At 36.0% G+C, this 72,089-nt stretch overlaps 5 protein-coding genes and 3 non-coding genes across 9 annotated transcripts; 1 reads left to right on the top strand and 7 right to left on the bottom strand.

The window, feature by feature from the left end:
* Positions 1-9,652: 9,652 nt before the first annotated feature.
* Positions 9,653-11,820, bottom strand: LOC109802942 (polyphenol oxidase, chloroplastic). The gene is given in 2 exon segments (XM_020364372.3): positions 9,653-11,104; positions 11,106-11,820. Coding segments are annotated over 2 exon segments (1,296 nt in total). The 5' UTR covers positions 11,187-11,820; the 3' UTR covers positions 9,653-9,889.
* A 17,153-nt stretch (positions 11,821-28,973) lies between these two features.
* Positions 28,974-31,464, bottom strand: LOC109802357 (uncharacterized). Its single transcript, XM_020363694.3, has 3 exons — positions 31,155-31,464; positions 29,839-29,985; positions 28,974-29,309 (listed from the first exon to the last, which is right to left on the bottom strand). The coding sequence occupies exons 1-3, from the start codon at positions 31,335-31,337 to the stop codon at positions 29,166-29,168; spliced, it is 474 nt and encodes a 157-aa protein (XP_020219283.1). The 5' UTR covers positions 31,338-31,464; the 3' UTR covers positions 28,974-29,165.
* A 7,521-nt stretch (positions 31,465-38,985) lies between these two features.
* LOC109802706 (uncharacterized) lies at positions 38,986-39,414 on the bottom strand. Its single transcript, XM_020364117.2, has one exon. It carries the CDS (start codon positions 39,412-39,414, stop codon positions 38,986-38,988), a length of 429 nt encoding a protein of 142 aa, XP_020219706.2.
* A 6,299-nt stretch (positions 39,415-45,713) lies between these two features.
* LOC109802704 (subtilisin-like protease SBT4.14) lies at positions 45,714-54,596 on the top strand. The gene is made up of 11 exons (XM_029272096.2): positions 45,714-45,931; positions 46,074-46,165; positions 46,374-46,471; positions 46,675-46,818; positions 46,936-47,041; positions 51,579-52,092; positions 52,533-52,630; positions 52,707-52,931; positions 53,097-53,205; positions 53,321-53,534; positions 53,826-54,596. Exons 1-11 carry the CDS (start codon positions 45,818-45,820, stop codon positions 54,356-54,358), a joined length of 2,247 nt encoding a protein of 748 aa, XP_029127929.1. The 5' UTR covers positions 45,714-45,817; the 3' UTR covers positions 54,359-54,596.
* LOC114916149 (U5 spliceosomal RNA) lies at positions 50,256-50,375 on the bottom strand. The gene has a single exon (XR_003804488.2). It is a non-coding gene; the product is annotated as a U5 spliceosomal RNA (small nuclear RNA).
* LOC114916150 (U5 spliceosomal RNA) lies at positions 51,003-51,119 on the bottom strand. Its single transcript, XR_003804489.1, has one exon. It is a non-coding gene; the product is annotated as a U5 spliceosomal RNA (small nuclear RNA).
* Positions 54,597-55,026: 430 nt separating the features above from the next.
* On the bottom strand, positions 55,027-55,144 carry LOC114916151 (U5 spliceosomal RNA). Its single transcript, XR_003804490.1, has one exon. It is a non-coding gene; the product is annotated as a U5 spliceosomal RNA (small nuclear RNA).
* Positions 55,145-67,980: 12,836 nt separating this feature from the next.
* Positions 67,981-71,533, bottom strand: LOC109803051 (16 kDa phloem protein 2). Of its 2 annotated transcripts, none has more exons than XM_020364511.3 (5): positions 71,329-71,533; positions 70,949-71,014; positions 70,730-70,847; positions 69,558-69,672; positions 67,981-68,955 (listed from the first exon to the last, which is right to left on the bottom strand). In XM_020364511.3, the coding sequence occupies exons 1-5, from the start codon at positions 71,516-71,518 to the stop codon at positions 68,947-68,949; spliced, it is 498 nt and encodes a 165-aa protein (XP_020220100.2). In that variant the 5' UTR covers positions 71,519-71,533; the 3' UTR covers positions 67,981-68,946. The 2 variants fall into 2 exon arrangements, with proteins under 2 accessions (XP_020220100.2, XP_020220099.2); XM_020364510.3 differs by having other exon boundaries at positions 67,983-68,955; positions 70,730-70,853.
* Positions 71,534-72,089: the final 556 nt, after the last annotated feature.

Genomic DNA, 72,089 nt, shown 5'->3' with positions numbered 1-72,089 from the left:
CTTTTGCAATAATTGTGACTCGAGATCCATCTTAGGTTCATGCTTGTGAAAAGAAAATACAAGTGAACTGGGATGTAGAATTTGACACACTTGCACTGCTTGTTATCTGCTAGACTAATGACCTTTTGCTTGGGGACAAGCAAGGTTCTAAGTTTGGGGGAGTTGTTAAGTCTCAATTTTACCTCTTTTTGGATGAGACTTATTGAACAAATTCCACTCATCCTTTGAACCATTGCAATGTAATTGTTCTCTTTTTGGTTCATTTTGTGTGCAGATATAACTAACCCAAATTTAGCTAACAATACCTTAATACACCTCATTTTTTGTGCAGGTATTGAGCTAGGGACTTGAGGATTGAAGATCCATGGAATTGGAAACTAAAAGGAGCTAAGGAGCAGAGAAGAGGTTATGCGCCAGGCTCAAGGTGATCCGCGCCGGGCGAGCAAAACAGAGCATCTCACCTCTGGAAGCTATTGAGCCGGGCGCAATATGAATTGCGCCGGGCGTGTCCTGAAGACAAAGGGCATTTGGAAGGCCATGCGCCGGGCGCGAAGACTTATGCGCCGGGCGTATGAACCCTAATCTGTCTCCCCAAGCTCGTATTTGAAGCCATTTTCGGGGGAGAAACCTCCATTCTCACATTGGGCGTCTCCAGGAGCTGCGGAAGGGATTCCCAGGGCTTGGGATCGTCCGTGTGCGGATCTTTCCTTCGGTTCTTCATCCTCCTTTCATCTCTATTTTGTATTTGCCCTCTTTGTTGAGTGGTTTCACCCATTTTGTGGGGTTAGATGTAACCAACGTACTCTATTGTAATCTTTACGGTTTTAATGATATATATATATGTTGTTTTATTCTTTGTTGTGTTTGTTTCTATTCTTAATGTTTGCTTTGGATTGATCACCCTTTGCATGATTTAAGGTTCCATGGGTATTGGAAAATAACCTTTGAAACTAGTTCTGAAACATATGCCTAGTGGTGATTGTATCTAGGGATAGAGCTTGACCCATTAGTAGTCTTAAACCCTAGCCCGTAATGCGGGTGTAGATATTGGGTACTCAAGGGATTGATATTTAATATCCGCACCTAGGCTCTTTCTCTAAGGGATTAGGTTTGAGTATACTTATGGGTTGACTAAGCAATGAATTCAACAAGAGATTAAGGATACATTAGTGTTACGTTTGGTGAAATCTGACCCCCACAACCTCACAATACCACAATACCATTCCTGACCTTTTCCACTCACAAAACAATATTTATTTACAGCTTTCATTCCAATAGTCACAACTTTGCATTCACTGCACAAACTATGAAATTGGAATTATTCTTTAGTCACGAATAGTCAATAAATGCTTATATTACCTTCTAATCCCTGTGGATACGATATTTTTACTACTTGAACGGCCGGTATACTTGCCGTGTTTGAGACCGTTGATAGAATTAAACGAATTTATAAATATTAACAAAAGTGTTTCAACGGAAATCTCAACAATTTGTTCGCAAATCTCTTTTAATTATCAATTAATTGTTGTGGTAATTCCTTTTGTCCTATATTAGTTTCCAAGATTTAGCGATCTTTCTAAAGTTAACATATTGTTGTTTCCAACACGTGAGAAAATGCTTTAAAAAATAAATAAGCAGTCATTATATATATATATATATATATATATATATAGAGAGAGAGAGAGAGAGAAGAAGAATCCATTTATTACAGGAATAAGTTTACCTAAACTTATTCCATTCAATAACTCATGCTCTATATCAAATCTCAACAATTCAACTGTTGGATTTAAAGTTCTTAATGCATAAATTAAATCTCCAAATTTTAAAAAATTTTGAAAATCATTTTCTATTTTATTTTATTAATTAAAATTAACAAAATATATCATTTGTCAATTTGAATTAATGAAATGAAATATCAAATAGTATTTAAAAAATTTAAAAATTTCTAGATTTGATCTATGCATTAAGAACTTTAAATGCAATGGTTTGATCGTTGAAATTTGATGTAGAATATGAATTATTGAACGAAATAAGTCTAAGTAAACTTTTTTTTTTTTTTGAAAAACAAAAGCTTAGTTCATATCATTAAGAATGTCATAAAAGATACAATTTGGGATGTGGAAGAAATCACTAAGATGTGCACTATCTATTGCTGCTTTAGCAAGCTTATGAGCAACAATATTGGCAGATCTAGGGGAGAAACTCACATGAGAGTTTGGGGGGTTTGCCATAAAAGGCTTACATTGGTCAAGGAGGCAACCAAATTGAGATGTGTCAGCGGAGTGGTGATTGGAGAAATAGGGGGGATGCGTTTACAATCTGTTTCGAATATAATATTCTCTAAGTTCTGATTATGGGTCCAGTTGATACCATGGAGAAAAGCAAAGGCTTTACCAACGTGGGGCTCCATACTGCCTTTGATGGTGGTTGATCGAGCTCTAATAAAGGCACCTTGGTGGTCTCTAATGCAGATGCCAATTCCAGTAAGCCCTTCCACCAGGAAGGAGTAAGTGGTGATGTTGCACTTAAGAGACCCTTGGGAAGGAGGAGACCAACGCTGTCTAGGAGGAGGTTTAGAGTGCTGCACTGGAGTAGCTCTGTTAGCGGTGGCCCAATCATGAAGCATGGAGGAGGCATGAAGGATGATCTCGTTCTGGTTCTAAGGAGTGTTGTTCCAATGCAAAGCATTCCGACTATGCCACATGCTCCAAAGGATCAGGGAAAATTCTGCAACGTCTTGAGGAGCCCAACACTATAAAATGTGAGAAATAAGGTTAAAGACACCATCAGAAGAGTTAATCAATTTCATGATGCAAAAGTGGAATTTACTTCCCTGCCAGCACAGCTTGGCTGATGGGCAGCTAAAGAAAGTGTGCCAGGTGTTTTCAATACCAATATCGCATCTAAAACACGTACTAGGACAACTAATGCCTTTCTTTTGAAGGTTTGGTCGAGTAGGGAGGATGTCCCGCATCAATCTCCAAATGAAGTGCTTGATCTTGTGGGGAATGCAAAGATTCCATATGGTTTCCCAAGGACCAGGGGTACAGAGATGACCCAAGCAAAGGCTATGCTGGAGATAACCTTTATATGCAGATCGAACAGTGTAAGAACCAGAGGGGTTCCAGTTCCAGATGCGTTTATCTTCACAGTGTGGGTTGAGGATGGGGATGTTGAGTATATGGTTACTGGTGTCTGTGTCAAAGATGGAGTTAATCAAGTCGGCGTTCCAATCAAGCTTATATTGCTCATTAAATCGGAAACTTTAAGAGCATGGTTGTTTGAGGGGTCATGAGGATGAATACAATGGTAGTTGTTATTGTATTTGATCTAAGGCTCACCCCAAACAGGAATGGTATTACCATTCCCAAGCCTCCATCGAGTGCCATTCTTGAGGAGATGTTGGGTGCTCCAAAGACTTTTCCATGTGTAGTTGGGGTTATGACTAGAGGAACATTGAGGAAATTACCATCGGGGTAGTATTTGGCATGGTATATTTTGCTGATCAAAGAGTTTCGGTTGGTGAGAAGCCTCCAAGCTTGCTTACCAAGCATAACAAGGTTAAAGACAGATAGGTTTTTGAAGCCAAGTCCACCCTCGGGTTTGGGAATGGTAAGCTTTTCCCAACGCATCCATTTGATTCCTTTGTGTGTATTTGAGTTTGCACCCCACCAGAAGGCATTTAGTAATTTCTCGATCTCGTCAATGGTTCAGGGGGGAATCATGAAGACACTCATAGCATAGGAAGGGAGAGCCTGCAAAACAGTCTTGATGAGGGTCTCTTTACCTGCCTTAGATAGTGATTTGTGGCTCCAAGACTGTAATTTTTTCCAGATTTTCTCCTTGATGTACCTGAAAACATCATTTTTATTTCGACCAATCATAGATGGGAGTCCTAGGTACTTACTAGTGGTCTCACAACTTTGAACGTGTAGAATATTTGATAACATGTTGTGGATAGCAAGAGGTGCATGTCTGTTTAGAAACACTTCGGATTTGTCGAAGTTTATGGCTTGTCCCGAGGCTATCTCGAAGGTTTCCAAAATGGAAGCAACCTCTTTGGTTTCTTTCTCAGTAGCTTGGAAGAAGAGGAATACATCATCAGCGAACATGAGATGGTGCAGTTTAGGAGCACCACGGTTGATTTGGATACCTTGCAGGTTGCTAAGGAGTTTGGCTTTATGGATAAGGCTGGATAGTCCTTCCATGCCAAGAATGAAAAGGTAAGGGGAGAGGGGGTCTCCTTGTCGGAGGCCTCTGCCAGGAACAATAGAGCCAACGCGATTGCCATTAAGGAGAACCTGAAAATGAACAGAAGTGATGCACATCATCATCCAACTTACCCATTTGTTGCAGAAACCGAGGCGCTCCATGATGCAACGTAGGTAGTTCCAAGAGACCCTGTCAGAGGCCTTGCTTATGTCGATCTTCAAAGCTGCTTCGTGTTTTGTTTTCTTATTATTACAGCGTAGGTAGTGGATGGCTTCATTCACGACGAGCACATTGTCCGTGATAAGGCGGTCTTGAACAAAAGCGGCCTGCTCAACAGATACACATTTATGGAGGAGAGGTTTTAGTCGGTTAGCTAGAGCTTTCGACAGAATTTTATATATCACGTTACAAAGGGCTATTGGGCGAAGCTCTTTCATGTTGGAAGGGTTAGGGCATTTTGGGATCAAAGCAATCACAGCATCATTGATGTGTGGGGGAAGAACACCCGCTTCAAGCCATGAGTTGCAAGAGAAAAGAATGTCTTCGCCACAAACCTCCCAAAATCTTTTGTAGAAACCAGGGTTAAAACCGTCTGGCCCAGGAGCTTTGTCTTTGTGCATCTGAAAGAGAGATGTACGAATTTCATCTTTTGATAAGGGCTTTATGAGTTGCCCGTTATCTAGTTGGGAGATCTTACAGTCCAGGGTGTCGGTTACAGGGTGAATCTCCCCCGGAAGCGTGTTAAAAAGGTTCTAGAAGTAAGAGGATGCAAGGTTGCCAAGTTCAGTAGGGGTGGAATGTTTTTTACCTTCAGAGTCATAAAGGGTAGAGATGTGATTTTTCTGGCGACGTGTGTTCACCGCTGCGTGAAAAAATTTTGTATTGGAGTCCCCTTCTCTTAACCAGAAAGTTTTAGCACGTTGACTCCAATAGGATTCCATGATACGAAACTGGTGGCTAAGTTGGTGTTGTAGTTGAAAGTACAGGCTCCACTTTGTGGTACCCTGGGCATTTCTGCATTTTTTCATCTCACGTTTAAGGATGTCAATGGATTTACACAAGTTAACATTGTAACAGCCCAAAATTGCTGGGCCAGAGGCCCAATTGATTGCCCGGAACGGGCCGTTTCAAAAGTGAAACGGGCCGTTCTGGAATAAGAAAAATGCCCAAAATTGGAGAAGCAGAACGACCCGTTCTGGTTTGGAGAACGGACCGTTCTGGTGGGAGAACCGGCCGTTCTGCTGGGATTGAGAACAGGCCGTTCTGGTTTTGGAACGGGTCATTCCAGTTGAGAATTTTGCATAGTTTCGAAGGGTCCAGAACGGTCGTTCCACTTTTGGAACGGGCCATTCCGATAGGTGAGCCTGAAATCCTATAAATAGCGCCCCTCACCTCTCATTTTCACACATCTCTCATTCTCTCTTCTTATTCTCTGCTGTTCTCTCTTCTTCTCTCTGAAGACCAAGGGGCATTTAGAGGAAGAGACCAAGAGATTCCTGTTTTAGTTCAACTGCTGTTTATCCAGGTACGGGGGAAAAGGAAATTATTTATATGTAGAATTACATGAGGAAATTGGGTAGAGGAAGAGCCCTTAAGATTATGATTAATTTTATAATTATTTCTGTTTGAAGAATTATTAGTCTTATTTGATTTTGTATGTATTTAGGAATATGGATATATAATTAATTGGTAAAAATGATGCTCTGGGAGAGAGAGCGAAATTATAAAAAAGTGCCTGTAAGTTAGGTTGTGAAAAATTGGATGATTTTTGTTTGAGGAATTGATGATCCCATTAGATTCTGTATATGATGAGGATTATAAATATGCCAATAACTTGTAAGAATGATGATCTGGGAGAGAGAACGAAATTGTAGAAAAGTGCATGTGAGCTAGGTTTTGGAACAATTGGAGGTTTTACTATTCATGTTAAGATTGTATTAAATTGATAATTCCATTGATTATCATATTAACTTATGATTGTTATTGCTATATTACTTGATGAAATTGATGACTTAGATGTGAATTGCTTGAGATGTATGAAACTCATTATGTTGGACTTATCTGATGCATGTATGGAATTGAACTATGAGATGTTGTGTGGAATGTGAATGAGATGTGATTGTGGTTTTTCACACCTATGACCAGGGGTGAGCACGGCCCGGGATTGTTACATGGGTATCGTGACCTTGGTTAACATGTCAGGGGTGAGCACGGCCCTGGGTTAGGGGTAACATGACCTTGGCACAGTGTTATATCAGGGGTGAGCACGGCCCGAGTATGTTACATGAGTATCGTGACCTTGGTTAACATGTCAGGGGTGAGCACGACCCTAGGTTAGGGGTAACGTGACCTTGGCACAGTGTTATATCAGGGGTGAGCACGGCTCTGGATTGTTATGTGGGTATCGTGACCTTGAATAACATGTCGGGGGTGAGCACGACCCTGGGCTAGATATGCTACAGGGGAATTGTGACCTTGGCACAGTGTTATATCAGGGGTGAGCACGGCCTTGGATTGTTAATTGGGTAGTGTGACCTTGGCATAGTGTGAAGTGCAAGATTTGTGATGAATGGTGTGATTGAGAATTATGACGTGATGACGATGCATCATTGATTGAAGTATGACATGTTGAAATATTTATGAATATTAAGCTATAATGAGATAATATGTTGTGTTTTCTTATGTGCTATATATATAGATGTTTTCTTTTCTTACCGTATAACTTGTGGATGTTTTAGGTGAGGAAGATCCGGGCTATGAGTGGCATCTAGAATGTCAACAGTTGATTTATGGGTATGCTCTAATATTGTGACATCAGGGCAGAGGATTTCTAGGACATGAATTGTATTTATATATGGAGTTAAACCTATTAATTTGAAAACATTTTGTAACCTCTTATGTTTTATTTTCCAACTTTCATTTTCAGACTATTTTAGATATTGAAGAATGTTTCTAAAGGTTTTTATGTGAACCCTTTTACCTATGTGGAAAATTTTATTTCCTTAGTTTATTTATATTATTACAATATATGTGTTGGAGTAGTAAGGGTGTCACAAACATGCTTCTGTCTACTCCAGATACGAAGGTATTTCCTACAGGAGTTGATCTTATTCTCAACGCCTTCTTTGTTGTGGTAGCTCCAGCCGTATTTAACAGCACGCTCGATATCAGGGTCTTCCAGCCAAATGTTCTCAAAGTGAAAGTACTTATGCAGAGGGTTAAAGAGGTTAGCTTGAAGTTTGAGAGTGATAGGATTTACCAGCAACACCGTTTGATAGGAGGCAGTTCGCAAATAAATGGCGCCAATCTTTAGTAACAAGCGCTCTGTCCAGCCGTTCTTCAACCGGGTTATTTGGGAGGTTTCCTTTGATCCATGTAAACGGATGACCAATAAGGGGAAGGTCTTCTAAGCCACAATCCATTGTGGCTTGACGAAAACCCTGGATCAGGTAGTGGGGATGAGGGTTCGTACCTCTTTTGTCATTGGATGATAGTAAGTCGTTAAAGTCCCCAATGATACACCAAGGGAGGTTTGAGAGAGATGAGAGATGTCTAAGCAGGTCCCAAGAGTCTTTCCTCTTACGCCTCTCGGGATAGCCATAAAAGCTTGTGAGCCTCCAGTGGATGTTGTTACGATCTTTGACATTTACGTTAATGTAATTAGGATTGGCTTGGGTAATAGTAATGTCGAAGGTATCTTTCCATAGTAGAGCGAGCCCACCTCCACGACCAGACCTATCCACAGCATACCAGTGGTTGAAGTTCAGCATGTGGCACAAATCTTTGATTCTATCGGAGTTGACCATCATTTCACTCAAAAAGAGTATATCGGGCTTGTATTGTTATACTCATAAATCCTGGCAGCCCTAGGTGCCAGGGACTGCCGTTAAAAAAGTCAGATTGTTTACTTCATTGGAGTCAACCATGTCAGCTTGGATGAAATCTTTTTTATGCTCTGGGTTGATGCTAGGTTCGTGTCTTCTACGTTTCTTGTCTACTCCTATAATAACCTCATTATCGCGTGGGTGCGAGTCATTGGCAGGGTCTGTAGTTTTGTGATTGCTGTCTTGATATTTATAGTTGTCGTTTGTGGTAATGTTGTCTTCACGAAGCCATCGTTCCCCTCTGCACAAGTAACAAAGCTGGCCAATTTTTTCGTACTTGAAAATAACGGTCTTCCATTCTCCACCTTGTTTCTTAATTTTTTTTTCTTTTTGCAGAGGGGAACGAATGTCTATTTTGATGCGAATACGCATATAGGATTTCCATAAAGAAGTGTTGTGCTTAGAGTCATATTCAAGAAATTTTCCTAAGCTATTTCCCAGATGCTCACCTATGTTTTGGGACATAAAACCTGCAGGCAAATTATGGACTTGGACCCAAACATCTATATGGTTTAAAGGGGTATCTTTTGGAATGTCTCCCTCAAAGATTTTGCTTACAATGAGGATGTTGTTTTCAAAGTTCCAGGGACCATTATCAAGGATATGTTTAAGGTCTAAAGGATGGTAAAGTTGAAATAGGAAGACACCTGGTTTAAGTTCAGAAATGGAGACTCCTTTACCAGGACGCCATATGCTAGCCATACGGTTCTTCATTATATGAGTACGGATGGGTCTGTCAGTAAGGAAGCGACCCACAAGACTCAGGTTAACCAGGTTAGAGGTGCCTCCGTCATTATCATCTTTGATGATTAAGCCTTCAAGGTCTTCTTCCACAGAGTCCATAGCGGTTACGAGCTTGAACATTGGCTAAAGCTGAAACAACAGGGTTAAAAGAGAATATGCAGAGGAGTGAAAGTAAGAGAAAACAGAGAAGGTCACATGCAGCATACGGAAACTAGGGAAAAGAGAGCATGAGTTGATTATAACAGAGATAAGCTTTACGTCGAAAATATGCAAATGTGGTGATCAGAAAAGGAAAATGGAGAGAGAAAAGAAAGGGGGAGAAGGAACGAAAGAAAAACAGTGACTATGAAAGGTAGATTGGGCTGCCTAGAGAAAAGAAAATGTGAAAAATAAAGATTTTGGAAGACTCAAAAAAGTAGGAAAGGTTAGTGCAAAATTCGAAAAATTAAGACATTTAAAGGGAATCGAAGGTAATGTATGTAATGCATGCAAGATTCATGTAAAAAAAGCTACGAGGGAACAGTGCAAGTCTAAGTAAACTTACTCCTAGAATAAATAGATCTCTCCTTATATATATATATATATATATATATATATATATATAAATCATTTAATACTCCGTAATTCAAATAAATGGATAAAATTATTTTATAATTTTAGTATAGGCTTTTATATGATTGTAATTAATTCACATGCTTTTTGATAAAAACTATCCAAATAACAATAATTTTACTAAACTTACTTTTCATAATATAAAGAGAGAGTGAAATCTAAGCATAACTTTACACCAAACTCAATATTTACTTGATAAATTGTTGGTCTTAATTAATAGTAATTTGCTCCATAATAATTTTATTTATATAAACACTACTCAAAGACATACTTCACCACCAACGACCATTATTTGAGTAAAATATTATGCGGACGAAATCCAAGAGTGGATCGATCCACTTGCTATAATAATTAAACCCTAAACTCTAAACCACCAATAATATTTGTACAATTTAAAAGAATAAAAAAAAAAACTTGCCAAAAGTGTAATTTGCAGACTAAAAAAAAAAAAAAAAACTAGGTTTAGAATTTTGGAATAAACTCAATTTTGATGCTTTGTATGGTGACGCTCCTTTTCCATCCTTAGGCACCAAAGTAACCAACACATGATCGTCTTCTTCAGCTTCCAAACTCTCGAGCACCTTCGACATCCCTATCTTATAGCTAGTGCTGACCCTATGCCTGTGTGCGTGGGGCACACTCACAAAACTTCCCACAAACTCCGTCTCATCGGGACCACTCAGCTTCTCTTCATCATCATCAACATGCACATCGAACTTCACACCTCTCTCACTCCCAAACTCGATCCCTTCGATCACCAAAACCTCTTCTTCCTGCTCCTTCTCTTCCTCACTCCTCACTCTCCTCGGTCTCTTCACAATGACACTCGCTATGGAGTCCAACACCAAAGGAAACTCTCTCGTCTTCGAATACCTTGAGCCCTTTCTCAGGAGCTTACTCTTTCGTGAAGTGGGTGGCGTGCGCAGCCACGGAAGATCCACGTCTTGGAAAACGTACCCTAGCTTTGTGGTGTCGACGCAATCTCGTACCTTGACGCGTACGAGGTTGGCGTTTTCGTCGTAGAAGAAAAACTCGGAGTCTAACCAATCACGGTCGTCGCTGTAGTCTTTTCTTTCTTCTCCTCCCAGTGATTTCCACAACGTCCACATTCGGTCCATGTTCGCGTGATGAGCGTAGAAAACGGGGTCTCTAGCGGCTGTGTAGAACGTTCCCATGTCCTCGTGGTTTGGTGTGTCGGCACCACCGACCCACGTGTGAACGGTGTTATGAGGAGCAGCCTCAACGGAACCTATTCCAGGACGAGGTTGATCCCCGAGTCTGAAAGGGCTTCTCATGAAAAGTTCCTTGGTACTTGCTAACACCATTTGTTTGTACATGGTGACTAGGTTATACAAGACTTGTTTATGAGAAGGTGTGGCATCGTCGCTATGAGTTGAACCGTAGAATAGGTCAACGACTTGGGGTGGCAAGTGGTTGTCGTTTCGGAGTTCATGATAGAGGGAGGAGTTAGGGTTTGTGAAACAGGGTGGCATTTGCATCCCTTCTGGGGTGTCCCAGTTCCAAAATGGTAGGGCAAAGTTGGGGTCACCCATTAGGTTTGAGAGGATTCTTTCGAAGAAATAAATGTACCAACGGTGGAAGGGGAAAAAGAGCCACGATCCGTGAATGTCGATGGGGGTGTCTTGATAAGGGATGGGAAAGGTGATACGCTCCGTTGCAATAAGCACAATTAATGGACTTTGGCTTGTTGAATGAAATTTCGTGGGTCGTCATGGGGTAGGGCTTTCATTAGGGCAATGCCCTTTTCGAGTTTTGCTATGTATTCTTCATCGACCAAGTGAGCGGGTTTTCTCACTCTGAGTGTGGAATTTGGAGAAGCAAAATCGTTGAAGTCTATGAACTTTGAGGTGGATATTTCACGTGGACAACAATTGGTGGATGTAACCGGGTTAGGAGGTAACTCCACGGGAAAACACTTGCTTATGTTTGGGGATATTGCTCGAGAATATTGGTCGTTGTTGATGTCTTTGAAACCCATGAAGGCTTTTCTCCAAGGACGAGGTTTTTCTTTTTGTGCGCCATTATACGTGATGGTAGCATTGGAATGGTTTGGCTTTCCATTGAACAAGTGAGAAATGGTTTTGAGTGGGAAGATGGAGAAGTCGTTGTTGAGAAAGGAGACTAAGGGTATCAACAATACAATGAGTACAAAGAATAGAGTTACAAAACGTGAAGGGGTACTCATATTGCTGATGCCTTAGCTTAAAATTGTTTTCCTTCTCTCAAAATTGTTCATATGTGACATATATATGTAAACGAAGAAAAAAAATTGTGGCCATAAAGTGGAAGAGGGACGCGTACCACATGATCGCCTTAATATGAATGAGATAGCTAGCCACTACGTAATGTGACATGATTTTTCTATATTAATTTTTTAATATTTCTGATGAGCATTCAATTTCTTTTTAATTCCAGTCTTATGCCTTTTCTGCGGTAGATTCAAACCTTTTATTATTTGTCTTATGTTTTATATTAATAAAAAAATTGTATTCTATAATTAATATAAACATATATATAACATTACTTAAAATATAATATTTTATATCGTACTACACAAATAATATAAAATGTGACACAGTAATTTTTTTTAATTTGAAATAAATGTTTTATATAGTTCTAAAATAATTAATGTAATTAATTAATTTTAAATCGAATAAAATTATAATTGATGTTATATTTATTTTACACACAATATAAAATCACGGAGTGCTTTTCCTGTATCCATATCTAACTTAGTATTCATTTTCACCACACATTCAAATTGTTGTTTTCTTACCTCGTAATTCTTTTGTATTTTTGGGCTGGCTATACCTTGTGCTTCTAGACAAGCTAGTTCTTTTATATTTTTAATAATGAACACGTACTAATAAGAGAAGACTCACTCCCCCCCCCCCCCCCCTCTCTCTATATATATATATATATATTATAGGTTTTGAGAGAAAAAAATATTGAGATTTGAAAAACTTAAAAATAAATAAATAAATAAATAAAGTAACGAGTGATGTATGCAGTTACCTATAGCATTTGGAAGAAAGTGGGTAGTTACATTATGTGCATATTTTTTCTCCATGCTGGACAATATGTATTTTTGACCACAAAATGATATTAAGGACTAAATAATTTTGAAATATAATTTCATTTATTGGTACATAAATGAAACTCGAGGTTGATAATTCCACAAAATCCTATATCCTTAATTTATTTAATAAAATGTTAAAATAAATGACACATAAATAAAACTTGTTAAAGTAAATAATAATAAAATAGATAAACAGGAAACTTTTTTTTTTAAGAGAGACAAATTTGTATATTTGATGTCAAATTTATTTTGTTAAAATTATTCTAAATTTGTCTTTTGATACTTTATTCATCTTTTTTACCCTTATTTACTACACTCTTTATTGAAATACTTTTTTTATATTCACAAAATTAAAGACATCAATCACGTAATAAAAAAGGACAACATTAAAAAATAATTAATGATAAAAACTAAAAAGATTAAAAAAAATTATAAGCATAAAGACAAAAATATTTATTTTAAACTATATAGATAAAAAAATATTGAAAAAGATAAACATAAAAAAAGACCTATTTTAAATTATAGAGATTAAAAAAATAAAATAAATAAGACTATAAAAATAAAAATAAAAAAGATATATTTTTTTTCTTTAGTAAAGACAGCTAAACATATTTTTATTTACACATTGGTTTCACTCTCTGTACACACACATTTGGCGGATGGAAAATCAGTTGGGTGCTTTTTGAAGTTGAATGACAGTTCACTTGTAATTAATCAATGGTATTCTTGCTTTAAAAGTATTTTTAATTATATATAAAATAATTTGATTTTATTAATTTTAACTATATATATATTTATATATATATATATATATGTCATATTTATTTATTTTAATACAATTTATGTTACAAAATACTTTTTAATATAAATATTTTAAAATTATTTACTTTAAGTTTATTTATTTTTAATTTTATTTATAAATTTTAAATTTTAACATATATTTATGAATACTCATAAATACGTATGAATATATAAAAACTTATGGATATTGACTAAATAAATATACACTACACAGAACATATTGTCAAATACTACTAGGGGTGGGTAGATGGATCTGGGTCCGCGGACCGGTCCGTAAGCCCACGGATTTTACGGATAACAGACCCGTTTTTTTCAAATTTGTATGATTATGTTTATTTTTTTAGTCTGGCCCGTTAGGTCCGCAGACTTAGTAGATTTAATTTACGGGCTCGCGGACTAATCCGCAGACTTCACTAATTAATATTTTAAATATTACGATTTTAATATTAAGTTGTGTATTTAATTTTTTTAATTATTATGACATTAAAATTATGTTTAGTTGGTATGTATTTGTCATTTGAATTATTTTTATGACATTTTGATATTTTTATTATTGAAAGTTTGGTACTATTATTTAAAAAAAAATCTTCTAATTTTATGTATTTTTATTTTTTAAAAATTTATTTTTTAAACTATTATTTAGGCCCGCGGACCGGTCCGTTATCCGCGGATTTTGACTGGCCAGATACGGACTTAAAAAATAAGCTCATTTATTTTACGGACCGAACTTACCCGGCCCGTATAAAACGCAGATTTTATAGACGGGTCTTAAACAGGGCAGAGTGGTCCGTATACTCACCCCCTAGATAGTACTGCCGGCTTTTTCGCATGTTATTGTCATTCCTATATTTGAGGATAATGTTTGTAATTTAAAGATAATGTTTGATAGTGCTTAAGTAAGGTTTTCTTTGGTTATTTAAATTTAGAAAAAAATTTGGTTCGTGTAGTTTCAAAAAATAATTTAGTTTAATTGTTTTATCCAAACTTACGTGGACTTTAGTTGTTGAAACATAACATCAAACTTAATTGTATAACAGCACTAACTCAATTTATTTACGTAAGTAATCTTGCATGTCAACAAGTGACCAGGGTGGGGAGAGGGAGGATTTGGAGGGGCATGGCGCCCCCCAATTTTTTTATTTATTAAATGTAATAAAATTATTTTTAAATAATTGTTTTGTTTTTCTGAAATTTATAAAAAAAAAATATCATTTTTAGTCTTTCAAATCACCAATAATATATCTAAAAGTGAAAAATTAAGATGAATAATATATCTAAAAGTGAAAAATTAAGATGATTATACAATATTGTACTGTCACAGTCGGATCCCGATCTGATACCCTTTACAGGTTTTGATCCGATGAATCTTGAATATGAGTCTTCTCGGTCGGCAGGCGATCTAACCTCTCACATGGGTAAGATCAGTCGGACCGCGATCTCACCCACCCCCTGGACGAGCTCGGCCTGGGTATGGTCGGCCAGGGTGCGCTCGGCCATGGTGAGATCGGCCAGACTGTGCTCGACCATGGTGAGATTGGTCAGGGTGTGCTCGGTCATGGTGAGATCGGTGGTCAGGGTGTGCTCGGTCATGGTGAGATCGGCTAGGGTGTGCTCGGCCATGATGAGCTCGGCTAGGGTATGGTCGGCCAAAGTCCGAGTGGGTCTCATTTGGACTGGTTCGAGAATCAAGGATGAAAAGCCTATCTTTGATAATCAAATATTCCCAAGGAAAATCGTTATGGAAATCCTCGCGCTCACAAGGCCTAGGTGGCCCATGAACAGAAAAGTATAAAACCTAAAACCCTAGAGTTAAGACGGCAGATTACACTTTTGAATGTTCTGGCTGTAAGGCTTAACCTAGGAAGAAACCCTAGTCCACCCTTTGGCCAGAACAAATATCAATTAGATTTAACATAATATTTTTACTAATAAGAATATCAATAAGTAAATTTTATACAATAATATTTAATAAATTTTTTAACAAAATTTAAATATATAAATTAAAATAATTTGTTTAAAAAATTATAAAGACTAAAAATAATAATTTTAAATTTAAGAATATAAAAATAAATTTATTTTAAATTTAAGAAATTAAAAACATATTTAAAATAAAATAAAAAACAGTACATTCTCGATTTCTCGTGGCCACAAACGATTCTTATTACGCTGTGTGCTTCCCCACCACACTCTAGTTAGTCAATGTACTATCTCTTCGGCTATGTTGAAGGGTCCAATTTTTTAAAATTCAAGTAACCGAATCAATTATTTTATATTTATAAACGAATCAATTTTTTTAAAAATTGAATTGATTTATTTTATAAAAATAAATTAAATAATTGAATCACTTTTATAAAATGATTTGATTCTGAATTTTTAAAATATAAATTAATTTTTTTTGCACAACACTGTATGAGGTTACCCACGTGCTCGCCATAGCCGGTTAATGAGTACTTCATTTTGGTCCATGCCACCATTATTGCTTATTGTAATGTCACTTTATAAGACTAGGGCGACACAAAATAAATAATTATACGATGCTCACTCACTGCTTACCACACTTCTCATCGTAGTACCCGACATGTCACCTTATTTATTTATTGCTACTACAGAAGAGATAACATTATTTGGTAGAGATAAATTGATTCAAAAATAAATGAGTGAAAATGAAAAAAGTTGCTTGATTAAAGAAAAATAGTGAGAAGAAGGAATAAAAATGCTGATTTTTACTTTTTACTTTTTTATTTTTTATTTGTGAAAAGGAAAATATTAGCTGAAGAAGTAACCAAATAAACAAAGTTCACACCAACACACTTGACTGAAAAATATTTATTTACTCATTATTTTTTTCAAACATAGAGAAAATATATATATATATATATATATATATATATATATATATAAGAGAATTAAACCTTTTTTGTGTTGATAGGAAAAGATGAGAAGTGAAAGAGAGGAAAAAGATGGTGAGTTGATAAAGTGAAAAAAATACATATTATCACAATCTTTAATAAGAGTAAACAAAGAAAAATAATTAATATATTTTAAAATTATAAATTTTCTATAAAAATAATCAATTCTTTTATATAAATTATGTTTTATAATAAAGATCAGAGATGGTATTTTTTAAAATTTATCCTTCATAAATTATTTAATCACCATAACAAAAAATAATGTATGTTAGAAAACTCATCTTCTCCTTTCTTCTAATTCTTGGTTGCTTAGAGTTAAGGTAAGGAAAATTAGGATGAGTTTTTGGAGTGTAAGTTAAAATTAATCCTTCATAATTTATTTAATCACCATAATAAAAAATAATTAATGTAAGTTAAAAAACTCAACACTACAAGAAAACGGTAAATAAGCAGTAGAAAATAAGTGTCGGTTAAAAATTAACGCAAATAGTGTTGAAAAAGTCAATGTTATTTTAAAATGTAGCGTCAACTTTTTCGATACTAAACTTAAAATAAATTTAAATTAAATATTTGAAGTTTAGTTTTAAAAAAGCCAACGCTATTATTTAAAAATAAAAAAGAGGAAGGTTGGTATGATTTTATGTGAGTTTTACCATTAAAATCTTTTCCTCTAATATGAGTAAGTCATGTTTTTCTCATGTTTTTGGCCTTAATTGTAACTTTGTCCTCGTGAGATTATGTAATAATGTAAAGACTAGAAAAGGCTATGCTAGTCGACCTTAGACATGCCTTCGTGATAGGTAAAGAGTTATGGTTTGTTTGTTTGGAGATGGGAGAAATAAAAAGAAATGAGAAACAACACCGAGAATTGATTTAATAAAAAATGAAGTAAAATCAGGTTAAAAAAATACAGTAAAAACTATTAAATTAATTTATATTGAATTAAATAAAAAATCAAATTAATAAATTTTAGCATATTTAATATTTTTATTATTTTATTTATTTATTATTATAATTAAAAAAAATGAAGTTGCATCATGATGAAGTTGGAGTGTCAACAGTAACTTTCCCTTCCTCTCTTCCCTCCTCCCAAATCAGCCTTCCAAATACACTATCAAGGTAGTTAATCACAAATCAGGCTGATCCACCATAATAAATTAAAAAAAAAATTAATAAAAAATTTATTTATCAAAATAAATAGTTTTGGTTACATTGAATTTAGAAGAAACAAGAAAGTGTTAGTGAAAGAGACGATTTCCGAAAAACATTAAATAGAAAACGTGAAAATATTTGACATCTTCCTGTCACTCTCGTCATAAAGTACCTTATTTTTATTTAGCAAAATGTATATAAAATCTTGAGAGGCAAAGACGTTTTCAAATCGATATTTCTAAAGTTACATTAGCCTCTACACAGGTATGAAACAGGTGAGTATGCATTAATATACTTAATTTAGAGTTATCGTAAATTTATAAAATTGATTTTTGTTTAAATATTAATATTAAACCTTATTTAAATTTTTTTTATTAAAATTAATTTTGAATGTATAATTATAAATAAATTTAGAATGAAGTTAAACTAGCACAATTAATTTGTTGCAGAAATAGTAAGTAAATTTGAAAATTTATTTGAATTAAAAAAATTAAATAATATTATGTTTTATTGATAAAAGTAATATAAAAATTCAGTTGAAAATTTAAATTAATTAAGATAGATTCCAGTGATTTATTTTTGCGTTAAAAACGCATATTATGTCATTTTGTATCTCAATTATTTGCGAGATATAGATGGGGTATTTATTTATTTTGCAAGAATAAAAAAATATTTTAGTATGATTTTTAAAATATTCTTATAAAATAAATATTGTTCTTACAGGAAATCTGCTGTAGAGCTGATCCGCCGGGTAAGATCGGCGAGCCTCCTTCACTGGTACGCTGGTGCTCCAAGATGGGGGTGGTACCTGCAAAAGAGACTCCGATGCTAAAGTTAGTGTTTGTGGGAGTATGAGTCTCGTATAAATAATGCACATACCTTTGTGTGAATTAGGGTTGTCTTGAGCCTTGGGCATGAGATAAGACATGATATGATAAGATATGATATGATATGATATGATATGATATGATGAGATATGATATGATATAATTGGAGGGCGGTTCTGATCTGGGACGAGATCCCCGGGTTCGGGAATGATCTGCCCAAATACCGGGCCCCAAATACCGGGCTGACGTCGCTCAGCGTGTGCCTGGGGTGGCTTTGTATCGCTAATCCGGGCTCGGAGCCCGGGTGCGAAGTACAGTCAGTACACTAGCCCCCCGAGCTCTGAAGGTCGTAGGTCGAGGAGTTAAGACCGAGCTCGTCAAGGAGGACGACGTGGAGGATAGCTCCTGCGAGAATGCCTCTACGTAGGCCAATTTTGTTATAACCTAGTTTAATTTTCCCTTTGCTTTGATTTTCTGTTTTGAATTCAAGCGTTGAACTCTGGGAACTTTGTTTGTATATGCATATTTTTCTTCTGCCTTTATGTGTTTGCGTTTGGTTTTTGCTTTGCACACATTTTGAGACACACGTTCGATGTCTGTTGTACACTCTCATTTTTGGTGAAAGCTCACGCTGAGATCCGAATTCGGCCTTAATTTTAAGTAGTTTCTCCTGAAGGTTCGAACTCGATTTCAATCGAATCAGGATTTGAATTCGATCTTAGATCTAAGTAATTTTTGTGAAGGTTCAAACTTGACCGTAATAAGCCGAGGTTCGAACCTGACCTTAGATTTTCGTGAAGGTTCAAGCTTGATCTTAAGTAGTAGTGCCGAGGTTCAGATTTGACCTCGATCATTCCGAGGTTCGGGCTCGACCTCAAGTTCGCGTGTTTAAGGTTCGTATTCAACCTTAAACAAATACGTTAAGGTTCGTATTCGACCTCGAATAAACGTGTTAAGGTTCGTAGTCGACCTCGAATAATCGTGTTAAGGTTCGTGTTTGACCTTAATCGTACTATAGTTCGGATTCGACCTCAATCATACCGAGGTTCGAATTTGACCTCGGATTTTTCATTAAGTAACTTTGCGAATGTTCGGACTCAGCCTTTGTCATACCGAGGTTCGAATTCATCCTTGGATTTTCTGTTAGATAAATTTTGTGAAGGTTCAGACTCAACCTTAATCATGCTGAGGTTCGAACTCGACCTCAGATTAGCATAAGGTTCGTACTCGCCCTCGAATAAACATGTCGAGGTTCGTACTCGACCTTAAATAGACGTGTTAAGGTTCGTATTCGACCTCAAATGAATGTGTTAAGGTTCGTATTCGACCTTAAATGGGCGTGTTAGGGTTCGTACTCAACCTTAAACTTTGAGTAAAATGATTTAATTAAGGTTCGAACTCGACCTTAGGCGAGGGCATCGAGGTTCGTATTCGACCTCGGATGATGAGGTTCAGACTTGACCTTAACAAGAGTGTCGAGGTTCGTATTCGACCTCGGATTTGGTTCGTACTCGACCTCAGATTTGGTTGAAACGATTTTATTAAGGTTCGGACTCGACCTTAAATAAGGATGTTGAGCTCCGTATTTGACCTCGACCTTTAACGAGGTTCGGGTTTGAATTCTGCTGAACGAACTTAAGGTTCGTACTCGACTTTAAATAAGGGTGTTGAGGTCCGTGTTTGACCTCAAACTTGGACGAGGTTCGGGCTAGTATTCGACCTTGAGATAGGGTTAGGTAATCCTTCACAAGGTTCGTTCTCGACCTCGGATGAGAATGTTTAGGGTTCGTATTCGAACCTCAAATAAACGCGTTAAGGTTTGAACTCGATCCTCAAGTGAGCCTGTTGAGGTTCATACTCGACCTCAGAATTTTAACGAGGTTCGTACTCAACCTCAAATTTTGAGTAAAATGATTTAATATTAGGGTTTTTACTGTCTACCGGCACATTGGCATTGTTAGGGTTTTACCTTGTGATTGCGGTGCAGTGAAAAAATTGTATTTTTATTCGTTTGATGACGTGGCATCTTTGGGCCGATGTGGTATTTCGATATCCATGTTTCATGGCCGAGCTGAGGAACTCGACAATAATGAGTTTGCTGCTTGGTCAGGCTAGTAAACCTTTGACCGGGTCAATAGATTGGTGAGGGACAAGTTGGCAACTCTGCTGGCCAGTACACTTGCCCCCCCAGCACCGAGTGATGTAAGAGCAAAGGGGCTTCTGAGGAGCTCCCAAATTTGATGTTTGAATGTTCTAATTCGATCTTGTTAAGTAGATGTGATTTTTAAGGGTCGAGCTCGACCTTGACATATCAAGGTTCGAACTCGATCTTGGTTAATAAAATGTGATCTCAAGGTTCGGACTCGACCTTGGCATATCAAGGTTCGAACTCGACCTTGGTTGACAAAATGTGATCTCGAGGTTCGGACTCGACCTCGGCATAACAAGGTTCGAACTCGACCTTGGTTAAGAAAATGTGATCTCAAGGTTCGGACTCGACCTTGGCATATCAAGGTTCGAACTCGACCTTGGTTGATAAAATGTGATCTCGAGGTTCGGACTCGACCTCGGCATAACAAGGTTCGAACTCAACCTTGGTTAAGAGAATGTGATCTCAAGGTTTGGATTCGATCTCGGATGAGAGTATTGAGGTTCGTATTCGACCTCAAACCAAAGTTGGATGAACTTTTAACGAGGTTCGAATTCGACCTCGGATGAGAGTATTGAGGTTCGTATTCGACCTCAAACTAAAGTTGGATGAACTTTTAACGAGGTTCGGATTCGACCTCGGATGAGAGTATTGAGGTTCGTATCCGACCTCAACTTCGAGTGAAACGATTGAACTAAGGTTCGAATTCAACCTTGGGTGAGAGTATCGAGGTTCGCATTCGACCTCAAACTGAAGTTGGATGAACTTTTAACGAGGTTCGGATTCAACCTCGGATGAGAGTATTGAGGTTCGTATCCGACCTCAACTTCGAGTGAAACGATTGAACTAAGGTTCGAATTCGACCTTAGGTGAGAGTATGGAGGTTCGTATTCGACCTCAACTTTGAGTGGAACGATTGAACTAAGGTTCGAATTTGACCTTGGGTGAGAGTTTCGAGGTTCGTATTCGTCCTCAAACTGAAGTTGGATGAACTTTTAACGAGGTTTGGATTCGACCTCGGGTGAGATACTGAGGTGGAGCCCCAAGTTGCTGAGCAGGTCGCTCCAGCTACTGATGTGAGTGGTGTGGCATGTGGTTTTTTCTATTTGATGTCTGGTTTCTCTGTTTGGTCTTTGTCTGAACTTTAACGAGGTTCGAATTCGACCTCGGATTAGATTATTGAGGTTCGTATTCGACCTCAAACTCATGTTAGATGAATTTTAACGAGGTTCGGATTCGACCTCGGATGAGAGTATTGAGGTTCATATTCGACCTCAAACTAAAGATGGTTGAACTTTAAACGAGGTTCGGATTCGACCTCGGATGAGAGTATTGAGGTTCGTATCCGACCTCAACTTCGAGTGAAACGATTGAACTAAGGTTCGAATTCGACCTTAGGTGAGAGTATTGAGGTTCGTATTCGACCTCAACTTTGAGTGAAACGATTGAACTAAGGTTCGAATTCAACCTTGGGTGAGAGTATCGAGGTTCGTATTCGACCTTAAACCAAGTGAAATGATTGAAATAAGGTTCAAATTCGACCTTAGGTGAAAGTATCGAGGTTCGTATCCGACCTCAAATTCGAATGGAACGTTTGAACTAAGGTTCGAACTTGAACCTTGGTTAAGAAAATATAGTCTCAAGGTTCTGACTTGGCCTTGGCATATCAAGGTTCGAACTCGACCTTGATTAAGAAAGTATAGTCTCAAGGTTCGGACTCGACCTTGGCGTAACACGGTTCGTGTTTGACCTTGGTTAAGAAAATATAGTCTCAAGGTTCTGACTTGACCTTGGCATATCAAGGTTCGAACTTGACCTTAATTAAGAAAGTATAGTCTCAAGGTTCGGACTCGACCTTGGCGTAACACGGTTCGTGTTTGACCTTGGTTAAGAAAATATAGTCTCAAGGTTCGGACTCGACCTTGGCGTAATAAGGTTCGAACTCGACCTTGGAATTTTAACGAGGTTCATTCCCGACCTCGGGTAAGAATATTTAAGGTTCGTGCTCGACCTTATAATTTCAACGAGGTTCGGACTCGACCTCGGATAAGAGTATTTAAGGTTCGTGCTCGACCTTACAATTTCAACGAGGTTCGGACTTGACCTCGGATTATGGGTTAGACGGTTTGGCGAAGTGATGAGCGAAGCGGTTTGATTAAGGTTCGAAGTCGATCTTGTGGGGATGTTGAAGTTCGCATTCGACCTCGAATTTGTGATAAACTGGCTAATGAAGGTTCGAATTCGACCTTTAAGTGAGAATGTTGAGGTTCGTACCCGACCTCAAATTGAGATGGACGAAGGTTCAGACTTGACCTTAGGTGAGAATATTGAGGTTCGTACTCGACCTCGGATTTATGTGTTTGAGGTTTGGATTCGACCTTTAAGTGAAAATATTGAGGTTATGAAGGTTCGAATTCGACCTTTGAGTAAGAGTACCGGTGTTCGTGCTCGATCTCGGGTTTACGTGAATGATTTGATTAAGATTCATATTCGACCTTTAAGGACAGTACCGGGGTTCGTGCTCGACCTCGGGTTTACATGAATGATTTGATTAAGATTCGTATTCGACCTTTAACGAGAGTACCGGGGTTCGTACCCGACCTCGGGGTTTATGTGAATGATTTGATTAAGGTTCGAATTCGACCTTTGAGTAAGAGTACCGGGATTCGTGCTCGACCTTGGGTTTACGTGAATGATTTGATTAAGATTCGTATTCGACCTTTAACGAGAGTACCGGGGTTCGTACCCGACCTCGGGGTTTATGTGAATGATTTGATTAAGATTCGTATTCGACCTTTAAGGACAGTACCGGGGTTCGTGCTCGACCTCGGGTTTACGTGTTTAAGGTTCGTACTCGACCTCAGAATTTTAACGAGGTTCGTTTTCGACCTCGGGTAGGAATGTTTAAGGTTCGTACTCGACCTAAGAATTTTAACGAGGTTCGTTTTCGACCTCGGGTATGAATGTTTAAGGTTCGTACTCGACCTCAGAATTTTAACGAGGTTCGTTCTCGACCTCGCGTAAGAATGTTTAAGGTTCGTACTCGACCTCGGAATTTTAACGAGGTTCATTCTCGACCTCGGGTAAGAGTGTTTAAGGTTCGTACTCGACCTCAGAATTTTAAGGAGGTTCGTTCTCGACCTCGGGTAAGAATGTTTAAGGTTCGTACTCGACCTCAGAATTTTAACGAGGTTCGTTCTCGACCTCGGGTAAGAGTGTTTAAGGTTCGTACTCGACCTCGGGTAAGAATGTTTAAGGTTCGTACTCGACCTCAGAATTTTAACGAGGTTCTTTCTTGACCTCGGGTAAGAATGTTTAAGGTTCGTACTCGACCTCAGAATTTTAACGAGGTTCGTTCTCGACCTCGGGTAAGAGTGTTTAAGATTCGTACTCGACCTCAGAATTTTAAGGAGGTTCGTTCTCGACCTCGGGTAAGAATGTTTAAGGTTCGTACTCAACCTCAGAATTTTAACGAGGTTCGTTCTCGACCTCGGGTAAGAGTGTTTAAGGTTCGTACTCGACCTCATAATTTTAAGGAGGTTCGTTCTCGACCTCAAGTAAGAATGTTTAAGGTTCATACTCGACCTCAGAATTTTAACGAGGTTCGTTCTTGACCTCGGGTAAGAATGTTTAAGGTTCGTACTCGACCTCAGAATTTTAACGAGGTTCGTTCTCGACCTCGGGTAAGAATGTTTAAGGTTCGTACTCGACCTCAGAATTTTAACGAGGTTCGTTCTCGACCTCGGGTAAGAATGTTTAAGGTTCGTACTCGACCTCAGAATTTTAACGAGGTTCGTTCTCGACCTCGGGTAAGAATGTTTAAGGTTCGTACTCGACCTCAGAATTTTAACGAGGTTCGTTCTCGACCTCGGGTAAGAATGTTTAAGGTTCGTACTCGACCTCAGAATTCTAACGAGGTTCGTTCTCGACCTCGGGTAAGAATGTTTAAGGTTCGAACTCGACCTTGGAGTTTTAACGAGGTTCATTCTCGACCTCGGATAGGAATGTTTAAGGTTCGTACTCGACCTCAGAATTTTAAATGTTTAAATGTTTGTGGCCTGACCTTGGTCTTGCTTTCCTTGTGGTTTTCCGCGATCCTGGTCACGGAAGGCGGAGTGTTCTCTCATCTGGATGTATCCAGCAGCACGGGTGCGTAGCTCGTCCATGTCGCGAGGAGCTTCGCGACATAGGCTGTCTACAAACGATTCGGGCTTGAGTGCCATGAGCATGGCGTGTAGGGCGACCTCGGGATTCAAATTTTGAATTTTCACTGAGATGCTGACAAAGCATTGCATGAACGTCCGTAGTGGTTCGTCATCGCTCTGTCTGAGGCTGGCCAGAGCAGCTGACGTTATGTGATGAGGCCGACTTGTCGCATACTGCGCTGTGAACCGTCTGACCAGGGTGCCGAAGCTGTCAATTGACTCGGCGGGTAGCTAGGTATACCAGTTGAGTGCAGCCCCCTTGAGCGAGGTTGGGAAAACCCTGCACAGTATAGCATCCTCATTAGTATAGAGGTTTACCTGGGTGGTGTATAGATTGATATGCTCGTCCGAGTCGGTTGTGTCGTCGTAGCGGTCGAGGTGGAAAGGCTTCCGCCCAAAGGGGAGAGGTGTCTCCATGATACCGTCCACGAAAGGATGGCGGCGGAAGGTCGTCTGATTCCCCGTGCCGTGGGCAGGGGCGTTGCTGACGTCGTGCGTCGACCTGTTCGTCGGCGCGTGAGACCGATGTGTGGGAGGCTTGGGAGTCGGTGCCCTAGCCGGTGTTGGCGGTTGTGAAACCGAGTGCCCTTCGTCCTTATTCAGGTTACTTTGCGGAGGGGGTTGATCTGAGGGACGCCGAGGGAGTTGGGTGTGAATGCGCTCATTCTCGGCGACTAGTGCCGCTAGGTCGGCTTCATTAGCGGTGCGCGTTGCTGCTAGATCAGTTTCGTGCTTGGCACGCATGCTTTGTAGGTCGGCGGCGTGTTGTTTCCGCATCTGTTCGACCTGGTCGATCAGCCTCCTCAATGTTGTTGCATCACTATCCATGGTAGTTGAGCGATCTAGGTCGTCTGTTGCGCGTCTGTTATGGCTTCTAGTGAAAACCATAAGAATGGCCGATAAGAGCTGGTCTTGATCGGCCCCACGGTGGGCGCCAAATGTTCTTACCGGAAATCTGCTGTAGAGCTGATCCGCCGGGTAAGATCGGCGAGCCTCCTTCACTGGTACGCTGGTGCTCCAAGATGGGGGTGGTACCTGCAAAAGAGACTCCGATGCTAAAGTTAGTGTTTGTGGGAGTATGAGTCTCGTATAAATAATGCACATACCTTTGTGTGAATTAGGGTTGTCTTGGGCCTTGGGCATGAGATAAGACATGATATGATAAGATATGATATGATATGAGATGATATGATGAGATATGATATGATATAATTGGAGGGCGGTTCTGATCTGGAACGAGATCCCCGAGTTCGGGAATGATCTGCCCAAATACCGGGCCCCAAATACCGGGCTGACGTCGCTCAGCGTGTGCTCGGGGTGACTTTGTATCGCTAATTCGGGCTCGGAGTCCGGGTGCGAAGTACAGTCAGTACAAATATTATATACGGCATTTTATTATAAAATACTTTTATATTATCAGTTTATACGTATATTTTTTTTATTTAAAAATGATTGTCTGGTTTTCTTAAAATAAATAATATATCCATTGATAATATAGAGCTCCTTGCACAATCATTAAATTTTACTAGTAAATAAAATGTATGGCAAAATTTATATCCGAAAAGTCAACATGTGTGTATTTATTGATATAATGATATTTTAATATTTATTGATATAAAACTATAAGTTAATTTGTAGATTTAGAAAGATTCCCTTATATAAGAACTAATTATTATTGTTATGTTTGATTGTTTTAAACGTGGGTTTGAAGTCCACCACCGCTTATCCAAGGACAGATTATTATTGTGCCAAAACTATTTATTTTAGTAAATAGTCTTTTTATTAATTTATTTTTATAATTTTTATTTTTTTAATTTATTATGATGGATCAGTCCACAAATCGTATCCATTCATTTCAAGTCTTTTCTCCTGTTTGGTTTTATTATATATTTTCCTAAAAAATTGTATCATTATCTCTTATATATGTCTTAAATGCCTTGGTTGGAAGTCGCATCGCTTATAATCAAGTTGTCTACCAATAAAAATAGTGATAGATTAATAATTCTTTTAATATTATGTTAGTAATATTTGAAACTTATATTGGCTTATAATTGTTAGTGGATAAAAAAAAGTTTATTGTGAAATATTCTTATAAACATGTGTTTAATTAAGAAAAGTTGAATTGCTCATTTGATTAAAAAAAACAATTAGTATGGTTTAATTTTTTTTTCTTTTCATATTCATGAAATTATGTTGTGAATATTTCATATTGGAATAAACACTCACTCACTATTATATTGGTTCTTAAAACTAAGAAATTGCTCATTTAAGTACATATTATGGTTTAATTACTGATTTACTGTCATTTTAATTGCTATATATAGAAAGAAGGAAAAAAAAGGATTTACTTATTTTTAAGAGTAAGTCTATCTATATTTATCTCACTCAGTAACTCATGTTTTACACATCAAATTTCAACAATTCTATTGTTGAATTAAAAGCTCTTAATATATAAGTCAAGTCTGCAAAATTTTAAAAAATTTAAAAATTAATTAATGCTTAATTTTATTAATTTAAATTAATGTATAATTCTTTTATAATTATATATCAATTTGAATTAATGAAATGAAGTATTAAATAGTTTCAAATTTTTAAAACTTTACATATTTGATTTATATATCGAGAACTTTTAATTTAATTGTTAAATTTTTAAAATTTGATGTAAAATGAGTTATTGAATGAAGTAAGTTTAAGAAAACTTAATCTTAAAATAAGTGGATTTCTTTATATATATATATATATATATATATATATATATATTATCACTTTAGTCGTACATTTTTTTAAAAAAAAACTTAAATTAATTTATTTGTCAATTTGCAGTTAGAGTTATTTTCCAATTTCTTAATTTAAGAAACTAATATAACAAGGCTCAAATTGAGAGAGCAAGTGTGTACTCTTTCATGTTTGTTTCTTCACGGTGTTGGATGCACGTTTTATGATTCTTATGCAGAACCAAACACGCGCAGAGGGGCAGAGTTTGTGGAAAAACACTGACGCAACATGAGTTCAGAGGAAGTGAATAATAACCGAGAAACGTAGTTCCAACAAGTGAAGCAATCACAACAAATGATATTGTTGTTGCAGTATTGGTTTCCACATAAACACTAGAACCACTATTCTCTGCATTTACATATTCATCAAAATTGTATGTATTAATGAGTTCTTTTAAAGTTTAAGAAAGCTTCGTTAATAAATTCAAAAGGAGAACAAACTTTGGTTGAGGAAACACAAGCACTTGGTTATTTTAACAAGTTTCTTTTCAACACTTCTGTATGTCTTTCTTAAGTTTTGTATTCCTTTTTTTTTGCATGCCAATAATATCTTTTATTTTAGGATAAATGAATGAAATTGGCATGAAAAGAAACAGAGAATGGTACCAACGACCATAAGCCATAAAACACTTCTCCATCATCAACCAATGGATGGAATGGAGACTTAGGATCAGGCATACATGCAGAAATGCAAAGAAAAATCAGATAAAGAATCAAAATATAAAACAGTTATTTAAATTTTTGGCATGCATTTTCCAACTTGATCGCATCATTTTGGTAATGACAATCCTACATTGCTGATAGGTTTGTAAAAATACCTCATTTTGAGCATTCAACTCTTTAGCTAGAGTTACTCCACTTTGTAAAAGGACCCAACTTATTTTTTAATATATATTTATATTTTAAGAAGACGCAAACATAATGATATTTTTTTGTATAACTAAAGGAAATATTATTCAGGTGAAATTAGTTTATCAAAATGACAACCAGAACTAGGGATGACCATGAGTCAAATTGTATCAAATTTATCCTTGTTTAAATTTGTCTCAAATTTTTGACCGAACAATTTTTAAAGAGGAGAGTTATAATTATACTGATATAACTTTTATTAAGTATTACACCGCTTAATAACTTTATATTAATTATGAATTTTGTAAATTTAACCGTTAAATTAAAAGTTCATATCAGTTTATATGTATATATTAAATTTTGTGAAAATTCAACATTATGTCCGAAAATATAATGGGTTCAATTTCAAAGTCCACACCCATCCAAATCAATCTTGGACTTGACTGGGTTAGTGGGCTAGATGAGCCATGTTCAACCCTAGCCTTAATGTATTTCAAAGGTTGAAGACCAAAGTTTAGTACTACTATTATGCTTATCTAACAATTGAACTATTATTAGTTTTTTCTAGCTATGAAGTACTAAATATATAACATTTTTTTTAAACCATAAAAAATATAATCCTTGGTTCTTTTGCAAAACTCCGAAATATCTCAACAAACTTCATTTTTTTTGGGCTAGGAACGAGATTAATCCTTGGGATTTCAACACACTTATCACCTCTCCAAAGATGTATTTTATGAGAATCAAAGCAAATCTTCATCAAGCTCGACATGTATTGCCAGCTATGTGATACCTATTGAGTTACTCAATTGATGATATACACTTGAAATTATCAACATAAAGGAGACGACATTGATCTTAACATAATTTGCACACTTGAGCTACTCTCTGGAATGAGAATGTTTATGAATCCAAATGAGCAATATAATGACAAGAAAGCTATATGTTCATAACTTGGCAACCGTAATGTTATAGAAGGTGGTATGAGCAATATAAATCAAATTCCCAGTATTCTTCAGCTTAAACTCTAATGAAACCATAGTCACATTTCTTCCACTCTTCACCACAGAGGCTTCAGCTAGAACTTCTGTCTACATAAACAATGGAGAAACAATTCAGTTATTGAAGAATTTAACCGTGAGGAAGAACATAACACAACTCACCTACATTACATATTGAATGAGTAGAAAATTGTATCTAACAAAAATTTCAGCCTTCAATTCAACATTTCATGAACCAAATTTGGAACTTGAATGGTTCTATATTAGATCTCTCACTAATCACATTGAAAGCAATTCTATAAGTACATGCTTTTGATGCTCAGTAACAGTGCAAATGCAGTTTTACAATGCTAAGAATCCCAAATCCCGAGTTCCAACATCTCCTTGCTTAATGTTAAGGTCTAATACACTTTTGAAGTCCCAAGCTTACGTTTCAAATGCAAGTTATGCTAAAGCATTAAACTTCCTCAGGCAGCATTAATTCATAAGTATTTCTGAAGGCTTGAAATCCAAACGGTTTATTTATCATTCGCTGTTTCACAGAACAGACTAAGCAATAATGTGCATATGATATGACAATAGAGAGAATCAAATTTCAAATTCATTAGAAGGAACTCACATTTGTTGGAGCTCCAGATAGGTAAGACACATTCATTTCCCCAAGAAAAAGTTCCTTGTCCTCGGCAACAACAGTTCTAGCACACGCAATAGACATCAACTCAATCAAAGACCCAACAGACCCTCCATGCAGTGTTCCAAAATAATTCTGCAAGTCCAATTAACAAAATGAATATCCATCAACAATATATAACATTAGTTAATCCCCCCTCCCCCAACATAAATTTTAAGAAATTAGACCTCTGAAATAAAATAAAAATGGCTGCTCAGAAAGAAAACGATAGAAATTTTTATTTTAAACAAAGTTGCAGCCTCTCAACTGACTCCACAGATTGTGATTTCTGTTATGCTGCAATCTCCGAAATCGCAGACAAATGCAACATGTGTGGCTGCAATTATGATCGTAATAATATAGCATTTGCAATTTTGAAACATTGGTCAGACACAGCCAAAAACTATTATACTCCCAAACTGATTATGCTCAATGTAACCAACAAGAATTATCTAGAAAGTCATCAGTAATTCCAATTGATCCAATTAACTAAACCTATGAAGCTCATATGCTTATTACATCACGAGTGTGACATGACATGGGATTACCGGTTATGAGAAATTCTTAAAAGCTCAAGACACAATATGACCTACACCATACATAAATCAATAATATTTGAAAAGAGAGATTGTTCGAGTCTCATTCATATATAACTATATCACTGTATGATGATTAAATTTTTCCAAACAATACCTGTGATCATAACAAAAACCATATTTACATATCTTTTCCTTATTCATATCTAAATATATATACTTTCTTCCAATGAACATGTCACAAAAATAACAAATCTTACCCCCAACCCATTTTAGAATGTCACAACAGGCACAATTTGTCCTATTCGAAAGAAGGTAAAGATTACAAAAGAAAAGATAAGAGTTGAAAATTAAAATTGTAGTCCTATTCCAAGAATCAAAGTGGTGTAGAAAACTTATTGGTCCACAATATTTTTTATGAAGTTAAAAAAATTAAAGATACTCCCTCCCTGGATACATATCCAAGCAAATCACATGCATGTCATGTCTTCACTCAGCTATTTGCCAACAGTTTATCTTGCAAATTAAAGGTAATCTCCACAGACCCATTTCACGGAACAAAGAAAAAACGTAAGCTTGATATTGATACCGAAATTTAATAAGCATAAACCAATTTATGAAGAACCTCGATTGACAGAGTAAACAGTTTAGAAGTACAAGCCTTTTTGTTCCCAATTTTTGTGAGGCACCAAACAAAGCATAACGAGAAAGAAGAGAAAAAGGGGTTACAGAGATTGAGGGTTTGACAGCAATAGTGCAAGAAATTCGTCCCCTTTTGATGTCGTTGACTCTGATGAAGCTTCCAAAGAAGTGGGAGTAGAAGCCGCTGGTTTCACAACTCTGAGGAATGGGTTTGTACATGCCCAAACTTTTAAGGAAAGTGTGTGTTCTGGAAACATTTTGAGGGTCCATTTGGTCGGAAATTTACGACGGTGTTTTAGATCGAGTAGCAGAGGAAGCTTTCTTCGCTGTTCGTGTCACTACCCAAACACTGCCATTCTCATTTTCCTCACGGTAAGGTAGCTAAGTTTTTAGAAGAAAAAAAAATTAAAATGCATATTATAAAATGTTCTTATTAAGGGAAATCCTTTAATTAATTAGATGATCAACACGTGATCATAAAGATGCAATTGTTTTATTATTTAATAGTTTCAGGTTAGTAAAAAGAATAAAGAATCTATTTAACAAAATTATTTGTCTAAAAATATGAAATAGCATAAAAGATATTTTATAAAAATCACAAGATTATTCTTGCTTTACTTTTAAAAGGATATAAAGAAAATTAAGGTTCTTATATTTATTCATAATTTCATATTATCTAGAAAAAATTAAGTAAATCCTTTTTATGTTTTATTTCTTTTCGTTGTTTTTTTTATTTATTTTTTATTTTTTTACATTCAAATCTGGCCGATTTTCAGCTGAAAACAAAAATATTAATTTTAGAAAATAAAAGGAGAAAGTAAAATTGAATGGGGTCTGTGAGACCAATAAAGAAAATCTAATTAGAATAAAAGGGGTTGGTTGAGCTCACTTCACACAAATAATGTACAGTTCAAATCCAATTTACAAATAATCTAGACAAAAGAAAAAAGAGAAATACATAAATGCATTAAAATAAAAATATAATACAAATAAAAGAAATTTATACACAAGTCATATTTTTTCAGGAAAATGTCTGCAACCTTGTTTCTGCCTCTATTGCATGTTCTTTATCATTAATTATCTATGCATTGCTTAATCACCACCACCAATTTAAAAATTCCTCTGCACTTGAGACACCGTTGTCAAAATATTAGCCCAGCAAATAAATCAAACAATTCAATTAGAGTGCTTATATAGATCACTTATTTGTTCAGGTTAAAGGTTCATAATAAAGATTACACTGAAAATCGGATAATATTATAAAAATTGGAGAGCTTGAAAATGATTTTTAATCTCTTAAATTTAAGGTAAATTTGGTTTTAATTCCTCAAATTTAAAATTATTTTTTTAATCTTATAGTTTTCAAAAACTTGTTTTAGTCTCTTAAGTTTCTAATAACATATATAAAAGTGATAGATTAAGATAGTTATGCAGTATTTGTGCATCAACTAAGTTTAATATGATATTTTTATTAACAAAGATATTAGTAGATAGATTTTATGGGACAGTATTTGATAAATTTTTAAACAAAATTCGAGTATAAGGACTAAAATAAGATTTTTAAAAATTATAGAACTAAAAATTTTTTTAAATTTGATGGACTAAAAATAAATTTACCGTAAGTTTAATAGACTAAAAACATATTTAATTTTTTTTTTCATCAGATTAATGGATGGGGAAGGTAAACCTACAAAAATTCAATACAAACAGGTAAATGTTATTGGCTCGTCATTACCCTTTATCTCATACACATTCAACTCCTTTGTAACACAATGATAGGTGTGACACCCTTTATCCCACATACGAATATAGACGTATAAAATAACAATGATGGAAAAATGTTTGCAAATAAAATTTAAAAATTAAACGAAGGTTCATAAATCCCCTTGGATAAGGGTATCACATGGTAACACGTCACAAAAAAGAACTAACAATTGTCTGGTATAACAATTACAAAATGAAAATTAACATGAAGTCTTAAACATAAAGAAACCAACAAAATAGAATCCTAGTTAAATTTCTGATGTCACATCCTATCAAAACACAACATTTAGTACAAGACATAAGCCTCATCTATAGCCTCATCATCCACATAATGACTATCACCTGCATCACATACATACCAAGGATAACACAAGAAACGAAGAGTGAAAAACATCTTACTTTAACTCACGACGTAAAATACGATCGAATAATCAAACACACAACAACAAAATATCACCATATATATATATATATATATATACAATTAAATTAATAACAAGGTATAATTAGATCAACCATGATTCACTACATCACTCATCATGGTTGTTATGTAATGTATAATGAGTGATGTGGTGAATTGTGGTTGATTTAATTATACCTTATATATATATATGTGTGTGTGTGTGTGTGTGTGTGTGTGTGTATTTGTTGATTTGTCAATTTTCGTGCATGTGATGCATGTTACACGAGACTCAATGCAATATCATATTATCATGGTGCATATTCACAATTTGTCAATTTGTCATTACATTCCACACACAATAATTTGCCAACACCAATACCAATTCACATTCAGTACATCAATCATATCTCACATTAACATAAAAACATACTCGATACATCATACTTAGTTATCCATATCAATTAGTATAAGAGTCACATGTTCACAATTCAAATACAACAACTACACATCGTCCGATACACCTCAAAATAGAATAATTATAAAATCATACAATCATATGTTAATATATCAACCATAATAGCTAAGAGACTATCATCAAACTGAGCATTTATATTAATAATTTAACTAATATAGAAATGTTATTGATATCACACCTTAATTTCTTACGCATCGTTATTACCAAAATACTTCAAGTCATTATTAATAACCAAATCACATTATAACTTATTCACAATTGTTCTCTCTCATGATTTCTCTTTCCTAAACATTGATAAAGATACCTCAAACCATTCATAAGATCAAATACTTAAAGGGTAAATCCATTCATCATCACCATTTACAAACTACATTTTTATAACTTAATTTTCTATGGCCTCAAGTGGTCCAAATACGATGTCTAAAGCTATATACATGCTACCAAGTTAATCTTAATTTTGTTGGAAATATAAGACAATTATCTACAACTTCTATGTTGACCTCAAGAGTTAATTATGTCATTTACTATTTTTAAAAAATAAAAAATTGCAACATTTTAGCCTAAATCTAACAGCTTGACTTTCGTTTACTAATTTAATTATAACTTGAGTTTTAGACCTTTTTAGGAGATTCTAATGACATTTGAAAGCTAGCATTTAAGGCTACAATTTTCATGAACACCACAAAAGCAAATACGACCATCTACTTGTTTAAGCGAGCCAATCATTCACTTAAGCGAGGTTAGCTTGCTCGAAGCAAGTGTTGAGCAAGGTCAACTCACTCAAAGTGAGACAAAACTCGATCAAAGCGAGCACTACTTGAAACTCCCTGTTAGGACTCACTTGAGCAAGCTTGAGGTCACTTGAAGTGAGATAAATTTGCTTAGAGTGAGACTATGGTCGCTCAAAGTGAGTTACGACAATCTAAAACCCGGTATTATACTATTCATGGGTTTCTAACCTTTCCTATACCATTCTTTAATACCTTTAATTCAAATCCAATCGATAAGAACACTACAAAGATCAAGTTGTACATCTAAAAGGCATGAATTACACTCAATTACATACTCTTATAAACTTTTCATATAATCATGAAAATGCATTTTCTTAAGATTCTCACAAGAATCAACAGACAATCCAAGATTTACAAGATTATATCATTATAGGAAATTAACCATACATATACATTAATAACATCAACTAAAGCATTGCAGAATCATATGATAAATAGAAACACAAGAAAAATCATAAATTGGAATTTTCCCTCATATGGCGCATACAACAAAAAAGAAATTAAAGATCAATTTCACTATCTAACATATACCGCAGATCTAGAACGAGATTACTCACTCTCCCTTACCTCGATGAACGTTAGACAAAGGACGTGGATCTCCAGGGTGATCTCCAATGAGGTTTTCTCATTTCTTTAGAGTGTAGACATAAAGAGAAGGAAAATAAGTGTAAAACATAAACTGACGTAACATTTCTCAACTCCTTAACCCACATTTAACCTTCTAATAAAATAGTCAAACTGTAATTCCACTTCCCTCCCTTAAAATATTAAAAACTTGTAAATAGATAATATATAAAATAAGCATATCTCTCTCAATCCAATTATAAATAAAATAAATAAAATAATTATAATAAAAAACACATTTTTTTCTAAATACTTATTATAACAAAATATCATAAAAATAAATATTTTTTCAATAAATATTGTACAAAATAATTTTATAAATATTTATTAAAAATATTTATAATTATTAAAAAAATAAAATATTTTATAAATTCTCTTTAATTAATTAAAATATCTTTTAAATCATTTTAGAAAATTCAGAATGTTTCAAAGAAAGGTAGAGGTAAAGCGATAGTTGGAAACAGCCGGAAAGGAAAAAAAGACTCAATATAAAGAGATGAATGAAAAACTTCCCTGAGAGCACCTCTAGTGGGAGGTTCTTAGAAAATAAGCAACGATGCTTAGAATCATTTGTCATTAGAGTGATCCTGCATGGCAAGAGAAGTTCCTATTTTTTAAGCTTCGGAGCTTTAGTAAGGGCATCTCCAATAGAAGTAACTCATTTGAGTTGCTTCATGCATTGAAAAATGAAAAAAGTGATCCCTAGTGTGTCATGTCAGCATTAAGCAACTCAAATAGAAATTTACTCCAATGGTAAGAAACTTTAAGAAATTCAACTTTTAGAATTTTTTTCCAAATCATTTATGAACCAAATTAAAAATTTTATTAAAAAGGACAATTGCACTACAATAGAAGAAAATAAATTATGAGAAAAAATACACAATAAATAGATATTAAAAATAAAATAAAGCAATAATAAATACATAAACATTATATGAAATTAATTTTCATCATTATTATTTCTGAAACGTTCCCAAATATGTTCAATAAGATCTGCTTGAAGTTGGCGGTGTATTATAAGTGTCTAATTAGTCTGATGAAATATAAATTTGAGACACTTATCTAGCACAATTTTTGTATATATTGATATAATTTTGGCCAATACACTTAGAATCAAAAAGAGGCTCTTAATTGAAGTCATTATATGGAGTGATGATTTTTCTTATCAAAATTTCCCTTTATTTTGCAGATTTTGAAGATTGGAACAAGAAAAGAAGTTTGGAGGCAAACGGCTCAGCCATTCTAAAGGGTTGAGCGCTTTCAAGCCAGAGAGATTAGCAAGTGCAATAGAGGAGAGGCGCTCAGTCTTCCCTAAGTGCTAAGCAATTTTGGCCCCGAAAAAATGAGTACTCTCTGCCTCCTAGGCACTCAACGGATTTCAAGCGCTCAGCCCCTTTGCTTGCTTAAGGATGAAGGAGTCTCCCAGGCGCTGAGCCGTTAAAAAGGGCTCAGCCCTTTGGGTTACTTCATGATGAAGGATTCTCCAATCCGCTCAGCCATTTCCAAGCGCTGAGCGGTTTCTTCTCTTTCTTGCCTACTATGTTTTAATTCTAGCAACTATAAAAGGGGCAGAGGAGAGAGAAAGCAGGATCAGAAGTTGCACGAGAGAAAGAACAAAGTAGAGAAAAGGAAATAGAGCACCCTAGAGCTTGTGGGAACGCAGTTCTTCGCATGATCTTGTTCTTCTACCTTTCTTCTTGTTATTTTGTGCTTTCTTCTTCTATGGAGAGCTAAAGCTCTAGGGTTGGGATTAATGTAGTCATTGAACTCCTGTGTATTCCTTTTTGATTCATATGTATTTATATATATATATATATATATATATATATATTACATCTATTATTCAGTGCTAGTAATTTGAATTCTGTTCTTAATGCTTAGATAAACTAATCATTTATCTTTGATCTTGGATTTAGAATTTGGTTGGAAAACGTTTTCTGGATCTAGATTTGAAACAAATCACCTATTACTTTTGAAAGCCAGGGATGGTTTTGAAATTAATAGTTGCAACAAGTTCTAATTCTTAATGCGGGATATTTAACTTAATGAAGTGAGGAATCATTCATTGAGTTAAATATCTTAGAATTTCTTATGCCAAGGAATTGGGTCTGAATGAATATAGAGAACTCAATGGAAATGAGTAATAGAATCATTTGCAAGAATCAATAGGAATACATAGGAGGGAGATTGATGAAATTTAATCCCAACTGTTTATCATATCTATTTTCTTAAATTTAATCTAACTTTGGTTACTTAAGTTTAAATCACTGCTCATATCAAATATTTAACATGGGTGATTATTCAAGCTTTGAATTTATAAGTAAAAATTAGTATAATAGAAATCAAAATCTACTTCACAAGTCCCTGAGGACCGACAACCTTTTTACTATACTACAGAGACTTGGGTGCGCTTGCTTAGAAAACTAACAGTGTATTCGTTTGTCATGAACGTCTGCTCTCCTTTGAAGGTATGTTGTTCTAAAATTGGGATGAGCATCTATAGATATTTCAGATCTTGACATGTCATCATCTACACCATCATAATCAATATAATTTTGATAGGTGTCTCGCTCGTCCTCGACAATCATGTTATGCAATATGATACATGCATAAATTATATTTTTCATTATTGCGGCATCCCAAAAACGTGTCGGGCCTCGTATGATTGCGAATCGAGATTGAAGCATTCCAAATGCACGTTCTACATCCTTTCTTGTTGATTCTTGTCGTTGGGCAAATAATTTCCTTTTTTCCCCCTGTGGCATGGAGATGGTCTTAACAAATGTAGCAAATTCTGGATATATGCCATCTACTAGATAGTAACCCATATTATATAAGGTTCTATTCACGGTGTATTGCACTGTCGGAGCAATTCCTAAAAGAACTTCTTTAAATACAGTAGATGCATTTAACACAGTAATATCATTATTCGAACCTGCAATTCCAAAAAATGCATGCCAAATTCACAAGTCGTGTGATGCAACAACTTCAAGAATGATTGTTGGGTTGGCATGATCACCTCGACAAAATTGACCTTTCCACGCAACTGGACAATTCTTCCATTCTCAATGCATACAGTCAATTGAACCTAGCATTCTAGGAAACCCACGTGCCTCTCCCATCCGTAGTAGTCGTTGAATGTCTTCGTTATTAGGGCGTCTCAGATACTCACCCCTAAATATTTCACAAATTCCTTTCACGAATCTTTGTAAGCATTCTACTGTAGTGGTTTCACCAATTCTAATATACTCGTCCACAAAGTCAGCAGGTGTGCCATAAGCCAGCATACGAAGAGCAGTTGTGCACTTTTGCAACAGTGATAGGTCCCTTCTATGTGTTGCATCGAGCCTCATTCGAAAGTACTCATCATGATTGCTTATGGCCTCTACAACTCGGAGAAACACATGTCGTCGCATGCGAAACTTTCTTCGGAACTGAGTTTTTGTGTATACTGGATTTTCAGAGAAATAGTCATTGAACAATCGTTCATGACCTTCCTTACGATTTCGATGAACTACCCTCCTTGTTTGGTTTGACCTTGTGGTGTTGGGAAGTTGTTGTTGATAGGTTTGTATCATCAAATGGATCAATTCTTCGTCAGTGTTGTCATGTAGTTCCTCATCTATGAATTGATCCAAAAGATCATCTAAATTGATGTTTGGATCATCTAAATTGTTGTTTCGATCCATCACATATCAATCTAAAAATCAAAGAAGAATAGATGGGGATTTTGTGTGAGAGAAGATGTGAGAATGAGTAGGATTAGATGACAAAGTCTACATATAAATAGTTTTACAACAGTTAGTTTTACAATAATAAAAGAAATTAAAACTCAAATACTTCCTTAAACCCTAAAAGAAATTAAAACCCATATTGTTGTTTAAGATAGTTACAATACTTTTCATGAGCTTCACGTTGAGTTTCATTCATGTTGGAAGTATCCTTCATTATGGTTTCATATGCCAAACGTCTTTCTTGTGCCTCCTTCAACTCAATTAGTCTTAATGCATAGGCATTTTTATCCTTTATTGCATTTTCTATGCCAGAAAAATTAACAACATTAGTATTGGAAGTTTCTTTTCCTTTGGCCTTCCTTTTGGCTGCCTTTTGTCCTATCGGACGGGATGTTGGCGTTGGTATCTCATATCCATCAAGTTCAATGGGTGTCTCTGTGTTGGAAGACGAAGAGTAACCACCTGCAGACGTTACCTTCCCTCTTTTTGAATTGTGTTGCACGAAATCAGATTGCCATTTAGGTTTATCTCTCAAAATGACCCATGCATGCTCCATATCAAATTTTTTACTTGTATCTTGGGTGTAAATCTTATGTGCGAATGCCATGACATCTTTCTCCGAACTCCCGCTTTTCTTTTGACTAATTGCTTGTTCATAGTAACCAATAAATTTTTGAACTGCAGGATGAATTCGATTCCAACGTGCTTTTAGTTGAGTCGATTCTCTCTCAGTGAACTCCCCACGGTACATCATTGTTGTCTGCTTGTGTGATTCTCGACCAATATTGTCGTAACGTTTGATCAACTCCTATGATTGGATCCTTTGACGTATTGACCCATGACCTCACGAGAATAATATCTTCTTGAACTGTGAATGGAACACGAATTTTTTTTATTGACGAATTCTCTGCACTTCCATCTAGTTGAATTCCATCGAGACCAATTGGTGATTCAGGTTCACTATTAGGAGTGTCAATATTGTGTAGAGGAGAAGGCCTATAAAATGCATTTGGGTTGGTGAGAGGTGGTGGTTGACTAAACAATTGTGGTCCTTGAGAATTATCACCACTAGGTGGATGTGTTGGAAACATATAATATTGTGGTGCTGACCAATAAGGTGGTGGATTTTGAGAATTTTCACTAAAATAAGATGGTGGATACATAATATATTGCGGAGGAATTTGAGAATTTGCACTCTTCGGTGGTGGTTGGTTTTGGAAAGAATTTAAAAAAATTTTATGATTGTATTGGTTAGGATCCATTTTTGAGAGCAAAACAAGCAAGATAAAAGAAGTAGAAGAGAGTTAAAAAGGTCCAAATTTTTGAATTGAGTTGATGCATATTTATAATAATTTTTTAATTTTATTTTTTAAAAATGCCAACGGCTACTTCAACGGCACTTTTAAGTTATTTTTATTTATTTTTAATTTTAATTTTTTTTAATTTTTTAATTTTTTAATTTTTAATTTTTTAATTTTTTAATTTTTTAATTTTTTAATTTTTAATTTTTATTTCTTATTTCTTTAAAACGTCTCTTTTTCTTCTTCTTCCTGAGAGGTTTTTTTCATTTTTCTTCACCCTTCCTTTTCTTTCAACTCCTCCTTCAAACTCCTTCTGTCGTCGCCGTCGCGTGCGCAGGTCCAGCCAGAACGTCCACCTGCGCAAAGCTTAAGAATGTCCACCTGTGGCAAAATGTGCACCTGCGCACCTCTGCAGTCCACTTGCACGCCTCCGCCGTCCACCTGCGCGCCTCCGCTGTCCAACCACGCGCCTCCATCGTCCAACCGCACGCCTCCACCGTCCAAACCCGTGCCTCCACCGTCCAACCACCACCTCACCACCGCGCCTCCTTCAGTTCACAAAAGTAAGGAACTGTTGCTTCACTAAACAACCCTCTCTTCTCTGCAAGAAACTCTTGCTGCCATGTCACACCTCTCCAATGGTAAGAAATTGAGGTTGGAGTTGCTTGATGAGCCAAGCAACTCCCATTGGAGTTGCTCTAAGGAACAGTGCTTGGCACTGTCAAATTCTAAATGGAGAGGAGTGATTGTTCCAAGCTAGACTGTGCACGAAGGTTTGGCAAACAAAAATGAAAGAAACGAGGAAGGTGCACAAAGGTTCCAAGCTCATCCACACCAACACCACCAGCCCTCCTCTCGCCGTCATCCCCGTGGCCACCGTCGTCGGACTAGTGTCATTGAAGAAATATATATATATATATATATATATATATATAGGAGCAGAGAATTATTTTTATCTAATTTTAATTATTTTTTGAATGAGTCACATTAATTAATTTATTTGTTGAGAAAGTAAAAAAGATTAGGCAAAAATACTATTTTGGTCCCTTATAATATTTTAAATTTTTAATTTAGTCTTATCTTAATTTCTTGTTTCAATTTGGTCTCTAATAAGTTAAATCACTGCAATGTCGGACCTTCCATCCAAATTTCTTAAATGGAGTTAACTGTTGGCCACGTAGATGCATAGGTGGCAAAGTCTCATGTCCTCTTCCTCCTCCTTCTTTAATGCATCTGGAATGGCCCGTTCTGAAACCAAAACAGCCCATTCTACATGCACTATTTGTGTGTTAATTTTGCATATGAAACGGGAAAATCGACGTATGTTCAACAAAATGCAGCAATGTAGTTCAGAGATTGAAAACAAAAATTCATAATATAACATAAATTCAAATACTGAAATATGATTCAGAGACTACAAGCAAAAATTCATATCATAACATATACTACGAAAGTTCAAATAAACTACTGAGGAAGAAAATAAAACCATGTCGTTTCATCCTTGACTGTATAGTGCCGATTTGATAGTAAGTGATTCACGATTAACAATGAAATAAAACCTGCCACCATTGTCCTTAATGTCCTTAGTGATACACTGCATTGCATAACAAGTATTATAATTAATACTTCTAGGAGTTTCTATATCCTGCAATTGGTCCAGAAAATGGTGTATAGCCCAAATGTTTAGCAATTAAAGTTATCAATCCCCCATTGAGTATTACCAAATTCAGTGTTTAAATTTTTTTGTACCTTAGGCTTTTTTTCCTTGAACAATTCACAATCGTGATTTAGAGTCACGGGCGTGAACTATAATCATTGATCGTTTGGGGTTGGTGTTCTGGGACCAGAACGAGTCATTCTGAAACTAGAATGGGTGTTCTGAAACTAGAACGGGTCGTTCTGATTTCAGAACGGGCCGTTCCAAGTGCATTAAAGAAGGAGGAGGAGGAAGACATCGGACCTTGCCACTTATGTATCTACGTGGCATCCACGTGACCAACAGCTAACTCTGTTTAAGAAATTTGGACAGAAAGTTCGACATTGCAGTGATTTAACTTGTTGGGGACCAAATTAAAACAAAAAATTAAAGTGGGACTAAATTAAAAATTTAAAATATTATAAAGGACCAAAATAGTATTTTTTCCTTTTATAAATTAATTTGTAAAATTTAGTTATATTCTTAACCTATTTTCTAAAACTTGAAATCTTCTAACATATTTTTATGGTATTTAAAATATGTTGTAATTAACAAATATTAATTAATATGTTTTTAAAATGATACAATATATATCATTTGATATTGTTGACAAGTAACAAGTTCATGTTGGTACAAATGAGACTTATGTCTCTTAATTAAACTATCTAGAATTCAAATCATGATCTTGAATATAAAATTGACTATATTAAAAAAATGCTCACTTTGTATGCAAAAATTAGTCATTGTTTTATATTGAGATGTTGAGAGGTAAGAGAGATAGAACAAGAGAGATAGGATGAATGAACCACTATGAAATAAAGAAGAAAAAAATAACAAAAACTAGAATCAACAAAGATGAAAATAATAAAGATAACCCACCATCTTATGTTTTAATGCTTTTAACTCGTTCTTTTGAAAATTATTTCTCTCAAATTTCATCTAGTAACTCTAAGTCATTTACATTTGTACAATTTATTTCTCCCTTTATTTTCTTCTCCAACATTAAACTCTTTACATTTGTACAATCACCTCATGTCTCGATTTTCTTCTCGAAACATAACCACCTTAAATTTTTTGCATTCACTTTCTTTATCGTTTTTCTTCTTTGAACCCTCCTCTTTATTTTTCGAAGTCATTATTTGTTATTTCACATTCCTTGTCATTTATCCTTTTGGTCTAATGCACATTCGATTATAAATGCTTTGCATACCGGTTCTTGTACTTTCAAAGCAAGTAAAATAATAATCCTTCTTCAATTTTGTTTTTGAAAATCAAATTCTAATATTTGTACACGAATTAGAGTCTTTATTATCATCATCGTAGAATTGAGACTTTAACTTATATCACACTCCTAAGCTGGAGCTGGGTACAAACATTTTTTCATGTCGATAGTTGGAACACTCATTCATTGATTTTAACTGCTTCAGCAAATTTTCAATGATCATGAATATCATTTAGCATGTTGAGAGTTAAACTATCCCTCCCTGGAACCAAAACAATCAAAGTCCATTGTCAATAGATGATAGCCCAAATTTCGAGTACTTGGGCTCAATGGGCCTCATAATGGGACTGCTCTCCGTGTAGCTGACCCAGAAATCGCAGAGCAAGTTAGAGCGAAATCCAGGTCGGACGAGTGAGGAGCTTGGGCTTGGCCATTTTTTGTTGGGCTTGGTAGGAGTGTTGTTGGGGCTTTTGGCCCACCGAGTGAGAGAAAACTACCCGTTTTATAAAATATATTTGGATATCAGTTTAAAATCAAACATATTATATATAATTCAAAATATCAAGACATTAAGTTTATAGATTTTTCTCATTTATATACTACTCAACATCAACATGTTTAATTTTAATCAATGTGAAACTCGTTCACATTTATTTATTTATATTTTTAAAAAAGTAACACATTTTTAAATTAGAGCATTAAAATTAAACAACGAAAGACAAATAGAACTTAAAGAACATATTTTATCCTTATAAATGCTTTGCGTACGACATACCATGGCACCATCACATAGGACAAAATGTAGCGCCCAATAAATGTGTGTAAAGTGTAATATGGGAAAGAGAAAGAGATCCTTTGTCTCAAGTGAAAAAACAAATAAACTTGAGATTCTAAGCGTTAACATATCACCATTAATTCTTTTAAGCCTCTACTTTATAATAATAAAAAATATATATTACTTGCAACTTATAATAAAAATAATGATTATAAAAAAATTCCATTTTAATTTCTACCTTTTATTTATCAATAAAAAGAAATTCATTAGAAAAGGTACTAGGATACCTTTTTGTCAGATATTTTCATTGTTTATTAAATAGCTATAATTGTGAGATATTCTACTTTGATTAATAATAAAATTATAATAATATATAAGTGAAAAATTAATTTTATAGAATTAGAGTTAGACATACTCACAATCACTTTCTTTAAAATAGTTATAAAACACTCGTAACATCATGCATCATTCTCATTTGTATGATATTTTTTGCCACCAATAATAATCGAACTTATTAAAGAGTAAACATCACATCTTAGAATTCAGCAAAAATAAATTAATAAATAAAATCTCACCATAGACGATAATTTTATAAGCAAAAGAGTATGTTTTCTAGCAAGATATTTGTTGGGTTAAAAGTTTTGAGGACTAAGTTCCCACAATTTTACTTTTAGTCATTATTCAAAAGACTTCTCCTATATTAAAGTATGTGTGTACTTTATAAGTTGTTATTTTTTTTCTTATTTTATCGATGTGGAACTTGTTTATATTCTAATTATTACAAGATATTAAATTTAAGTTTTACATATAGAGAAAAGTAATGAAAGGAAATTTTTTTTGTCAAAAGTAGTGATACCAAGTGGTTATCCAGAAAATTTATTTTAATAATTTCTTACAAACACCCGACAAGTAGACCTAGATAAGCTCCAATTATCTAAATAAAATTTTCCAATATCCAACACCCGACACCTGAATTGAGTTGCTTTTACAATTGTTTCCACTTTCCGCAGTTACAATTTCGTTGTTGGAAATGGCCTTACAACAAATGTCTTGAACTATATTTCACATAATATTAAAACCAAATACGTTCATGGGAGTTTTCAAAGACGTGTAGGTTGGTGTAGGAGTAACTAACATGGTACTCAGGTATTACAAATGCAAACACCACATTTTAATCTCAATGTGTCTCTCATTTGGGTTAAACTTGAAGCTAAGTCCATTAAACACAAGTAATCAGTGATGCACGGCTAAAAGCTTGCATTGGAATTCAAGGAATAGGTCTTCATAATGTCTAGGGCTCTTTGTTTTTAAGCAATATCTCTACTATACATGACAGTGATGTGTGTCTTCATAATGTTATACATTAAAATTCTCACACTCTTCTGCTTCCTAAATTTGGGTACCAAAATCCATTGTTATAAAGCACAATATAATGCATGGAATCAATATAAAAGAATATTGTCTAGGCACATCATGTGTATAATCTTAAACCACTAAGACACAAAACTAAGAGAATTCAGTATGAATTTCCTAATACTAACAGATAAGAAAATTGAACAGTTAAATACAAATAACAAATTGTTAAATAACATGATGAGAAATTAAATGGACAACAAGTTATAAGTCTCCCTTGGAGGTCATGAGTCATGACATCAAGTTAGTTTTTGATCACAAAGGATAAACAACAAACCATAAAGAAAAATGAGAATGTGAATACAAGTTTCACTTGAGGAAGCAATCCCGTGCTTCATATTTGACATTGACTTCATCCAAAGAAGGACTTGGAAATTCCTAATCTTTCTTACAAGCTTTCCCAACCAAATTAAACCTTAAAAAATTGTATTTAGAAGCAAACTAGCTAGTTGTATTAGCCTTTCTTATCCTTTCTTTTGCTAACTTTTGAATGGTATATAAGCTGCTTCATAGAGTCTGTTTGGTCATGTTTTAGTATCTCAAAAGCCAAGCATGTTACTACTAAATATGTTCCTCCAGAAACATGCAAAATCCTTTTCTTTTCGATGGCTTCAATTATTTTTAATCTTGCTAGGCATTTCTTCAGTTAATGGAAATGAGCACAAGGCATTTGATTTCTTCTCCCTTTTCATTTCTTATTAGCTATAGATCTATTTAATTTGTTTCACATTAATGCTACCCTCTAACATGCATGTTAATTGGTTATTGCTTTCATTATGAGCTTAACCATTATATAATTTGTCTGCAGAACTTTTATATTGTTTTTTTGGGAGCTAATGCAGAGAGCAGAGGCAATGCACATGAGACCTATTTAAATGTTTTATCTGATGTAAAGGGGAGGTAACCTTATTATATCACAAACACTACTTATATTTTTCTCTTCAAGCATAGCAAACACACAAAAATGAACTATACATGATGCTCTTATTCAATCAAATTCTCCCGAGTTCTCAAGAGTAAAACCATCCTCTTGAAACATTTTTTTTGCTTTCTTTGTCTTTTATTCTTTTGGACTAAGCTAATTGGATTTTGATTTGTGCTTACTTAGCTACCATGAAGCAAAAGAATCCATGGTATATAGCTACTCAAAAAACTTCAATGCATTCGCTGCAAAATTGTCAGGGTATGAAGCCAAGAAGTTATCTGGTATGGATAATTTTTCTGTAACTCCTTCATGTTTCCTTAAATACTACTCCCTCCGTAACACTACTAGTGCAGTTTCATTTTTTCTTAAAAAGTGATACATTTATTGTTGTTTTTTATTTGTGTGTAGAAACTTTTAACTGCAGTTATTGTGAGACAGAGAATGTATATTATGTTATTGAATATTAACCTTTTTGTATGTGTAGCCATGAATGAAGTGCTTTTCATGTTTCAAAATCGGAACCGGCAGTTACATACAACAAGATCATGGAACTTCATTGGGTTACCTCCAACTGCTAAGAGAAGATTGAAATTAGAGAGTGACATAGTAGTTGCTCTTTTTGATACAGGTTCATCTTAGCTTTGTTCCCATTTTTATTTTCTTCTTTGTGCATCATTGTAACAAATGAACGAATGGAACTTAGTAACTTAATTGCAAAAAAACTGTCTCAATATTGGTGTGACAGGGATCACACCTGAGTCTAAAAGCTTCAAGGACGATGGATTTGGTCCTCCACCAGCAAGATGGAAAGGAAGTTGTGGCCACTATGCTAATTTCTCAGGCTGTAATAAGTAAATTCTATTTCCTTGTTTACATTGTGTGACTTCATTTTCAGTGAATTAGTTGCAATTTACATAAATTAAACTAGACCAAAATGAAGTAAACTACACACATTTAATAAATTATTCATTAAACTCTGATTTTTAATAGCACTAATAGCATGTACAAATCACACCATTGTAAACCCACTTGTAGTAAAATCAAATTCACTAAATCAAGTTCAAGCAAAACAATTTGCAAAATTATAACCAAGCACACATTATTCTTTTGGTTTTTGTTTTTGAAAATCTGCATTTTATTATATAATCAGTTTTCTTTGGTTACAGTAAGGCATACAGTTAAAATTTATTTTCTCAGTTATTAATCTTTTTCCCTTATAAAGCGTTTCTTTGAATTTTCAATTGTGGTTTTCATATTACATAAGTAGAAAGTGAAATGTACATCAAACTATTCTTGTTATTCGGAGAGATTTGTTTTCAAATGATAACTACAAATATTTACAAAAATTATAATTACTACAAATTTAACACGGACTACATGTTTCCCTTCTTTCAACATATAGAAAGGGAAATGCTATTTATATGTGATCATGACATGAGAATTAAGTTTTTCGAAAACAAAAAATGAGGGATTTTGAATTTTTTTAATCTAAATTAATTAAATATGTTCAAGTTGACTTTTGACAAATATCATCTTTCAACTAGAACTAAACCAAGACCAAATTCAAGTTAGTTTGGTTTTGTCAAGAAAATATTTCATTTCTTTCTCAAAGTAACAATAAAAACAGAATTATTTTAGAAAAACTAAAAGGGATTTCACATCAGAGCTGAGATAAATGGATTTAAGATCTATCATTTAAATGTTTGGAAATTTCTAACTAAATCTGGTTTTTAAACTAAACAAAAACAAAATAAATTGAGTTGAGGTTTAAATTAGCTGAGTTTCGCCAATCTACTCTAATCTGTGTCCACACCCAAAGAATCATACTCCTATATTTTATTGTGTTACAATCTCAAAGAGATAAATCATTAAAACTCGCTTATAATTTTGCATTAATATGTATTTTAGTATAAACTTGTCAAACATCACTTCAAACCCTTTTCCATTGAGAATCATTGTCAAACTTTTTATCATCTCCTCACTCGACTAAATAAGAAAATATCTTATCAAGAGAATGTTAAAATACAAAATATCCAATAAAATAAAATAAAAATTTATAAAACACATACTATATTATAAAAATAAAATATTGTGAAGAATTATGATTTACGAATAAATTGTTAATAATCCCATAACTCATACAAATAAATAATAATAAAGGTTCTTAATTGATAAAGGTTTTTAGGTTTAGGCGATGAGGATTTAACCTTAAAGTAAAACTGATTGATAAATATTTTTAATTTCATCTTAGACTTAAATTTTACTAGGTTTTAGGTTTAGGGTGTGTGGATTTAACCCTAAAGCAAAATATCTTAAATTTTATTAACTAATTATTAATGGGAACTGCTACGGTACTCATGAAAATTGAAAAATTTTGGTACCTTCAATTTTGTGAACAAATAAATTTGAAAAATAAATTCTAAACAAAATAAATTTTAAATTAAAAATTTGTATAAAATGAATCAATAAAAAGATTAATTCAAAAAAAAGTATTAAAAGATTAATTTTCATAACAAAATTTGTTTATATGTAACAGAATTAAAAAATTAAAAGTAAAAAAGTTAAAATAATACTATAAAAGTATTAAAATAATAAATAATAAATACTACAACTGAAAAATTAATTTATACTATAAAATCAAAAAATTAACACAAAAAAAAAACTAAAACGTATTAACAAAATATTAATATTAAACTATTTAATTATAATACATACAACATTAAGATAAAAATTTAAAATATATATATAAAAAAATATAAAGATATAAAAAAGTTCATAAAAATAAATTATTTAAAATATTAAACAAAAATAAAATTAAAAATAAGTAATTATAATAAATAAATAAAAATAAAAATAAAAACACGACTGTTCTTATCAATAATCCTGTAACTCGTACCAACAAATAATAATTACATTTTCCTCTTTCCTCTCAAACAAGGTCAAAAAGCAACTTAAATCGAATTTATCCAAATTTAATTGTAAAGAGGAAAAAACACCTTAAACTCCATTGTAAAGAAGTTGTCAGAGTTTAACCCTAAAAAAGAGATTGTAAGGGCTTAACCCTAAGCCCGATTGCGAGGGTTTAACTCTAAAATAAAACCAAATGACTAAGGTTGTGTTATTTTCAACTTACAGCTTAAATTTTACTAAAAATAACCATAACTAATCATAAAACACAATAAATTTAAATCATATATCATAGACTACTACTACAAATAGGGGTGGGTATGCGGACCGGTCCGGCCCGTTTAAGGCCCGGTCCGCGAAGTCCGCATTTTTAACGGGCCGGATAAATCCGGTCCGCGAAATAAATGGACTTAAATCTTCAAGTCCGTATCCGGCCCGTGAAGCCCACGGATAAACGGATAAGTCCGCGGGCCCAATTAAATCTAAATTGTTTAAATGAATATTGACTCAGATTTTGAATTTCTTTTCCTTTATTTAACCTATGAAAACATGAGGAAAAAAATATAAAATCATATAAATATACTTCTAATAATAACATCAAACATTGTAAATAATAAATCAAAGTCTTAAATAACAAAGTTTACACATTCTAAATTTCTAATAGAAATATTTAAGTCTCAATGCCTTTAAAATTTAAAGTCCAAGCATACCAACTATTAACCAAATATTAAAGCCAGTACATCAAAGTCTAAATACCTTAAAACATAAAGTCTTAATTAATATCTTAAAAACAAACATAAAATATTTGTAAGTCCAATTACATCTATCAAATATAATCAACCATCTCCAATAATAAAATTTGAGTCCACATTTAAACGGGTAATCCGCGGGCTTGCGGATTAAATCCGCAAAATCCGCGGACTAAACGGGCCGGGCCTAAAAAGTCCGTATGATTATACGGATTAAAAAAAATGGGTCCGTTATCCGTGAAGTCCGCGGACTTACGGACCGGTCCGCGGACTCAAGTCCATATACCCACCCCTAACTACAAATATAGGTGAATCCCTGCCAAATGTAACTAAACCAAATTCAAGTATTAAAATAATTACCAAATTTAAAAATTAAAACAATAACTAAAATCTTATACTCATGTCACAGAGTCTTTCAATAAGAAAGACCCTTCTAAAAATTGGCGTATGCCGCTTTTAAGTAACAAGCACACGGTATTCTTTAGTAAAAGGCGAAAGAATAGTTCGCTATGTGCTTATCACACGGCTCCGTAGTTCTCGGAGAAAAATTCATTTGTTTTATACACCAAGTTATTCACTTCTACTCAGAACATTATTCAATGTGGGCCTTATAAGAAACGTAGACCCAATAATCTTAACTCTTGTATCTTGTTTTCTGTCATTTGGTGTCTCTAATGTCACAATCCTGCGTCATTTGCATTTGGAAAAATACAACCAGTATTAAAATACAACCAGTATGTTCATAAACTTTTTTTCTCATACCCTGCTGATCGAAAGGATGTCACCCTTTACAGAAATGTTTCAAAAATAATCAGTTGCATGAATTGTTTTGGAAAAATTCTTCACTTTTTAGATATAAATATTTTAAAATTCATTTAGTCATAGTATGCAATAATTCTTCATAGGCCATTGCAATATATGGATTTCAAAGTTATACAATCACGTTCACTAATGCAAATGTCCTGAAAATAAATATCTCAAATTAATACATAAAAATAAATACAGCACTTTAAATCAGAATAACAAATAAAAATTGTTAGTTCTTATTCACAACTCATTAAACCCAAAATCTAACTTTAAAATTCAATCTGCATGGTAAGATGTTGATGACTATTAGCTGTCAATAAAAGCCAATGCTTACAAAAACTTATTGCAGAGCCTTCCATAAAGGAAGCTCTTCCAAAAATATGTATATACCGCTTTAAGTGAAGAGCACACGGTATTCTTTAGTAAAAGGCGAAAGAATAGTTCGCTTTGAACTCGTCACACGGCCATAATGTACCATAAGAAAAGACCTTTCATTTTATAATATATTAGTTCACCTTTGATCATACTCTACACAATGTGGGATTTAATAAAAAACAAACAGAACCGCACTTAATTCTTTCTCTCTTTTCTCTCACTTCTGTATCATATGTGGTGCCTCTGATCTTCCCATATTCACCCTTTAGAATGTAATGCAAAGGATAACAATTGTCCTGAAAAAAAAAATTTATTATATAGATTATAACTAGAAATGAAAGAAAACTTTTACTTGAAAGTTCAATAAGGAGGTCGTTAGTTCTTATTCACAATCCACTGTTAAAGTAATTTAAGTTCAAAGATTGTAATCTAGATACTTTTGATTAGCATGTTTTAAAGATTAACTTGAAGAATTCATGTATGACTTAGCACAAGATCTAACTTTATGAATTCAATCTACATGACAACTACCTGTGCGACAAACTTGAAGAAAGATAATTGGAGCTAAGTACTTCAAGGGTGATGGAAACCCTGATCCATCTGACATATTATCTCCAGTAGATGTTGATGGTCATGGTTCTCACACTGCATCAACAGCTGCAGGCAATCTGGTCACAAATGCGAGCCTCTTTGGGTTGGCCAACGGGACTGCTCGTGGCGCCGTGCCATCGGCTAGGCTGGCGATTTACAAAGTTTGCTGGTCATCTAGTGGATGTGCAGACATTGACATACTTGCTGCATTTGATGCTGCCATACATGATGGTGTGGATGTGATATCTATTTCCATAGGTGGAGGGAATCCTAATTATGCTGAAGACTCAATATCAATTGGTGCATTCCATGCCATGAAGAAAGGTATAATCACAGTGGCTTCTGCCGGAAATGATGGTCCAACTCCTGGAAGTTTAACAAATACTGCACCATGGATTGTAACAGTAGCAGCTAGTGGCATTGACAGGGCTTTCAAGAGCACTGTACAGTTGGGAAATGAAAAGAATGTTTCTGTAAGTTTCTTTTTCCATTCACATATTCTGACAGACTAAAGTAAATTTTATCAATAGTTCACCAATACTATAGTGTTTTGTTACCCTTCATTAGTCAAATTTTCATTTCATAACCAAAATTTACATATACAACTATGATTAATTTAGAAGAGAATTTAGAATTAAAAATAAGTCAAATTACTGAGATTTCAATTTAATGTACATTCTGTCAATAGCATGTGGCATGATTAAATGATCCCTTTAAGTAAACCTTGAAATTGATAAAAATTTTACAAAATGCAAGACTAAATAATTAGTTGTAAGAAAGTAAAACTAAGTTTGCAAAACATTTGAAAAGTTCTATGATTCTATTACTAACCAATGTGACATCCTATAACTTGTTGAGAATATTTTGTCATTAATGTTTATTTGTGCATACATCATATAATGAGGATGTGCAGGGAGTAGGAGTGAATTGTTTCCATCCGAAACAAAAACAATACCCTCTTATCAATGGGATTGATGCAGCCAAAAACTCAAAAGACAAAGAAGATGCAGGGTAATTTTTCATTGTTTCTCAATAAACCAGGTAAGTTGTTCAACTATTAACAAGAAACATTTTGATGCATGGACAGATTCTGCTACGAAGAGGCCCTAGAGCCTAATAAAGTGAAGGGAAAGCTAGTTTATTGTAAATTAGGAAGATGGGGCACTGATTCTGTTGTGAAAGGAATTGGGGGCATTGGTACTTTAATAGAAAGTGACGATTATTCTGATGTTGCTCAAATTTTCATGGCACCTGCTACCATTGTGAATAGTAGCATAGGTGACACTGTTACTAAATATATACAATCTACAAGGTAAAGCATGCTCTTATTTGTTCTTTGAATCACTTCTCACATCGATAAATAGTTATTTATTAATTTTTATATAACTTGCTCAAATCAAATATTTGTAACAAAATAAATCCTTTGACTGGATTATCTCATACCATCAATTTTACATGAATTTCTTGTTCAACTAAGATCACCATCAGCAGTGATATACAAGAGCAATGAAGTGCAAATTCAAGCCCCATTTATTGCTACCTTTTCATCTAGAGGCCCAAATCCAGGATCCCAAAATCTTCTCAAGGTAATTATGAACTAATATTTGCAGGTTTTGGTGGTCCTTCTCTATTCTGCTTGTATTTGTGACCATAAGATTGGTATTATGAAACTAAGGGTGTTCTATAACCTATTTGATGCAGCCTGATGTTGCAGCTCCTGGCATTGACATCTTGGCATCTTACACTCTCAAAAAGTCACTCACTGGTTTGAAAGGAGACACTCAATTTTCAGAATTTATCCTATTATCTGGCACTTCCATGGCATGTCCTCATGTTGCTGGAGTAGCAGCATATGTGAAGTCATTTCACCCTCATTGGACTCCTGCTGCAATCAGGTCTGCTATCATCACCACAGGTAGGATTAAATCCTATTTTTACTTTTCTTAGTTAATTTGTTCGCATCATGCCTAATCTAAAAGCCTTGCATCATATATAGAGTAGATAGTATATACATTAACATTATACTATCAATGAATTATAAATCATTGTGTATGGTAAATATGCTGACTTTTTCTGTAACTATCTTAAAAGTGATATCAACAATGATATTTGATTAGTTAAAAATGTAGAATTCATTTGCATGTCATAATTCACAACTTGAAATTTTTTGATATGACTGACTTTCTTATTTATAATATTTGCTAAGCCAAACCTATGAGCAAGAGAATTAACAATGAGGCAGAATTTGCCTATGGTTCTGGTCAATTGAACCCAACAAGAGCTGTGAGTCCTGGTTTGGTCTATGACATGGATGACATTGGCTATATCCAGTTCTTATGCCATGAAGGGTACAATGGTTCCACTCTATCACCTTTAGTTGGTTCACGCGTAAATTGCTCATCTTTGCTTCCTGGGCTTGGCCAAGATGCTATCAACTACCCCACAATGCAATTGAGCTTAGAAAGCAAGAAAGGCACAAGAGTAGGAGTTTTCAGAAGAAGAGTGACCAATGTAGGTCCTGTTCCAACCATCTACAATGCCACCATTGTATCACCTAAGGGAGTGGAAATCACAGTGAAGCCAACTAACCTCACTTTTTCTAAAACATCCCAGAAGAGGAGCTTCAAAGTAGTTGTGAAAGTGACATCTATTGGAAGTAAGAAAATTGTATCAGGCTCTCTTATATGGAGAAGTAAACGTTACATTGTAAGGAGTCCTATTGTAATCAACAATCCATAAGGTTGCAGTTATCTGTGACCTAACTTTAAAGTTTTCTTTGTAGCACCTGTTTTGCATAATGTTAACATTTTGCTTATCATGTGATCACAAATCTCTCTTGAAGTCTGTATCTAATACAATCCTCAAATAAAAATGTTATGGTTTAATTTACAATGAAACTTCAAGTGAGGTCCAATGGAGGATATGGTAGAACAAATTGAAAGATCTTTCATAACTCTTAGATAATGACTTTATGGATCACATATAGTAGCATAAATTCTTTTCGAGTGCTCCAAGTTGCTAATGCTTATTGCTAGAGTCTCTAATATTTCCCTTACTTTTAATATTTTTAGCATCGGTCTTTTTAAATATATAGATTTCTAAACACAAAATAAGAAATTTGGTCATGAGAAGTTAAATTTGGCCTTGAAACTCTGCTTCTGCCGCAAGAAACAAACACACAAACACACAGCACCTTATTAACCTTTAAAGAAATCAATGTTTAAAACTTTAATCTTCATCTCAATTTGTAAATAGAAATTTAAAACACTTTTAAATAAATTAATTTAATCTTCATATAGCCATACAACTTCATCTACACACCAAATATCAGTTATCAACTTAAACTGATAACAACATAGACTCTTACAGAAGCAACATACATAACAAAATTTGAAACTGATATTGCAGAGCCTCTATATAGAAGGCTCTTCCAAAAACTAGCGTATGCCGCTTTTAAGTGATGAACACACGGTATTCTTTAGTAAAAGGCGAAAGAATAGTTCGCTATGTGTCCGTCACACGGCTCCGTGATTTGACAATTGAAAAGACCTTACATTTATAATATATTAGTTCACTTCCACTTAGTACTCTATTCAATGTGGGATTTAATAAGAAACAAACTAAGTCCACTTAATTCTTCCCCTCACTTGTGTCATTTATCTGTGGTGCCTCCTGATATCACATTCCTCCAAGAAATTTTATTAGTGTATAAAAAAATACTTTTTACTTTTTAGATACAAATCTTGTAAAACTTATATAGTTATAAAAGTTAAAATCAATCTTATCTTTTTATATGCAAAGATTTGTGCCAACTCATTGTGATTGAATTTCAAAGTTTTAGAATGATCTTGACTTTTTTTGGGTGAATAAATGATCTTCACTAATGCAACGAATAACAGCTGTCGTGAAAAAACAAATCTTATTATATATTTAAATTATAAAGAAATTAAAAAAACACTTTTTAAACCCTTGGTTTTGTTAGTTCTTATGTACAAATTATGCATTAGTTATGTCCCTTAAGAAGAAATCCTCGCTGTTAAGCACTTGAAAGTTCAATAAGGATATTGTTGTTAGTTCTTATTCAAAGTTCACTATTTAAGTAGTTCATGTAGGAAGATTGTAAGATAGATCCTATTGATCAACTTGTTTTAAACATTAACTTAGCACAAGATTTAAGTTGTGAATTCAATCTGTACCGCACTCTTCACAAACATGAAGAAATATAATAAGAGATACTAGGAACCAAGTAATTCAAGGACATTGAGTTTTTTTATTTTTTTTCCTGAACAAAAATATATATATATAAAGCTCTCATAATTATTTGAATATTATTAATAATATCATTGATTCTTATTATCAAACCTAAATTTATAAACAATTGGCAATTAAATATACACTTGTTAACAAAATTTTAAACCTATTGTACATTTGTAAGAGACTAAATTATCTTTAAAGACTACGACTCAATGAAAAAAGTGATCAATAATAGTGATATATTATTATAAATAAGCGATTAACAAGTGAATTTTTACGATCTAATTTCAATATTTTAGTAAAATATGGGAAGATAATAGAGATAAAAATAATAAAATTAGAGATAAAGTTTAAGACAACTCTTATTTTCACTTCATGTAAATACTTAGGAAGGTTGTGTTGAGAGAAACAAAAGGAAATAAATCAAGTAATATATCACATTTTCTTTTTTTACATTTAACATCACTAATTTATTTTCTTAAAATTATGGATAGATATTGTACTATCCGTACTGCGTAACCGAGCTTCAAGCTCGGTACCGCAACGCAAACCAACATCGGACGCGCACCACGTGACGTCAGCTCGGTATTTACATGAATCATAACTGATCCCCGAGGATCTCGCCCCAGACGAGATCCGTTATCTAATCATATTACACTTCGTCTTAGGCCCAAGGCCCAAAGCAACCCTAAATCACACCAAGATACGTGCATTACATATACGAGACTATTACTCATACAAACCCTAACTTTGGCATCGGAGTCTCTTTTGCAGGTACCACCCCCATCTTGGAGCACCAGCGCACCCGTGAAGGAGGCTCACCGATCTTACCTGGCAGATCAGCTCTACAACAGATTTCCGGTAAGAACATTTGGCGCCCACCGTGGGACCGATCGAGACAGCCCTTATCGGCCACCCGTATGGTATTCACCAGAAGCCACAACAGACGACGCTGAACACTCTATCACCATGGACAATGATAGACTATGGCCAAGGCCAAGGAATCCAAGAGGTGATATACTGAAAGAACCAAGAGGAATGGGATGATATTAAAGACCTTTTTCATATATTTTGTAAATAGTCTCTTGTATAGGTTATTTTTGCCTTTGTATTTGTGAGGCACTTTACTTTGCTTTTTCCTAGTGATTGTATATTGTTTTTAAGGTAGGCTACTTGGAGAGTTTAGCTCCATTTAACCTCCCTAGTTGATACATTCATTTTATATTTTTTCAGTAGGGAAAAGGGGGTGACATTTAGCAATGCTTGAGGGTATAACAAGTAATTGGGCCAGAACTGGGCCTAGGCAAAATTTTGCATATTGGACTCATTTTACTCCTAATTTTTCATAGATTTGATTTAGCTAGGTTTCATCATCATATGATGAACCTAACTAAATCAAATCAAAGTTTTTCAAATTAAATCATGGAGCTAAATGTGTTCAAGGTCGCCTAGCTAGTTCCTTCTCCTTTGGCCGAAAATTGCTTGTTACCTTTCAAAGGTTTGAAGCTTGTCTTGCAAGCTTCTAAACCTTTGTAAGGTTAGCTTACCTTACCATGGTTCTTAAGTGAACCATGGTCAAGGTTAGCTTCTCCTAGAAGCTAGCTAAACCGTGGGAGTTTAAGTTAACCCTACCATGGTTCCTAGTGAACCATGGTTAAGGTTAGCTTCTCTTACAAGCTACCTTCCCCTATATATTTGATTTTCCTACACTTGTACTCACTTTTGAACATTTGGAGAATAGAAATCTGATTTTTCTCTCCCACTCAAGAGTCTCAAAACCGAGAGAACCTACACTCTAAGGTTTTCTCTCAAAGTTCTTCTACTTTTGACTTGGTTCCTTAAGCTTCTACAACAAGCTAAGGAGAACCGAACCTCCTTCAAGGACTTCTACTCCATTGAAGCTTCTTCAAAGGAGATTTCAGAATCCTCAAGGTGTCAACCTCAAGGCATTTCGGTCCTTAGCATGGAATCATTGAAGGAACAACAATCTCCTTCAACTAGTTCCATCAGACAGCGACGCTGCAACCTTGAGAAGACTGATCGACCAAGTCGAACAGATGCGACAGCAGCATGACACTGACCTGCGCAACATGCATGCCAAGCACGAAGCCGACTTGGCGGCAGTGCGGACAGCCAACGCAGCGAACCTCGCGGCATTACGCGAGGAAAACAAGCGCATTCGCGCCCAACTCCAGTAATGACACTCTGATCACCCCTCCAGCTTTCAACTCAACCCCAGCGGAGCAATGCGAGGCCAGGTAAACCAGGAAGCAGGATCAACTCCCCTACGGGAAGTGGTCTGCACGATCGCAGGAGGTTTCGCAGGAGGAGGCGCCAGCAGCTCGGCCCGGAAAAGGCACTTGCGCAACGCCAACCACGTACACTTCACTACCCCCGCTTCGCACCAGAGCTCGCCGATGATCACTTTCACCGACGACGACTATGCCGGAGTCTACCCCAACCAAGACGACCCCATGGTTATAGCCGTAGCGTTAGCCAATTAGGAGGTCCACAAGACCCTGGTCGACCAAGGGAGCTCGGTCGACATCCTATTTTGGCCAACGTTCCTCAGGTTAGACGTCCCCCACTCTCTCATACAACCTCACATAGAACCCCTAATCAGTTTTGCAGGAAGGAGCGTCCACACCCGGGGGTGTGTGGACCTACTAACAACTTTCGGGGCACCCCCGGACTCAAGACAGATCATGGTTCGGTACCTCCTCGTGGAAGCCGACACCTCCTATAACATCATCATCGGCAGGCCAGCCTTGAATCAGCTCGGAGCGGTGGTATCCACCCCACACCTCACCATGAAGTTCCCAAGACACGACGAGAAGATCATCTCCGTCAAAGTAAACCAGAAGGTGGCACAACAATGCTATACCGAAAGCCTGAAAGTTGCCCCACTGGGTGAACAATGCAACAGCAACCTCGCCACCGTGGCTCGCACCGACCACGGAAAAGTCACCGACCTCGACCCAAGATCCGACACTCGCGACGAGCGGCCCAGCCCCGTTGACGAGCTCGATGACCTTCAGATCGGGGAACTCCCCGGACAGACCACAAAGATCAGTAAACAGTTGACCCTAGAGTTGCGACAACAGCTCAAAACAGAAATCCTCAAAAACGCCGACCTCTTCGCCTGGTCCAGCGCTGATATGCCAGGCATAGATGCCAATTTCATCTGCCACAGGCTAGCGATACACAGGGAGGCAAAACCAGTCGCCAAGAGGAAGAGGAAGGTCGGTGGCGAAAGACAGGAAGCCATCATCGCCGAACACACAGAAACTACTCAACGCTGGCTTCATCCGTGAAGTCAGATACACCACATGACTGGCAAACGTGGTCCTGGTAAAGAAGAACTCGGGGAAGTGACGTATGTGCGTCGACTATACCGACCTAAACAAAGCATGCCCCAAGGACTCATACCCTTTGCCAAGCATTGACAGGTTAGTCGACGGAGCCTCCGGACACGCCCTCCTCAGTTTCCTTGATGCCTACTCGGGTTACAACCAGATAATGATGTACCCACCTGATGAGGTACATACGTCCTTCATCACCGACCACGCCAACTACTGCTACCGGGTGATGCCCTTCGGCCTCAAAAACGCAGGGGCAACCTACCAGCGGCTAATGGATAAGGTTTTCCATCAACAGATCGAGAGGAACATGGAAGTTTATGTCGACGACATGGTAGTCAAGACCACCTCGGCAATAGACCATGCTACCGACCTCGCCGAAGTGTTCGCCCAGGTCAGAAAGCATAACATGCGCCTCAATCCGGAGAAGTGCGTCTTCGGTTTCCAGGGAGGTAAGTTCCTCGGCTTCATGATTACGAGCAGAGGAATTGAGGCCAAATCCGAGAAGTGCAAAGCCATCATCCAGATGCAAAGCCCACAAACGGTGAAAGAGGTCCAACGCCTAGCCGGACGGTTAGTCTCACTGTCTCGCTTCATCCCCAAACTCGCGGAGAAGGCAGGACCAATCTTCACCCTATTAAAGAAGCCAAAGGGTTTCCTGTAGACAGATCAATGCGAAGAAGCGTTCCAAAACTTCAAATCTTTCCTCACAACCCCACCGATCTTACAGAGGCCGGATCACAACACCGACCTCCTTCTCTATTTGGCAGTAGCCGAAAACGCCATCAGTGCAGTCATCGTACAAGAGCACCAAAAGGTACAGACACCTATCTACTTCATCAGCCGAGTCCTCCAAGACACAGAGAGAAGATACCAAATGATTGAAAAGCTGGCATTGGCGCTTGTCACCGTAGCCCGGCGGCTACGACCCTATTTCCAAAGCCACCATGTGGTAGTCAAAACCGACTATCCCATCAAACAAATCCTGAGAAAGCCCGAGCTCGCTGGACGTATGATCGCCTGGTCAGTTGAACTATCCGAGTTCAGCATCCAATACGAAGGTCGCGGACCCCTGAAGGCCCAATGCTTAGCTGACTTCGTGGCCGAGCTCACGCCAACTACTGCCGAGGAACCCCAGGTATGGACCTTGCTTGTTGACGGGTCCTCCAACTCTAAAGGCGGTGGTGCAGGTATCATCCTAGAAGGGCCAAACCAAGTCGCCTTGGAGCAATCCCTCAAGTTCGGCTTCAAGGTGACCAACAACCAGGCAGAATACGAGGCACTCCTCGCAGGCCTAAGGCTGGCTCGCGACCTTGGAGCTCGGAGAGTGAGCTGCAACAGCGACTCAAAACTCATGGTGGAGCAGCTTAGTGGGACATACCAGGCAAAGGACATTATGCTGCAACGGTACTTTCACACTGCGTCCCACCAGATCTCATCCTTCGACGAATTCACCATAAAACATGTGCCGCGAGAACAAAACGCCCGAGTCGACCTCCTATCGAAGCTCGCCAACACCAAAAGGCCCGGGCAGCACCGGACCATCATCCAGGAAACCTTACACTCGCCCAGCCTAGACGACAAAATCATCAGCGTGAGTGACAATGAAGACCTGGGATGGATGGCAGGCATTTGGAGTTACTTGAAAGAGGAGTCCTTCCCGAGGATAAGAACGAAGCTCGGAAGATAAGGATGAGATCAACCAAGTTCATCATCATTGGGGATGAGTTATTTAAGCGTGGTATTTCCTCTCCACTGCTCAAATGCTTGACGGCGCCCCAGGCAGCCTATGTCATCAGGGAAATTCACCAGGGGATATGCGGCATGCACTCTGGCACGCGCTCAATGGCAACCAGAGTACTCCGAGCTGGGTACTACTGGCCCACTCTGAAGTCAGATTGCCAAAGCCACATACAAAAATGCAAAGAATGCCAGCAGTTCGGCAACGCACATCGACAACCGCCCAAAACTCTCCACCGCATGATGTCGGCATGGCCTTTTTCCCAATGGGGAATGGACATCCTCGGGTCATTCCCCCCCCCCCCCCCCCCGCGAAGGGACAACTAAAGTTCCTCCTGGTAGCAATCGACTACTTCACCAAATGGATCGAAGCATGCCCACTCGCCAAAATCACCACCGAGAACGTGCGGAAGTTCACCTGGAAAAATATCATTTGCAGGTTCGGAATTCCTCACGCCCTCGTCACCGACAATGGTAGGCAGTTCATCGCACAGGAATTTGAGGACTTCCTCCACAAACTCGGAATCAAACACCTTGCGACCTCGGTGGAACACCCCCAGACCAACGGCTAGGCCGAAGCTGCCAACAAAGTCATCCTCCGGGAACTCAAAAAGCGACTAGGAAACGCCAAAGGACAGTGGCCCGAGGAACTCCCCAGCATCCTCTGGGCGTATCATTGCAGCCCTCAGTCAACCACGCAAGAGACGCCCTACAGGCTGACCTACGGAGCCGACGCAATGATCCCGGTAGAAGTCGGCGAAACCTCCCACAGACGCCAAATCTTCAACGGCGAACAGAACGCCCAAGAACTGGCGGCCGACCTCGATCTAGTGGACGAGCTCAAAGACGAAGCCCGAATCCACGAAGAGGCTTGCAAGCTCCGAGCATCCCGAAGATATAACACCCGAGTAAAACCTCGATCTTTCCGAGCGGGCGACTTGGTGTGGCGGTTGTTACGCAAAGCACGGAAGGACACGTCAGATGGGAAGCTCGCACCCACCTGGGGTGGCCCGTTCCGAGTTACAGAAGACTTGGAGAACGGACCCTAACGACTAGAGGAGCTCAGTGGAAAACCTATACCGCGAACTTGGAATGCTACGCATCTCAAGTTTTATTTTAGTTGAAACCTGTACGAATGAGTTGTGCACTCTTTTCCCGCCTCAGTCTTTAGTCCCAAAAAACAGAAAGATGGGTTTTGGCTGAGAGGGTTTTTAACGAGGCACATTTACACAATCAATGAAAGAACTCATTTCGTTCTACTTATATCTCTCTAACTTCACATTATTTTATGTTTTACTCAAACTTGGGGTCGAATATGAACCCTAACACGTCTATCCATGGTCGAGTACGAACCCTAACGAAAAACCCGAGGTCAAATCCGAACCTCGACATGAGTAAGGTCGAGTCCGAACCCTCACAAAGGTTACCTAACGAAAAACCTGAGGTCGAATTCGAACCTCGATATACCCGAGGTCGAATCCGAACCTCGACATGAGTAAGGTCAAGTTTGAACCCTCACGAAACTTTAAGGCCAAGTTTGAACCTTCACGCAAATTTACAGTCGAATTCGAAGCTCGATTCATCAAGGTCAAGTTTGAACCTTCACAAAAAATTTTAAGGTCAAGTTTGAACCTCCACGTAAACTCAATCTACGGTCCAGTCTGAACCATCACGAAAAGCTAAAAGTCGAGTTCGAACCTCGGTTTTATCACGGCAAAATTTAAACCTTCATGTAAAAAAATATACACATATATATATATACAAGCAAAGTTCTCAGGATTCAACACTTGAATCCAAAACAAAAATAAATTACGATTACAAAATCGGCCTACACAGAGGCATTATCGCTGGAGCTATCCTCAACGTCGTCCTCTTTGACCAACTTCCCAAAGCGAACGACCTTCTCCACATGCATACCGGAGAAGTCAAACCCTGGCGCAAGAAGCTTGGCTTGACGAGCAGCCTTGAGGAAGTCCCTCTTATGCTCCACCACGATGGAGCGCTCAACATCCTCAAGTCTCCTCTGCAACGCCACCTTCTCGGCCTCCAGCGACGAAAGGTCTACTCTCTGGGCAGCAATCTCCTGCTCTTTGCTACCAATAATGACCTCATCGCGGAGACGCTCCTCGGTCTCAGAAACCAGCTCATCCTTCAAAAATGCGACTTCATCTTCCAGAGAGCGAACCTGTTCCCGAGAAGACATCACCTCGTCCTGGGTCGAGGTAACCAGCCCCTGCAACTCACCCACCCGAGAAGCATACTCTTCGTTGGAGCGAAGGGCGATCCCCAAGGACTTCTGGGCCCTGGCGAGCCCCCCCTCGCCGTCTAGAGCTTGGCCCCCTGCATCCTCGCTTCACCAAGGGCGGCGGTTAGAACCCCATTCTCCTCCTTCAGGACCTTATTCTCATCCTTCAGAGGCTGAATAAGGCTCCTCAACTTCGCCATGTCCTCCTGCTGCCTCGACCACTTGTGTTTCCAGTAATCCACAATGGCCGCTCCTCGCTGAAGGAAGATATGGGCGGCATCAAAACTTCCCATTGGCCCAGCCGACTCGATCATCGCCTGATCAGTCGTGCTCAACGACTCCTTCGAAAAAAACTTCTCTAGAGTCACCGCGGCACTCCACAGGGAGTCGACCTCCTCCGACGCACTCAAATGCTCCAGCCGCATGGGCGCGCCCTCTTGCGCATAGCGATACGCAAGGTACGGCCGCTTCGGCTTCGGCACCGGACCAAGGGTAGGGGGTCTGGAGCTCGACCCCTCCCTACGGACCTTGGCAGAAGTAGACGCAGATACCCTGGTGTCGTTCCCCACCTACAAAAGGCAAGGACACTCTCCTAAGAACAAAAGTCACCACAAAGGTAAAACGCCAAATACCACAGAAGGGCCAACGACTCACCCCACCGGCCGAAGCAGCAGGTACAGCACCCCGGACCACCTCCTCGGCAGCATTCCCTGCCTATAGAAAACAACCTCAAAACCAAACGCCAGAAAAGAGAAACAAGACTAAGAGAAGAAAAATACTCACCACAGCAACCCAATCAACAGCTTGAGCCGGCGCCTTGCCGGGTTGGACGACTGGCTCAGCAGCCAATGCCACCTCTTCGGCAGCCACACGACCGACCCCCTCCGGTGGCGGAAGCCCAGCAAGATCCACCTCCCCAATTCCAATAACCTCGGAGGCCACCTCCCCTATCTCTTGAGGAGCAGAGGTCCCCCCGACCTCTCTCCCACCCCTCTTTCGTTTTCGGTTGATCTTCAGAGGGGAAACCTCCTCCTCTGGAGGCTCGGAAACCCCGAGCTCGGTCACGTTGAAGCAGGGCTTCAACTCGAGCCACATGTCTTTCCCTACAAGGCCTACAAATAGAAGATAAGACACGTTAGCAAAAGAAAGTTTACACAAACCTCAATAAAATACCAAGATACAAAACACTCACCCTCCAGGACCCTCTCCTGGTGTGCTGAGTTCGCAAGCGACAAGATCGACTTGTAGTCCAACGGGCGGGGCAAAGCCGAGAGACTCTCAACGACGACAGCCTCCGAAGCCATCAACTCCAAAGGATTCACCCCGTGAAACCTCGACGGTTTAGGGCACCAGTAAAAGGGGAACTTTGGCAGTCCACCAAAATAGAAATCCCCATCCTCCAAAGGGTCGACATCCACAAGGACTACCCGAAAAAACTCAGACTTGAAATTCTTATAACATTGGGAGTAAAGAGTGAACAAACCCCCTTCTTTACTCCCGTTTAAAGAAAGAATGCCATACGGCGGAACACCCAGCTTCAGCTGGTAGAAATGAAGGAAAACGCGAAGGGACAACTCCAGCCCTAAGACCGCGCACAAACCTGAAACGCCCTCAAAAAGCCCCAGCTATTGGGGTGCAGCTGACAAGGGGCCGCGTTGATATAGTTCAAGAAGTCACACTCAAACTGAGTGAAAGGAAGACAAACGCCCAGGTCCCTGAAGAAACTCTGATAAACATAAAAGTGGGGGGGATCGGTCGACTTCCCCATGAACACACCCTCACCAGCCGGGCAAGGCTCGAGCCGAATCATCCGGGAAATGGCGGGGTCGCAAATCCGGTGCGTCTTCCAAACTGCATCGACCTCCAAGCGCGACCTGAACACACTTTGGACGACCCCCACCTCGCGCTTGACCCAGTCGTAACCAGGAATACCCGGCTCCAGGTCCTTAGGCGGGGATAACTCTTTCCTCTCGGCGACACCCCTCCCGGTAGCCACCACCTTGCCGCGCGCCTTGCCCCTGACAGGCGCAGAAGAACCAACGCCATGACCACCAGCCATCAAGAAAACTCGAAGAAGGACTGTAAAAATGAAGACGAAAGGAAAACAAGAAAGCACTGAAAACTATCGTATCCAAGAAGCTAAAGAGTAGAAGAGAGTGAAGCGAATGGGAAGAGACGCGGGAGAGAAAAAGAGAAGGGTTGTTTCCCACATTTCAAAACCGCCACGCCTGACAACACAATTAATTACAAATTCATCATTGTATAACCGTCATTTTCCATGACACGCCACTTGCACGTTTCCAGGAAATGAACAGTCGTGACACATGGCACCAAAACGAGCAAACGTACGCGAAAGGTCACCTCCCCCCAGCGAGCTCGGCCTTAACTCCGAAGGCCTTCGGCCTTCGGAGCTCGGGGGGCTAGTGTACTATCTGTACTGCGTAACCGAGCTCCGAGCTCGGCACCGCAACGCAAACCGACCTCGGACGCGCACCACGTGACATCAGCTCGGTATTTACATGAATCATAACTGATCCCCGAGGATCTCTCCCCAGACGAGATTCGTTATCTAATCATATTACACTTCGTCTCAAGCCCAAGGCCCAAAGCAACCCTAAATCACACCAAGGTACGTGCATTACATATACGAGACTATTACTCATACAAACCCTAACTTTGGCATAAGAGTCTCTTTTGCAAGTACCACCCCCATCTTGAAGCACCAGCGCACCCGTGAAGGAGACTCACCGATCTTACTTGGCAGATCAGCTCTATAGTAGATTTCTAGTAAGAACAGATATAGATTCTATTGAGTAGTGAGAATATTACCTATCAATTAATTAATTATTTGTAATTAATTTATTTCCTATAATAAATTTCTATATAATTTAAACATGTAATTTTTTCATATTATATAAAATATACAATTTTATTTTTGTACCCTCTGAAAATGGTGTCATGAGTGGTTTTATCAGGAGCATCTAGTGGCATTGACATGCATAGTGAATTTCTCTCTTTTGACATTCACATATTCCAAAAGATTCACTGCCGCAAAAGTAATTTTTAATAATAATTTTATGGTGGTAAAAATGTAATTTTCACTAAATTAAATAATAAATTATATGATTTTGTGACTAATAAATATTAGTTGTTAAAATTTATTATTTATTAGTCATTATTTTATATATGTAATTTTTTTTTTACAATTTTATAAATTTTTATCAATATTTTATATAAATATAAGTAATAATATTAACAACTTCATATATATTAACCATTATTTAATTGTTGATAATAAAAAAATAACAATCATTTATATGGTTCCTAAAAGACAAAATATTGATAAAAAAAAAGTTAACTTTAATGAAGTGATTAAAGTAAATTCTATTAATAGTTCACAAAAATCATAATATTTTGTTATTTCTCATTTATCAAAATTTTATTTCATAACCAAGGTTTACGAATACAATTATGATTAATTTAAAAGCACACAATAATGACAAGATCACTATCCTATAATTGCTTTAATTATTCTAATTACATATAAATGTTGATTTCCCCAATTACAAATGAATGCTTTAATAATTATAAATAAATGATAATTCCCTCTATTGATTTTCTTCCGAGAACCTCAGTATTTGATTTGATTCTTTATCAATGTTTTGCCTCCCCCTTCTCTTGCAGTAATTTAAACATAAAACTATCAAAATTTCCTAACAATAAAACATCTCAGCATAAATCTATTTACTTCTAATTTATCGATTACTTAAGATAAACACAACTCTAAAATATAAGATATGTTGAATAATTACCAAACATACCCTCAAATTTTATAGTTATATGACAATTATCATAAAAGGATATGAAACGTCTATTTGTATGTGATTGAGATTTAGATCAAATAGTGATTACTTCTTGAAAGAAGCATTTATTAAAAGAAATGTATTTTGTTAGAGTCTTAGAGTTTCTGACTTCATTATTTCCTAACATATGCAGTTAAATACATAGTGAGATCCATGATTAGGGGTTTTGTTATATTAAGAATATCAATCTACAGTAGCTAAAGCTGAATAGCCTCTCACTCTGTACTAGGATATGTCTTTTACAATCTAGAAAAAGGAATTGATCTTTTGTCTCCATAGAATTATTGTCATGTAACTATTAACTATTTGCATTATTGGCCTTAATATTTTTTTCCTTTCTCTCTGTCTCTAATTTATTTGAAAAATATAAAACTTAATAAAATTAGTAACATTTATTTTGATGAAAAAATCATGCCGCATATCTATTAATTCCAAACATACGACACAACACAACCAATTCAAATCACATAAAAATAATAATTTTAATTTCCAACATATATGCTTATAAAAATCCTTAGGTGCCAAATCAACTATTAACAGTCGAAGTCTTTTGTAGTAAGCGGATAGGCTAATTGCACCAACAAATTTGTTTGGATACAAAACAAAAGATAAATATTTATGAAACTTCATTTTCTTTTTCAACCTAAAATTAACAAGCTTGATCCAAATCACAATTATGGTTGATGCAGCACTAATGAAGTTGTTCAAAGAGAAATGATCTCATCTTCACATCGGATCTCAAAAGGTTGCCTTGAGTAGTTTCACGAATATCATACGTAACAACATTGGATCTAGGATTTGATGCATCCAAAATGAAGATATGACCATCTCTAAATGCACTACAACAAAATTTATCGTTATTTATAATTATTCAACGATAATAAATAAATTATTTCTATTTTATTATCTAATAAAAATATTAATGATTAATATATAATATATAATAACTATTAAAAATATATTTACATTACACTAAAATTTACTATTAGAGATAATTATTTATTAATTAGGAAAAATTTAAGTATCCTATCAAATATAGATAAAATAATTAAAAAGTATGTAAGTAGAAAATAATTTTCACATTGCAAGTTCACATAGAGATAAGACAATTAAAAAAATAAATAAAAACTTAAATTTTACATCGACTATAAATAAAATAATTAAAGAGTATATAAATAAAAAATAATTCTCACTTTACAAGTAAGTAGATGGCAACTATCTCATTTCTTAAACTTTTAACGAGGGATAATTGACAACAGAATAACAAGCAATTAGGAAAAGATAATTGGAGGAGGGAATGACTAAGAAATTGTGAAAAAAATTTGAGTCATAAACAATTATATTCATATTTCTAGTAAGAGATTTATGATAAACATCATGTAAATGATCACTGAGGAGTTAGCGAGAAAATATTTGTCACTAATTAGCTTATTATAGGTTTAGGATAAAATCTTCTATAAGTAAATTGCAAGTTTCTTCTAGTGGAACTATTGATGAAGGTTTAAAACACAAAACAAGATATATGGATTATTCCACAAATATTGCCAATGTCTAATCCAAACACATCACAATAGTTTTACCGAATAATGATATTTGATATGGATCACCAAGGGTTTGGAAAGGAAAATATCATTGAAAATAGGTAATTAAAATTGAATTGAAAATCATGCAAGTTCTATAAATCATTTCAACAAAATGTCCACTGAAATTGTGACAACTTATTATTCAAAAAGATAATTATAGCTAGGTCCAAGAAATTTAGGCATATCACTGCTAGTAATCATGTGAATCCTTTCATCCAATTGGATTCCCTTGCACTCCATAACTTATTCTTTCCATACGGCTTTATTCTTCGCTGTAGCCACCTCAATTCCACTGCAACCAGAAATTACAAAACGAAATGGGTTGTAGCACCAATAATAGAAAGCATATTATTATTTATCAATAGTGGAAGCCAATAGCTTATAAAAAAGTGCAAGCCAATATATATATGTTATAGAACATGAAAATTAAAGGAAATATGTATACTTCACAAGGGTTTTGTTTCAAAACTTTTTTTTTTCAAAGAAAAGAAAGAGACTAAATTAACAGCCACAAGTCTACACTCCTCACACATCTTACTAAGTCTACACTCCTAACATTAGTTAGACCTGTGCAAAAATTAACATTGTATAAAAACCCTTCCCCTAACAACCCATTTCTATCAAAAACAAAAAGAGAGAATTAGACCTCTGAAACTCAAATACAAAGAAGCACAAGAGCAAGCAAGAACCCTTTAAGGCTCCATTGAGTGCAAGTTCAAAAAAGTAAAAAAGAAAAAAAATATGAGAGAAACTAACAATTAGGTCAATTAAAAAATGAGACTAACCCACTTGGATATAAGGAGAAGTGTAAAATTCAACAATATATAAAGTTCTTAAAGTGCCAAGGCAAACTCAATACTTGGTTGGTTAATGGTCTCTAGTTGATAAAATTACCTCAGGATTAAAGGTGATTGCCACCTTAACCTCCCCACAGTACTTTTGGTTCTTCACAACATTGTAAGAAGTTTCTGGAATGCTCCCTACTTGAAACACTGGTTCCAGATCAATTCTGCACATGTGAGAAACAAGAGCACTTTGATTTGACTACTTCACACGAGTTGAGAAAGAGAATCACATGAAATTTACAAATTAATGTTGAAAACAAAGAGAAGTGAACAAAAATGTAACTTTAATTACTAGGAACAAATTCTCTATCACATTTTCTATCATTAGTTTACTTTTTCGAAACTATAAAATCATGAGTGAACTTCATTAAAATTTATTGAAAAGTCGATAATCATGAGTGATATGATGTTCATTAATTAAATAAATAGTAGGATAAATAAAATTGTGATTTCCAAAAACAAAATTAGAACTGATGGAAAATGTGTTAGTTTAAGTATTTCAGAAAAAATAATTCCCACAATTTAAGCTGTTTTTTTATAAGAAAAAAATTGTTTATAGAAAACACTTTATATATGTTTCGAATAACCACTGAAATTTATATGATTTTTTTTTTAAAAAATAGTTAGTTGTTTTCATGAATGTGAAATTTAAAATTTATGATCATTTTTAATGAATTTTTCTTAAAGTTAATTTACTATATAAAAGTTAATATTTTTTTATAAAATGAAATTAAATATTTAAAAATTGTTTTTGAATAAACTTAACCAAATAATAATTCATTCCAATTACATAATTGATTATTAAAATAGTTTAACTTTCCATTTTTTCTATACTTCCTATCACACTCAATGGTTAATCAGGGACAATTTTGTTTTTAAAACTTTTTACTCCTTTTAGAGTTATATCTACTGTTCCCTAAAAGTCTCATATCGCTTAGAAGTCGAGGCTAAGGGTAGTTTATAAACACCCTTCCTCCTTAGTACCACCCCATCTTGGAGCATAAGCGTACCAGCGAAGGAGGTTCACCAATCTTACTCGGAGGATCGTAGATTTTCGGTGAGAACATCTACCAAGAATATTCTTTTTCCTGTTGGGGGAGGACCAAAGGCCATTTACTAATTGATTTTGAAATTAATAAAACAAAAACAGAATCAAATTCGAAATAAATCAAGATATCCGAATAATAAAGTTACAAGTGTTGTAAGAGGAATTCAACTCACTTTGTCTCACCAATGAAATCATCACGGAACCGATCCTTGTCCATTAGCCTCAGATTAAGTTCAGAGACACTGTCAGAAACTGTGAAAAGGAAGCTTTCATTCCAACGAGGTGTAGATCCTGCACCTTTAATAACAACAGTTTATTCAGTAACTTCTATATACTTTAAATCAAACTCAAACCCTAAGAAAAAATAAGCAAAAACACTCCCATAATCATACCTTTTGCAACACTGCTTTTGTGCTCCTGTGCGCGATAAGTGAGAATCACATAAGGATCCATTTTTCCTGTTTATAAAAATAAATACATAAAATTGATCACCCCTTTATGTTGATATCAATCTTTGGCTATAATCAAGAGATCTAACTCGGTTAATTGAATAAAGTGTGTCACAGTTGCAAACTGTTTGATATGAAACATATTCAATTTGCATCGATAAAAAAAAATTTAGGAGAAGATGCATTGGCTTGAAAAATAATTAAATAACTGAGAGATATAGGGATTTAAGCCCTAAGTTTTTAAAGCATAGTTTGAGGGAGCAATTTATATGAAACACAGAATATATACTAGTATCTGCTACCATTGAATTTGCATTATATACCGAAAAAATCACTGTCATGAAGGTCTTTTGCACTTATCAGAATAACTTCAAGCGTCCCACGAGGCATCTTTGGATCAAACTCTCTCACTCTCTTTGGCTTAGGAAGTAAGAAATTGAAGTAAATGTTTGAGGAATACCACGCGGCTGAAGTAGTATATACCTGCTCCTTGTTTAAAGTTAATGCACGCATTTAATAAATCACAAAACTTTTAAATTCACTATTTATTACAACGAAATTTATTATTAACTATAATTATTTAAAAATAATAAATTAATTATTTTTATTTTATCAAATAAAAATTTTAATAACTAATAAATAATAGTCACTAAAAATTATCAAAATTTATTATTAACAATAATTATTCGATTATCATAAATCAATTGTTTCTATTCTATTATTTGATAAAAATATTAATAGTTAATAAAAATATATTTATAAGAGTAATTATTAAAAATGTCCGGTAAAAAAGTAAAGGCAACTTTTAATTTATTTTATTGAAAAAAAAATTAAATTTCATATCGACTAGAAATAAAATAATTAAAAATACATAAATGGAGGACAACTCACAACTTACAAATTTGGTTTTATAAGATTAGGTTAGACTTATAATTCAATATTTTAAGATAACCCCTACCATTTATTTACATACCAAATTCATCTTACAAATCTTATACCAACTAGAATTAAGACAATTAAAAATATATATAAACTATGAAATCCTTTTTTAAACTTTTAGTGACAATAATAAAAAATTAACAAA

Source organism: Cajanus cajan, chromosome 4, assembly GCF_000230855.2.
Source record: "Cajanus cajan strain Asha chromosome 4, NIPB_CcT2T_4, whole genome shotgun sequence".
Lineage (NCBI taxonomy): Eukaryota > Viridiplantae > Streptophyta > Magnoliopsida > Fabales > Fabaceae > Cajanus > Cajanus cajan.
Note: the sequence above shows the minus strand (reverse complement) of the source record. Positions and strands in the feature narration are given on the sequence as shown.

Coding starts and splice junctions, on each gene's coding strand:
- LOC109803051 (XM_020364510.3), bottom strand. CDS start 71,518: ATGCGTGCATTAACTTTAAACAAGGAGCAGGTATATACTACTTCAGCC. Junction 71,015..71,328: donor TCATGACAGTGATTTTTTCG/GTATATAATGCA, acceptor TTTTATAAACAG/GAAAAATGGATCCTTATGTG. Junction 70,854..70,948: donor CAAAAGCAGTGTTGCAAAAG/GTATGATTATGG, acceptor TTGTTATTAAAG/GTGCAGGATCTACACCTCGT.
- LOC109802706 (XM_020364117.2), bottom strand. CDS start 39,414: ATGGAGCATGCATGGGTCATTTTGAGAGATAAACCTAAATGGCAATCT.
- LOC109802357 (XM_020363694.3), bottom strand. CDS start 31,337: ATGGACCCTCAAAATGTTTCCAGAACACACACTTTCCTTAAAAGTTTG. Junction 29,986..31,154: donor CTGTCAAACCCTCAATCTCT/GTAACCCCTTTT, acceptor TTGGACTTGCAG/AATTATTTTGGAACACTGCA. Junction 29,310..29,838: donor TATCTGGAGCTCCAACAAAT/GTGAGTTCCTTC, acceptor TTGTTTATGTAG/ACAGAAGTTCTAGCTGAAGC.
- LOC109802704 (XM_029272096.2), top strand. CDS start 45,818: ATGTTACTACTAAATATGTTCCTCCAGAAACATGCAAAATCCTTTTCT. Junction 47,042..51,578: donor AATTTCTCAGGCTGTAATAA/GTAAATTCTATT, acceptor ACAAACTTGAAG/AAAGATAATTGGAGCTAAGT. Junction 53,206..53,320: donor GATCCCAAAATCTTCTCAAG/GTAATTATGAAC, acceptor TATTTGATGCAG/CCTGATGTTGCAGCTCCTGG.